This window comes from Erigeron canadensis, chromosome 4, assembly GCF_010389155.1.
Source record: "Erigeron canadensis isolate Cc75 chromosome 4, C_canadensis_v1, whole genome shotgun sequence".
Classification (NCBI taxonomy): domain Eukaryota; kingdom Viridiplantae; phylum Streptophyta; class Magnoliopsida; order Asterales; family Asteraceae; genus Erigeron; species Erigeron canadensis.
In genome coordinates, this window is record NC_057764.1 from 19,865,080 (window position 1) to 19,936,259 (window position 71,180).

Below are 71,180 nucleotides of genomic sequence, written 5' to 3' on the forward strand. Positions count from 1 at the left end.
TGCCTTGAAATCGGTAACACCAAAACTTTGCACCGGTAGTAAACTTACTAATACGTTAGGATTGAGGACGTGTCCTGCTATAGGAACATCACAGTACGCCATAAACACCTAATCATCCACCATAAGGGGAGTATACATTGATACTTCGTGTATGGTACGTACTTTGACTTTATTAGTCAAAGCTCTAATACGGGCGTATAGTGAAATACTTGCCAAAAAGTTGGTGTTTTTGCCGAATTGATGGGTGTGTATATAGACGGACCCTGAGGACAATAAATTCACTGCCCTTTATAATTGCAACTCAGTAATTTTATTCCACGAATGTCGAAGAAAAACTACTAGGTACCAATTTTAGGAAGTCAGAATATACTAATGACCGGTCCCGGACAATAATTTTAAGGCCTTCAATGATTATCTCCATTTTCCCGTTATAAATCTGTGGTTTATCTCGATTTTTTCCAACCAAAAATGTATATAGGCGAGAACCGAGCCGAGCTGTTCACGAGATTCTCAAGCTCGAGCTCGTTGAAACCGATTTTGAGATTAACTGTTTCAATCTCAATTTGAGCTTGATCCGAGTCCTCAATTAGCTAAACGAATGAGCTTAAAATTTTCTTTTTTGGATCGGCTCGTTTGAAAGATCGTTTCACTCTTTTATGGGCGATCCGGATGAGCTCTGCGAGCTACTGGAGCTAGTAGAGTCTTCCATTACTGTCAAAAATACTCATTATTTATCATGCTAATAAGTAAATTGGAGCCGAAGACCTCCAAGATATATGAAACAACTTGGAACTTAAGAAGCTAGCATACTGTATGCCTATTCAACTATAGTTGAATACTTTCAATCAAATTTTAGTCATTTAGACATATTTACTACACATCCAATTGTCATGAGAATTTATAAGCGGACATATTAGTTTACTTATCTATACTATTAAAATGTTATAACATTTTGTAGGTTTCAAAAAGTAGCTCAGATGTGGGATATTTCTAATTTGAAGATCCAAATCAGGATAAAAACTCAATTTTTATCTCCTGGGATCAACTACGGGGTTCATTTAGTCTTTAAGTTTTGTCGATTAAGAAAATCTCGAGCCAAAAGGGAGTATGTGAACCTAAGTTACAAAAGAGGGAAAGATAATTTACACGCATATTTCGCTACATGGAGGGATGATGAGTGGATGATGATTGAATTGTATCGATTCTTGAATGAGAAGAAAGATGTTGACTTTGAGGCTATTTTGAAGAGCTTTTCACGGTGCTATTGTGGAAGTAGCATCATCTATGTTGAAGGCATTGAGTTTCGATCAATAGACAGCAACGCAAGTGTAAATATTAGTTTAATATCCATTATAGTGTCTTTTGTTTTAGATTTTGGAACAAGGAGGGTATTAATTCAATGTTTTATATTGTAAATGTTTAACAGAGGTCTTAAAAATTTTATGCAGGTTAAATATGAAGGAATTGAGAAATCATGCTTAAACATTTACGCGGTACAACAATCTAGGATTGAATGTCAGGAAATATCCAAAATATTTGGTAATGATGACGAGGGTGAAAAGGTCATTTTCTTATTCCTTATAGTTAATCTTTTAGAGAATTTGCATGTTCTTTATGGTGTTGGAATTAATTTCTTATAACTATATGGTGCACAGATGTTCAAATTAAATGAAGTGAAGAGAAAGAAACATATTAGGCTTTCACCAATGGAATTTCTATATGACTCTTGTAATATGAAGCCTTTTGATTTGAATTCCTCATCCTTGTCAAGGTTTGCATATATTTTAAAGCAAACTTCAATTCATAACATATTCTTATTACAACAGCTAGACTCACTAAAAGTGAGCTAATTAAACCATCAATTACACAGCTAATAAATACCAACATTGCATCAGTAGTTAATTAAACCATATAACTTACCATTGATCTTATATACATACATACATACTAGGTATATAAGAAGCATGTTCTCACATAATATTTTTCATATAGATCCCAAGGGGTGGAGTTATTCCAGCAACAAGTATTTGGTATCAAGTGCAAGACTGCGAATCAAATGTTGTCACCGGATACAAATTACGTGTGTTACCTCGTATTCAAACTTTCTGAAAAATGTAATGGCTTGCATGGTCCGATTATAATACGGGATCTACTCGACTGGAAAAACAAAGAGACCAGGATTCTTTATTATAGATCCCCAAGCCCTTGGAATTTACATGATACTGATTCGGTTCCCGTGTTGAGGAAAGATGGATGGATGGAGGTGATTGTGTGGAAATTCAACTCAAAGTCCAAGCTAAGAAATGATAGTGTTCCAATGAATATAAAGTTGATAACTTATGATGGAACAATGTCTGGACTTATAGTATGCAGCCTCGAGATTCGGCCCATCTAAAAGCTTATATATTATCAGAAGACTTCACAGATGTTCAGCTCTTAGTATTAAGTGTCTCACTATTGGCAGAAAGCTGGTTGAACCCGAATTGTTGCAAACAAGGTACCTTAACTATGAACGTGAACATATGTTTTGTGTCCACTTCATCTGCATATGATTTGACTAAAACAAATGAGATTGGCATTTTGTACATACTGGAAATACATTCATTTTTGAACATAAACTGAATCAGATTGGACTGAATTCAATCCTTCCCTAGCACTTTATTTGCAGTTAAAAGTAACATTTAACGGGTAACCATGACCTGCATTTCCTTACTGAACCCGATATGACCCTTTTCTAAGTACCATATGTCAGACAGAATGAGCATATGTCTATTTCTAAATTTGTGGTTCTACAATGAATTATATATATACATAGTAATGCGTATTTATGATCGATCTCCTATAGGTAAAATAAAATTAAAATACAAAATAAAGTAATTTTATGAATCTTATCAAATTGATATGCTATTTGGTACACCTCTACCAGTAACACCGGCTTCTGAAGTTGGTATGAGCAGTTCATAAGGTGGAACACCGACGCCACATCTGTTCCTAAGCCTTTTATCGGCATTCCTCCTATGAATCTCATTTTCTATTCTTTTAAGTTTCATTGAAAATGTATAAAATGCCTCAACAATCTTGGATTCACCTGGCCAATTAGTACCAATTTCCTTCATGTCTCCAAGATACTCCTCATCATGTGAGTGTGCAGAGATTATATCAATTACAGCCATATATTGTGTTGTTTGAAACAAAGTAGGCAGAGATTCTAGGTAATAGTCTTCTGGGTTAGCTACAAAGCTTTCATACTCTGGGTCATGTCGTTCGGGTATAAGCTTTCGCATAAGTGGTGGGCGTTTTGGGACATATCCACCATAGTGGTACTGTCCAAAGTTGATTGCCGCATGATATGCAGATGAAGTCCATATTAATACGGTCAGTATCTCTGAAAGTTTATTGGGAGTGGTTATTTCCGGCCACCAATTAGCATCACTAAGATCAGCGTGCCCCACATTAATGGCTTCGTTGTACCATGAGTGAAGCTCGGTGTCAGATGTTACTGTATCGTTGTTAGGATAGTAATGATTTACGTATGTATGTACTAACTCTTCAATTGCAGACCAAAGGAGAAGCCCGTCATTAGCATATGGGTAATCTTCAATGGCTAACTTTAGTCCATGGGGCATTTTCTGGTCTGGGAGTGCCATTCCTCTGTAGTTAAGCAAGATGCTTAGAAGTTATATACTTTGTCATAAACAACAATTATGAAGTTTATCATTATGTATATGTTATATCATAAATATGATATTTGGTTTGTTGGTGTAGGCTGTAGCATTCTTACCGTCGTATTAAATCTTTTGGAAGGCCTTCTAAGTCAAAGCGCCACCAATCATGATAAGCGGCACAAGCCATCTGCATACTGTATTTTCCAGAAGAGAAGTGACTCTCAATTATCCCATTTGCACAAATAAGGCTTTCGCGTGCTGCCGCATTTATTGCAAGCGTATACCTTAGGTGGGGACGAAGCAGCTTGAAAATAGGATGCAATTTGCTCAAGTTACGGTGAGTAGCAATTATAAATGGTTCCATACATGCATGAGTTCGCAACCTATTGATCATTATACGAAAGATGACTATGAATGTGTTTTGCTAAAAGTTCTAGTATATAACTTGCATATCATTGTTTTATTTTATGTTAGGGTATCAAAAGATATATTTGAATGTGTTTTGCTAAATATAGTCCTTAATCTTTAGGGATATCTATGATTTACACTTTACAAAAACTTAATGTTCTTTATTCTGGAAATAAGAAATCACTTCACTACCCAGCTTATCCTTATGCTAGCTATATATATAAATCAAAAAGATCGTCTATAAACCCCTGGATGCGGAAGGCCTACATTATTAGAAGTAAGCGACTGAGTTAGCCTGGCCTTCAAATAGATGTTGTATAAGTTGTTAACCAGACTTGCCCAACATATTTATTAGTATGCAATGTCAACATATCACACAAAGAACTTGAACATACCAATGATTAACTAGTTGGTGAACACCCGCGTCATTAGAGCATACATGAGCTTTTCCTAGTTGCCAAAGCCAATTTGTGGTTGCATCCACAGGAGGAGTGAGAACTTGCTTCAATGGAATATTGTTGTCCTTAGGAGGAAGGCTAAGCTCAATTGCAATGGGCTTTAAAGTCCCTATTGTTGTCAAGACAAATATTGTACGGGTCCCATATGATTTGCGATCTTCTTGAGTATTTATCCTCTCTAGAAAGGGAAGGTAAATGTCGTGGTAATCCAATATGAAGAGTTTTCCTTCATCCATGGCCTTAAAGTGTACACATTAAATAAATGAATCAATTTATAAACGAACATCCTTACTATACGAGTAATAGTTCTTAGATAGTCCCTAGTATTTATAATCTCTTCTATTTTTGCTACTATACCTGTTGTACCGACATGCCGTTTAGGTGACTTATAATATTTTCTTCTTTAAGATCTGATTCCAGCGGTCCATACTTTGAAGGATCAAGTTTGCTCACAGGGGGAAATACCTGTAGGATTTTTAACAAAGGACTTGGAATATTGAAGCTATAGTTAAACATTATCATATAAAAAGCTGATTCAAGAATTCTATTGTAGTACGCATTGGCGGATCCACCATAGGACCACCCCCTCTCAGTATTAGTTTGTTAGTGGAAAATTTATTTATGTTTATACAATTTAAGTTTAACCAGTGCGTTAAGCCCCCGGGTTTTCATGTACTTCCATGATTAGTTTTCTTAGGCTCACGACCTCATAAACTTCTGGATCCGCTACTAGTACATGTTTACTGACCTTTAACCTCTCTATGCTAGTAGGGTTCGTCCCTGCAAGTGTTTGGCGGCCAAGTTCATCATCTCGTATATAGCTTGTTGTGTCCCCTGAAATGTTAATGATGTTATTCTTGTCTTATTTAGAAAGGGTGTCCAATGTTATGTAAAAAGAACTATAAGACTACTTTGACACTTACATGACATGTTTTTTGGAGTTTCAAACTGAAATATCTCTTTGATAGATCCATTAACACCCAAAAACTTTAAAAGGTTATAATTATCTGAACTTGTCTGATCAAGTTGTGGTGCATCCTTATAAAGGCCTTTTAAATCAGCTAAATCAATAGAAACTCTATCCTTTTTGGAGGGAGTGGTCACTATGGGTGGAATGTTGCGAAGCACTCCCTTCAATTTTCCAATGGAAATTTCTGTGCGCCTTGTCTCCTCAAAAGCTTCATCTCTTGGTACGTATATAGAAGATGTCAACGTGTCCACTGGCTTTTCCGCACTTGCATCTACAAATTATACGTTTTTCAGACATATATCATGAATACTTAATATGACAAAGTGGGTAATGGTCATAACAGATTGGTGTTAGGACGGGTCATTTTTAGTATGGGTTAAAATGTTCACTGGTAGTATATGTTAGAATAAGTCATTTCTTGTATGGGTTAAAAGCTCATCATTTTAGAAGGTTGTATTCATTAAAAGTATTCTTTATGTAACTTTCAACCCATGACCCGTTCCCTTTTTGGATAACTTTCTTAATTGACGAATTTGAGATAAGACGTAACCTAAATCCTTTCAACTAGAACGTTGAAATTACTTCACTTAAACTTAGTTGTAGTTATTTAAAACACTCACCTGTAAGAGTGGATGGGCGTCCTGTACGACAACGTCTGGGATGTGGATTTTTTTCGCCTCCTAATACTGGCCTTGCATGTTCAGGTCCTTTATCAGGATTTCCAACATCATTATATGTGTCATAATCATATATTCTATCTGCTGGTAATCTTAGTCCATTTCCTCCATCACACAAATTCCTTAATTCCACTGCTCTCAAATGTTGTAGCCCCTTTGGTGTTTGACTTGGTAAATATGCCTGGACATTATTAGAAATTTGACAAAAACATATATCTTAAATCATTCAAATATTATGTTGAGTTTATCACCATTGTTTTATTTTGTGATTATCATGTTCAAATCCTATATAGTAATGGGTTTTTTATTCCCAATGATTTTACTAATTGTGGTTTCGTTTATGTTTTGATTGGTGTATTTAGTTAGCCATTTGAATATAACCTCATCATATGTAGAGATGTATTATAACCCCAAGTCCTTAATCTAAACCTTTTCGGGTTAAAATTCCAAATGTGTGTGCACTGTGCAGTGTGCCCAGGTTTATTGGGCCGGGCTAGTTTAGACAACAAAAATCTCATGATTTTTACCCAGTGGGCTCAAGCTTAGTATAGTCTAATATTTGTGGACTTATTATGCAAAGTATTATCTGAAACACAATCACTACATGGAGTTTACATCGATATATTGTTTAGCACAATAATATGTGCCATAATTAAGTACCTTGTTGGAAAAGAATATTCTTTTTTCATTGCTATTCTTAGATGGTTGAATCCAGGAGTTGCATGAAAAGTGGAAAAAGTTTTCGATAGAGATAGTCTCCAAATATAATTCCTTGTCACAATTGTGTCTTACCAACATGGCCCCTGGTTCTCCAAAGTTTGTATCAATTACCAACTCAACTTTAAAGCAGAAACGCCCTTTACCATTACCTTCAGGAGTTGCAATTTTGGACCACTCTTTTATACACTCCTTGCTCACCTTTGGATTCATGGTACCTTGCAAAAGTTAGTGACAATGTAAAAGAAGCCGAATTATATACGCTTCTTTCTCAAAATGATATGTAAAAGAAGCCGAATTTGAACTTTGAATAAGAGTATCAATCTTACTTGGATCTAGTTGAGTGCTAACAAGTTGAAAATTGATACCCTTCTTCTCAGACGCCTCGTTGGTTGTGAAAAAATCTTTTGAATATAAATTAGGGAGCTTCATCATCGTCTTAACCACATCAACCTCATTGCTTATCTTGATGCTAACGGTCGCTGTTAAGTTTAACAATGCAGATCCCTCAACTCTTACCTGCTCAACTACAAAATCCTCTTTGGCCATGGAAGATTTCATAACACAACCATTTTTCCCCTTCTTCTTAAAAGAAGAAAGGAACATATTAGCTTTAGATATGTATCTTTTACCAAAATCGTTGGTAGGATGAATGTTTGTTGCGTTCATCCTAATGTTAGAAGAAGAAAGGATAGCCAACATGTTGTTCTATTCGATCCCTAATGTTTGGTACTTAGTTTCTTTGAATTATTCTTTTGCATTGTATAAAGAGTATATATAGACAAACAGTGAAATATTTATTTGAAAACTAAATTTTTTGTGAAAACTAGAAAACTGACCAAAACACACTGTGATCTGAATTTAACACAGTGTGTTTTTATAAAACACAATGTGTTTTTAATGTGTAACTTAAAATACGTTGTGTTAAGTTTTAAATCACGGGGTGTTTTTGATAGCGTTGTAAATCAGAAAACTGTTCAAACACACTGTGATTTGAATTTAACACAATGTGTTTTCGAAAAACATATTAAAAACACATTGTGTTAAATTCAGATCACAGTGTGTTTAGCAGTTTTCTAGTTTTCACGAAAATTTTAGTTTTCAAATGATCAAAACCCTAAACAAACAACCCAAAAGAATGTATCGGAAAAAAAAACGCATATAATCTAAACTAAACTTGAGTTATTCTTTTTCGAAGCCGCCCTGATGAGAGTCGGGCGGCTTTGAAAAATTTATGGGCCCAGGGAGAGTTGATAAAAAGCCCTTAAGCTACACGCAATGAATTCAACCCAGTGATTTATAAACTAAAATACGCATGTCTCTAACATCTTCATTACTTGACTAGATTACTTGACTAGAATGCACATAGTTGATCATAAAAATTTGAGATATCTTTATAATAAATAATAAACAATTTTCATTAAATCATCATTTAATAAAAACAAAACTTGTTATTAAAAAAACTCCTTTCTAAGCTTAGTTTCTATTTATAAAATACAAGATGACATCATATATTTTTAATGAGTTTTGCTAAGGGCTGTAGTTAAGGTGCATTAAATTGTTGTACACTTACTATAAAATTCAGAGGATGGGCTTTTGATATGAAAAGGTACAAATTTTTTATGCACATTAAATGCAGCCCTTAGGGCTGCGTTTAGCATTTTCCATTTTTAATTTAGTTTAATATATATATATATATATATGTATATTTTATTTATTGTAAATCTTCTCTTTATTGTAAGTTTTATATGATTCTATTCATAAAATATTTCAATTTATCCATCAATTTTATGAGAATAATGAGTATGTGACTGTTATATATCTAAGTTGGGTGTAGAAATAATTGTTTAGCGTAAGAAATTGTTGAAATACATTGAATATGCATTTTTCCTCTTTCTTTATTTTTCTTATTTGTTTTTAGAAAATGATCTTTTTCCATCTAAATAAGATATTAACTAATATTATCTTTGCTTCTAATTTCTTATATTATTTTTTACTAGCTAATCAACTTGGGTTTAACCCGGGTTAACTGATAGAAGCTTTGCAGATAAACCGAATGATACCCGTGTAGCTTTAAAACATATTGTCATATTAAAATGTATAATAACAACGTTAAATAAGTTGAAAAATTGTGATAAATTATTATGTAAAAAACCAACCTGGACAGAAACAAAAATTGTGTAGTTGTGGACACACGTTATAATACACGCGGTTGACAAAAAATAAAACCGTTATCCGAAAAAATACCATAGTTTTCGGCCTATTATAACGAAAAATTAAGATGATTAAAATCTTACATAATAACGTGATCATTTTAATAAAAATCTATATTAATGAACATATTTAAAAAATGATATATTGAATTTTAAATTAACAAAATATGATGATGTCATAATTAAATTAAAAGGATGTCTGTACCACATAAGACAATTTTTAAAAAATCTTATATCATCACAAATTTTCTTTATTAATATATAAACTCACAACTCAAATTGACCATTTATTTATAGTAAAGAATGATATAAGTGTAAACTTTATTAATATATAGACTCACAACTCAAATTGACCATTTATTTATAGTAGTAAAGAATGATATAAGTGTAAAGTTTAAACTGACGATTTTGTAATGAACTTCTGTGCCACGGATCACTTTGTTTTAATTATTTACGTCGTTAGAAAAACATGTATCTCACTTTGTGGACCTACTTTTTTTTTTTAATTACTTATGTCTTTCTATTTTTTTCGTTTCAGGTTGTGCAGCAGACACTTGCAGGACCACATCTCTTTATTTGTTTGCATGTATATTTAGTTATCTACTTACCAACAATCATTTAGTGTAGAGTTTGTACCAAATTTTAAAACATGAGTAAAACATGTAACATACTCATACCACAAAGTATCGATCAGAAGGGGATTTAGCGATCTCGTGCCATCCTCTAATCATGTAACAGTACATGTACATACAAACGTATCATCACCAAAATATGTGTTATATTGATAGAGTGTGATACAACATTATTGATGTTAATTATGATCTTATAATACAATTCGGCCCACTTATTCTAAATCTCACATGTGCAGAGAGCTTATAAAACAAAACCTTACAACTTTAGAATGCCTAATAAGACTTTAGTCATCTAGAAGAACTTCGAATTGGGACATGGACATTATATGTCATATACTAAAATCATGTGTTACACAATTATATGTTTTAAACATTTTAAATGCATACAATAACCCATATTAAGAAGGAGACAAGTCATATGGACTTTTGTCAACATCATATTATAGATGTCTACAATCATGGAATATCTCTATACGAGAGGTAACACAAAATAAATTTCTATCTCTACTCCATTATAAAGCAAAAGTCTCATTTTTTATTTTTAGTATGTTCTGCCTTTGAAATAACATGAATACCTCATTTTTATTTTTAGTATGTTCTATCTTTGAAATAACATAACGTAGATACCCTTGGACTTCTAATAAAATCTCCCTACAATAAACACTAAAATATCAATTATTCGCCCCTAAGGCCTAAACCATATAACACACACTTGCCCTAACCCCGCCTCTCTCTTGCCTCTCTCTCTCTGACTTGATGACACCGCCAGAATCAACGTCATTCACCGTCGTAAACCGCCGTGATCATCATCAACACCACCACAACATTTTGTCATCACCATCAATCTAACAATTCACCACCAATTCACCGTCGGCAACCATCTCGCCGGAACCCAGTTCGTCGGCAACCACCAACCAAGTAGCCACCAAGAGACTTCTATCATCAGCATCCATAAATCTACTTATTTTTTGTTGATCACCTTCCTCCCATAACCATTTCGGCGCCAAACCTAAGTAAGTAATTATTGGCATCTTTTATTTCCAATCACCGTCGGATTCATCATTACCACCACCACAACCGTCTAACACCACCACGGTTGCGGCGGCGTCTCACCTATTGCTCCGCCACCATCCATTTCTCCGGAGACATATTATGATTTATGGGTTTTGCATGGGTTTCCACTTGGTGTACCTATACTAATTTCTTTCTTATTTTATGACATTATGATTATTTGTTTTTTTTTGTCAATAGATACATATATCGAGTTCTTAAAAATAGGGTGAGGAAAGACGCAATCATACACGAGCATAGTACCCGCGCGTTGCAGCGGCTAGAAGATGAGGACAATATAAAATGAAGGCGGTGTTGGTGATCGAAGAATGCGAAGGAGAAGGATATTGTGTGTTTTGTGGGTTTAAATTTTTGATAAGGGTACTTTCGGTAGATACTTGAGTAGGTGTAAAAAACAATAGAAGTAAGAAGGGTAGTATGTGAATGAAAAAGTTGCTTAATTTCTTAAAACTAATACCCTTTATAAGGGTTTATAGATTATAGATAGGTTATGATTTTTAGTATTTTCAGTATAATGAAAAGACATCTACTATCTTGAATTTTTGCCATAACATAGTTATATTAAATTCTTTGTTTGCTGTTTGAATAATGTTGTATGCGTTTTGAACTTTTACTTACTAAAAAGATGGTAGCTTTGTTCATCATTATTTGCTGTTCTGACCAGGTTTATGGCTATTAGATGTTACTTTTTCATATCTTATAGTTGGATTTTGCTATCTATATTGGTATAGTAGAGAAGATAAGAGATGAATCGCTTAAAAGTCAACTTACCGAATGTATCTTTCGATTATTTTGGTAACAAATCGTGATTGATTTGGAGGACATTTATCTTTGATAACCTGCCAACATTACAGACTTTTACATTGAATCTTAGTCTTCTTTGGGTTTCTTAATACAAAGATTGACCAGAACATTTTGTGCCTTTGGTAAAATATCCATGTATTAACTTTCCCCATCTTTTTGTATGCCTACAGTCTCAACAAGTCAGTTCTTATTTAAAAAAAAACAGTTACAACAATGCTTTTGTTTGTGCTTTAGGTATAAGTACTCGAGTGTTAATTAACGTTCATCATCTTCTTGCTTATGTCCTATGGTCTAATTTTGGCTACAAACCTGTTACCGGTAGATAGTTGAATAAATCCAATTATGGTTTAGATATAAGAGACCGATCAGAACATTTGAGGAGCTTGGATTGACAACGAAAATTATGGTTGTAATTGTCGAGTACCAAAGTGTTTGTTAGAAGGCTCCATTTAGTTTCTTTCTTTATCTCATTTTTACAATAATACCATGTGTATGTTTGTATTTATGCAATCAACAGAAGAACTTTGTAAATCATGGAATTACAAATGTTTGTTTAACTACTTTATCATAATCTCCATTTCATGAAATTAAAATATTCACAATTTTGGGCTCATCTAATTCCTTCATATCATGTTAACTGTGTTGGCTTTCTATGATTTAGTAAATATCTTTCATTCCCGTTTGTTATAATGATACCTTCAACATAATATAATTATTTTTACTTCGTTCGCATTATTGTTGTATTATTAAAGTTAATAGTGTGACGAGAAAGACCCTGGACGAGTTGATGTGCAGTGGATGAAGTCTGAGTTGAGCTACCGAGCTTAGTTACCATAGATTTATCATCATAAAGTTATTTCAGTCTCGATGTTTTTGAGTATTAAGCTAAAATTGTTAGAATTGTTGTTGGTATAGTGGTATGAAGCTGTACACTTTGAGTTTTCATTTCATATTCAGAATGCTAGACAATTTTTTTTTCCTTAGTATATTGTGGCAAGGCTGCAGTAAATAAAATTTGTTCTATATAGTTGTAAAAACATTGATTATAAACATTGGCTTTCATAGTTAAAGCTCATTTGATCGCATGATATTGTTTATTAGTGTGTCCACTTAAACTTTTTTTTTATCTTATCATAGATGTATCATGTATCCACAGCCCATCTCCTGTCTTTACCATTATTGTCGCTGCATCGCGTAGGTAACCATCTAGTAACTATTATTGTCGCTGCATTGCGTAGGTAACCATCTAGTAATGAAGAATTCAAATTGGATAAAATCAAGTATAATGATATAATGTATAGCATTTGTTGTATGAATTTTTTTTTTTGAAGTTAATTACCTTGTACAAAATTTACCTATAGATTAAAAAGAAATATTCTTTTACAATTTGCGTTGGAACAGATGTTAATGGTTAACTTATCATCTGTTAGACAAGTACCCAATAATTAACCTACCATTAAACTAGAGTTTTAATTCCATTCATCTAGGGTAAAGACAGATTGGCAAGGGATTGAGGCATTGATGTTGTACCTGGTGTATTGAAGTTAATGGTTAACTTATCATCATGGGATCGAAACACGTTAAGTCTTGTGTGGTGGTTTTTTTTTTCTTATTATTCGACTATGTGATCGTTGTTGTCGTGAATTTGTCGACCCGTTGTGCCGCTTGCTCCATGGTATCACAACCAGGTTCGTTATTGATTTATGTAATGATTTGTAGCGAATCTGGTATAAAGGTAAGATCTTTTATTTTATTTTTTTTAATTTGTTAGATCTATTCTTTGTATGTGGGTTTGCGATAAAAGAAGACAAAAAAAAAGGGTTCTTGGATTAAAAAAAAAAGGGTTCTTGCGATAAAAGAAGACTCTTGTTACTTACATATTCTGTTTTGCTTCTTTTCATTTTACCCTCTGTAGTAAAGCATTGATATATTTGTTTATTTGACTTTTGGAGTATGCCTAAAACTGCGCTACTTGAAGAAATGAACCAACGTTTGGGAGAAAAGTCTTGGCTCTTGATTAGAGTTAAAAGAGTCCAGATTATGGAAAGACATCTGGGACTTTCATGTAATATGTTCGACCGTATTTGGATGTTTACACTTAGAGGATCACGAGGATTGTTTTGACACATGCTAAAATCGATGTTGGGTTCTGAAGACCAGAGTTTCGAATGAAATCTCTTTGTGATTTTACGGCTAGTAGATAGTGTTGTTGTTTTACTGAAGTCTCTGGAGCCGGTAGTTCAAAGGAATGGGAGCTGGTGGAGATTGACGATTGAGTCATTGGTGGACTTTTTCATGATTGGGTCAGTTGTGTCTTACTATATTGAAGTCGTTTATAGCTTCGATGGGCCTTTCAAGTGACTGATGAAAAGGGCCGCATCAATTAGGTACACATGGGATTAAATATAGCTTTACAATAGCGCCAAAATTTGAACTTGGAATTCATTGACCAATTGTAGTGCCTAACCAATTGATCGTTACAAAAAGTTTGATCGATAATTTTAAAAACAAAAATAAAGGCATGTTAAATATTTAGTAACTCAACCATCAGAAGTACTGTAACAGCATATATTTTCCCTTAACCTAAAATTTAAAGATGAAATATATAAGCTTAGTCGATCTTTCATAGGTAGATAAAATTAAAATACAAAATAAAGTACTAACTATACGGATAGTAATTATCACGTTGATATGCTATTTGGTACACCTCTACCAGTAACACCGGCATCCGAAGTTGGTATGAGCAGCTCATAAGGTGGAACCCCGACGCCACATCTGTTCCTAAGCCTTTTATCGACATTCCTCCTATGAATCTCATTTTCAATTCTTTTAACTTTCATTGAAAATGTACAGAATGCCTCGATAATCTTGGGTTCACCTGGCCAATTAGTACTAACTTCCTTCATGTCTCCAAGGTACTCCTCATCACGTGAATGTGTGGATAGTGTATCAAGTATGGCCATATATTGAGTTGATTGAATCAAACTAGGCAAGGATTTTAGGAAATAATCTTGTGGGTTAGCTACAAAGCTTGCATACTCTGGGTCATGTTGTTGGGGTATAAGTTTTCGCATAAGTGGTGAGCGTTTTGGGACATATCCACCATAATGGTACTGTCCAAAATTGATTGCCGCATGATATGCTGATGAAGTCCATATTAAAACGGTCAGTATCTCAGAAAGTTCTTTGGGAGTGGTTATTTCCGGCCACCAATTAGCATCACGAAGATCAGCGTGCCCCACATTAATGGCTTCGTTGTACCATGAGTGAAGCTCGGTGTCAGAAATAACCGCACCATCATCAGGGTAGTAATGATTTACGTATGTATGCACCAACTCTTCAATTGCAGACCAATAGAGAAGCCCATCGTTAGCGTATGGGTAATCTTCGATTGCTAGCTTTAGTCCATGGGGCATATTCTGGTCTGGGAGTGCCATTCCTCTGTGGTTATGGTAGATGCTTAGAAAAATATATACTCTTAAAATGAACTACAATAAATATGATACTTGGTTTCTTTGTGTAAGCATATATACCGTTGTATTAAATCTTTTGGGAGGCCTTCTAAATCAAAGCGCCACCAATCGCGATAAGCAGAACAAGCCATCTCCATACTGTATTTTCCAGGACAGAAGTGACTCTCAATTATCCCATTTGCACAAATAAGCATTTGACGTGCTATCGTGTTACTTGCAAGTGTATATTTCATGTGGGGATGAAGCAACTTGAAAATAGGATGCAATGAGCTCAAGTTACGGTGAGTAGGAACTATAAATGGTTCCATACATGCATGAGCCCGCTACCTATAGATCATTAGGGATATCGATAATTAACAACAACTTACAGTTCTTTACTCTGAAAATGAGAAATCACTAGCTAGAATGATCATCTATAGAATAGATGTTATATAAGTTGTTAACATATCACACAGAGAAATTGAACATACCAATGATTCTCTAGTTGGTGAACACCCGCGTCATTAGAGCACACATGAGCTTTCCCTAGTTGCCAAAGCCAGTTTGTGGTTGCATCAACAGGCGGAGTGAGAACTTGCTTCAATGGAATATTGTTGTCCTTAGTTGGAGGAAGGCTAAGCTCAATTGCAATGGGCTTTAGAGTCCCGATTGTTGTCAAGACAAATATTGTACAGGTTCCATATGATTTTCGATCTTCTTGAGTATTTATCCTCTCTAGAAAGGGAAGGTAAATGTCGTGGTAATCCAATATGAAGAGCTTGCCTTCATCCATGGCCTTAAAAGTGTATACAATTTTAATAAAAATTCATCTTCCAAATTAAAATTCAAACATATAATAGTTCTTTGATAGTCCTCACTCTCTATGTATAACTCTCTTTTTATTTTTGCTATTATACCTGTTGCGCGGACATGCCGTTCAGATGACCAATAATATGTTCTTCTTTAAGATCTGATTCAGGTGGTCCATACTTTGAGGGATCAAGTTTGCTCACAGGAGGAAATACCTATAGGATTTTTAACAAAGGACATAAATCATTGAAGATATAATTTACCATATATTATCATTTATAAGGTGATTCAAGAACTCTATTGTAGTATGCGTTTATTGACCTTTAACGTCTCTAAGCTCATAGGGTTCGTCCCTGCAAGTGTTTGGTGGCCAAGTTCATCATCTCGTATATAGCTTGTTGTGTCCCCTGATGTTTTTCTTATCTAATTTAAAAAAGGGTGCTCAATGTTATGTAAAAAAAAACTATGGGACGACTTTGACACTTACATGAAATGTTTTTTGGAGTTTCAAACTGGAATATCTCTTTGATAGGTGCATCAACTCCCAAAAACTTTAGAAGGTTATATCTATTTGAACTTATCTCAACTTGTGGCGCATCCTTATAAAGACCTTTCAAATAAGCTAAATCAATAGAAATTTTATCCTTGTTGAATAGCATGGGTGCAATGTTGCGAAGCACGTACTTCAATCTTCCAATCCAAAGTTCTGTGTGCCTCGTCCCTTCAACAACTTCATCTCTTGGTACGTATAGAGAAGATTTTATGTCATCTACTGGCTTTTCCGCACTTGCATCTACAAATCATAAGTTTAGTATGAATATTTGGCGTGCCATGGCAGATGAGTGTGGGTAATGGTCATAACAGATTCGTGTAGACCGGGTCATTTTAGTATGAGTAGATATGTGTTACTCGTAGTAGATTTTAGAATGGATCATTTATTGTATGGGTATAATAAGAGATTGTGTTGGCTTACAAAATTAAAGGTAACTAATGCATTGGTAAGGTCTTTGACCTTGCATATTCCACCAGGATTCAAGTCTCACTTTTGATACACGTGACATGTTCCCTTTTTGGATAACTTACTTGATTTGACAAGATTGAGACAAGACGTAATCTAGATTACTTCAACTATAACACTCACCTGCAAGAGTGAAGGGGCGTCCAGTTCGACAACGTCTCGGATGTGGGTTTTCTTCACCTCCTAATATTGGCCTTGCGTGTTCAGGTCCTTTATCAGGATTTCCAACATCATTATATATGTCATAATCATATATTCTGTCTGCGCGTAATCTTAGCCCATTTCCATTACCACACTTGTTCTTTAATTCCTCGGTTCTCAAATTTTGTAGCCCCTTGGGTGTTTGACTTGGTAAATATGCCTATGAAATCAGGAGACCACCATGAACATATTACTGGAATTTTGACAAAACATGTATCTTGGTCCTTTAGATATTAATTTAACAAGTTTACCACTATTGTTTTATTTTGTGATTATCATGTTCAAATACTAAGTTGTTGTGGGGTTTTTTCAATGATTTTAGTAATTCTGGTTTCAGTGAAAAGGCCCAACCCACTATAGATATCAAAATCCCTTCTTAACCCAAAATTTCAGCATGTACCTTATGACCATAAGGAAATTTGTCAGATTTCTGTAATCAGACCTTAGGTACATCTACACCAGCTCAAATTCCATTCAGACAAAGTGGTCCCAGACCCTTGAAAATACTACATACTAGTAATGCTTTTGCTGCATTAGATGTAAGAGATCATGATCGATCATGATACAAATTTTGTCTTGGAATAGTTGAATGAAGCTGATATAAAGAAAAATAGGGACGAGCAAAAGAACGATGACTCTTCTTCAAAAGCTGATGAGGTAATTGAATCCTGAATAAAACATGTAACTTTATGGCATTTGATACTAGCCAACCTAGTACTTTTTTTTGAAATGTGTGAATTACTCGTGAATATCGGGAGATTCGGCATACTTTGTCAACCTAGTACTGCCGGGGAGTAGTTTTAGGTGGTGTTTGATAAACTCTTAATTAAAAAGTCATGACTTAATTTTAATTGTCTTAATCCATTAAGTCAAGAAAATATGTTTGTTTTTGACTTAATAAACCAAAAAATAACTATATTGACTTAATCTATACAGACATTGTATATCCATTCAGTCACTTTCTCCATTCAGTCACTTAAAACAAACAAGCCCTTAGTCTTTGACTTCATATCTCGGTTTAATCTTTAATTATTGTGCCTGGCTAGGGCTCAGCCTAGGCCCATAAATCCCCGGCCCTATTGGAAGAGGGATTAGTGGTGGGAGGAGGTGGGGGATTTTGCTGATGTAACGCTGAGTGAGACTGGTTAATGAAGAACACATAGTGACTGCTCCAAGTATTTTACTAAAGATTATCTACTTTTTTAATTAGCTTGCGTATAGGCACGCATTAGTCAAGTATAATTGTGATTTGTTAAAGGTTGATATAACTATATAAGTACCTTGTTAGAAAAGAATATTCGTTTTTCATTACTTTTCATAGATGGTTGAATCCAAGAGTTGCATGAAAACTGCAAAAAATCTTCAATGGAGATGGTCTTCAAATATAATTCCTTGTCATGATTGTGTCTAACCAAGATGGCCCCTGGTTCTCCAAATTCTTCATCAATCACCAACTGAACTTCGAAGCAGAGACACCCTTTATCATTAGCTTTAAGACTTGCAATTTGAGACCACTCTTTTATACACACCTTGCTCACCTTTGGATTCATGGTACCTTTCATCCAAATTTCAGTAACAATATTATAAATGAAGCCGAAATTTTAACATGGCACGCATATGTTATTAGCTTATTAGCTAGTAGCCTTCTTCTCATCATGATATGTAAACGAAGCTGAATTTGAAATCTCAATAAGAGCATTGATCTTACTTGGATCTAACTGTGTGCTAACAAGTTGAAAACTGACACCTTTCTTCTCAGACAACTCGTCGGTTGTGGAAACATTATTTGAATATAAGGGAACTTCATCTTCATCTTAAACACATCAACGACATTGCTTATCTTGATACTAACTGTGGCTGTTACGTGTAAAAAAGTGGACTCCTCCTCAACCGGCCTTACCAGCTCAGCTGAAAAATCCTCCATGGCCATGGAAGATGATTTCACAACATTTAGTCTACAGCCAGTTTTCCACTTCTTAAAATAAGCAAGAAAAATATGAGCTTTAGATAGATGGGATGAGTGTTTGTTGTGTTGGTCATATTGTTTGAAGAAGAAAGGACAGCTAACATGTTGTTCATGATCCCTAACGTTTGATACTTAAAAGTTTGTGTTAAAATCACAAAGTTCAATTCTGTACATACCTAAAAGTTTTTGTATAAAAAGATAATCACAACTATCACTATGAAGAAATATTGTCATACCAGTTGCACTGCACATAATACACCTGAGAAATTACCAAAGGATATGCCGCACTTTAAGACAATCACATGACAAACGTGAAAGCCAACATGTTTTTTTCATGTTGCCTTAAAAGCTAGCAATATATACTTTGTTACCCATAAGGGCTAAAACATAACCCGAATCGTCCCATTTTGAAGTACAGGGTCTAAATTTGTGGCTCGGTTACATTGTAATCACTGAAGACCCTTTTCGTTTAGAGTAGCAAGAAATTGTCTACTTGATCTTATGTCCTGGGGCCATCAGCAATCTGAGATCTGTATTTCTGTTAATACCATTAAGAGCTATTACTATATAAACTTATGAAAACAAATTGGATAAAAAAAAAAAAAAATTCAACCAAGACAGATTGCGTATTATCCTATACATGTAAACTAATAGACGGAATGCATAAATAATATACTTGGTCACCTGTAAATGGATATTCAAGATCCATCATGCGTTCTGATTGAGCAGACCAAATCAGCAGACCACATTGTTATAAACTTTTTACGATAATACTGCATGTCCTGTTGCAACATGCAACAAAGCACTTTGTTGCAACCTTTACAGAAATGTTTCAGTGACAAAATAGCAACAAAATCGGGTGATAAATTATAATGATCTTTTTTCAAGTATATATACAACAAAAAATGGTGAAACAATAAACTAACTTGTATATAATGATCATAATACTCATCTTGCACAGATTACTTCCTAACCCAAAAATGGCTTTTTTTACCAGGGAAGGAAGAAACTTATGACTTCTTTTCGATATACAAATCTTTTTTACTTTTGGCTAATTCCAACAGAAACTTTCCGGTGCCTTCGTGAACCTATTCTTCTGTCTCTCCGGCGTCTTGTTGATGGGACTTTTGTGGGATTACTTACAATATGTTCCGTGGATGTTTCTAAAGCTGAAATTTTTGGTTTTTCATCAACTGGGGTGGAGGGTGGCACCATAATGACAGGGAGTGCATTAGGAGGAGGCGGTGGCAGCGGTGGCGGCGGTGACGGCAGTACTAACAGCGAAGGTGGTGGTGCCCAATGCTCGAGAATATCTCGGTGGTATCCCTGAAAGTAAGTTGTACGGTGATCACAATTTAGACAGTCTGTACACCAATGCTTTGTAAGGGCCACATTAAAAGTAATTTTTCTAAATTTTCAAACCAAATCTTTATCAGGATTGCATTTAGAAAAAGCTAGAGTGGTCTTGAAAGTCAAAATGCATGAGGATCACCATAATCCATAACAAAATATATATAAATAGGAGAAATATCTAACAGCTAGCCTAGCATTGACTTTTGAATTTTGATTTCAGAACAACTAATTTTAGATCTTTAAGTTTTGAGAAATTCTAGTAAGTCATGTTTACATGGTAGCAAAAATTTCAATGGATACCATATAATGCTTAGTTTGAAACTTTCCTAATCAAGATTTTGGGTTAAGAAAAAAAAATTGTGTTCAGTCTGAGATTCGAATTCAACGCAATGAAGAGATAATAGTACCTGAACCACAAAGTTTCGCCTTTGACAATCCCAAAACATGTGAACTGTCCAATTCGTCTTAGATGTGATCTTATCCCTTACTGTTGAAAAACTAATCTGATCTCTGGAAGTAAAGCGGTCAACTTCATTGAACCAAAGACAAGTAAAGAGGTTCGAGATAGGAATATGCTCTCGTATTATCACGCATCCTTCAGGAACATCTACATGATTAGATGTGCATTTTTATATTGATAAAGTGATACTAATAAAATTTACAATCAAATGTAAGAAATAGTGTCTTGATGTGCTCTTGTTGTTAGAGATTGAAAGAGCATGAACGTTACCGCTTCTGATAGGAAGTTTGGCATCCGAATATGGGGTTAAACCTTCCGTTTTATAAAAGTTGATTTGGAAGTCGATGGAGGCATTGTCATACTTTGAAGCTGCTTTATTTGCTTCAGCTTCCTCAAACACGTCAAAGCGCTTGTAATGCCTAGATATTGCAAAACTAGCATTCTTCCTCCACAAGAACCTGAAAGTTCCATTTTATACTTTTATAAGGAACTTGCATGCTAAATATAATCATAGAAATTATATATCTTTTTCTTCATTACGTGATTTAGAAGGTTTTATGTCTCTGAACCTTTAGATGACTTTCAATCCGTTTTTTACTCTTTCCTTTCTATCTAAACTATCCAGACACATTCTGACAGATCAGGTTTCCTTTAAAACAACCATTTATGGACTCTATTTTAGCATTCAATTACATAAGGATGAGTTTTGAGATTACACAGAAAAAATACCTTTCAAGAATCTGATAGGGATCCACAACAAGCTCGAGTTTCCCATCCACCCATAGAGAATAACGAACATTTGGGAAAAGCCTATGTAGTAGAAGTTTCGGGATCTGCACACATGTAAGTATGTAACCGCATTAGAAACGTTGTATACTTTGTGAAATAACAGCATTAATCCAAATCTTATGATTAGAAAAACAGCATTAATGTAAATCTTCAAAGAAAACAATATAAAAGGTTGTTATGCATTAGAAATAGACTCAGGGCATTGTAAGCTAGTTAGACTTGCTTGACCCGTATCCCATATTAGCTAAAAATATTATGACCCTTTTGAAACAAAACGCAGCCGAATTGACTCACTCGTAAGTAAAGCAGTAGAAGTTGCTGCAGCTACTAAATATAGTGCAGAACTCGGATGAATTGTCAAATAGATCATATGATGGGTATCAAGTTGAATGATATTTACTTTAAATATTTTATCCAAGGTTCATAAGATTATACGAAGGAACTTGAAAAACAGCACCTTGCCATTGCGCCTAGGATCAGTATACGGTAGGTTATGGACAACAACTATTCTCCATAATCCAATCCTCTTGCTATCATCTAAAGCACTTGAATTTCTTAAAAATCTAGCTGTTTCTTCATCAACAAACATGAAAAAGCAAAGCTTCTTTGCAGTTTCACTAATGTTTTTGGGCTGTTGAATCAAATCATAAGCACCTGTGACACTCCATTAATTAGGAAGACAACAAAATATCAAATATTAGGAAAGTTGGAGCAGAACATATACCGAATATGGCTGATGCAACCACTACTCCCCGACACTCTTCCATCTCAAAAAGATCTGAATCATCAATATCAAAGCCTGTATTGCGTCCGGGCTTGTCACCTCTAACAAATCTGTTTGCATGGTAATGCATTAACCAAACAAGAATTATCAAAATAAACAAAATCTGTTACAAAAATACTAGAGATGGCAGCATTGACCCTTTCAGTTATATTTGGGATGTTCGGGGTGTGTTTTATACATAACAAGTCAAACAGCTAATATAGACAAAATTTTCTAAAATGGAATTGGTCAAACGGTTGTTACGAAGAAAATTGCCTAAAGTTTTTTTTTTTTTTGGCTGCGTAAAACCTCCTAAATCATTTTATTGAACAAAATAGTTATTATTGAAATAAATTGACTTTTATAACTACATTGGAAACACTAACAAGTACTAACTTGTTAGAAAAACTTTGGGCAACAAGTTTTTTTTGGGGGGTCAAGACAGCTCAACCTATTCCAATAGTACCCATTGTAACCACTAACCAGTCACTCAACCCTCCCTACACGCCTATTCAGCAACCTCTAGAGAAATGGTGTTAGTTTTGTAGAAAATCATACCCGCAGTGGACACTCATCGACTCCTTTATGTCATAAGATTCAAATCTTTGTTTCAGAGAAGGATACCCTCCAAATTCTGAACCTCCAAACTCACTTTTGATTAAATTTTCTTCATGGATGTAAGTCAGATTTTGAAGAACAGGGGAAAAAGATGGGGCTTTTGGCATCAACGCAACAGCTTCTTCCACTGGAAGGTAACACACCGGGCAAGCTGACAAGCATAAAAAATGAAATATCTCAGACATAAAACAAGAAATGACAAAAAAGAATGTGAACTTCTGAAAACATACGACGTGGGCCTGTTCTTTTCTTGTCTGCGGGTGGAGGCGGCATTGTAAAAGTTTCACAAGGATGGCCATGAGGAAGGGTGTATCCAGTAAAATAAACAGGTGGAGGTGGAGATGGAAGTGGCGGCAGTGGTGGAGATGGAGGTGGCGGCATCGGTAGAGATGGAGGCGGTGGCGGCGGCGGCGGTGAGACCATTGAGATTGTATCTTCATGAATCAATGTAAGCTTCATTTCATGATTCCCTAACGAAGAATCAACCGTATGGACTTTCTCTTCATCAACGCTCATTGGTGAAAATCTAGTGATGGAATTGTTTTTGAATTCTAAACTTTGGATATTGTGAACTTGTGTAACTTCACCTGCAAATAACACCAAACATGAACACTTAATTCAACCACAGAGTTCAAGATCAACAAACGGCACCGTAAATTTGGTTAAAATATGCATTGAACTTCAATGTACAAAATGTAGTACAACAGACAATGACCCAAAAGACATATTGATCTAAAATGAATGAAAATGCAGTAAATTTAACAAAAAACTATAGATCAAAACAGTGAATTGAAGTAAAAAATAAGGTAAAAAACTGCAGCCAAGTTAAAAACACATAAATGAAAATGAGCTCATATTAAATATTGGTACAGCCCAAGAAATCAATTTGAGCTACAACTGTACAAAATGCAACATTATTTACATGGACCCGGAACCTAAATTGAGCTCATACTCAATCAAAATGAATAAAAATCGAATTACTACTGAAAAACAATAAAGTAGGTTGTCCTAAAAATGTACAAAATGCAGAAAAGACCCATAAACTGAATTGAGCTCAAAATTTTTGTCAATATGAAGGAAAAAAAATATACAAAACTGATGCCTGAAAAAAACAATCAAGATTCATGTACAACCAATAACAATGAATGTCTTACTATAACCAAGAAAGTAAACTAAAATGCGCTGAAATATGTATATACATATACACACTCATTTATAACTGATTATAAAGTCTTAAAGATTTCTCTAAACATAACCCTTTGGACTATGCTTAATACGCAGTAAAATAATGTACACGGCGGTTTCTAATTATGTTTAGGGGAAACTTATATTCTTCTATACAATATTTGTAGTGTGTTTCTAGTGGCTGTGGTTAGCACAATCCTAAAGTTTATCACTGGAGTTGCCATAATGAAACAAATTCAACTAAAAATTGATTACATATAAAGAGAAATGAGAAAAACAAACCTTTGCCAACATAAAGTACCCATAACATAGCAACAATTGAAACAAGACATAGTAGCAGCATTCCAACTTTCTTTCTATGCACAAATTTGAACATCCAAATGAACATGTTCTCTTTCTCTTTAACAAACATCTTTGAAGCTTTTCTTGAAGAAGCAATAATTGGTGGTGTTGATTGGTTGACTTTTTGTTGTTGACCTCCATTTTGCAATTGTTGTTGTTGCAGTTGTTGTTGTTGTTGATGTTGTACTAATGAGCCATAGCTTGATGATCTTAGACCCAATGACCCACTAGTCATTGTTGTCTCTGCACCAAAACTTCACTTATTTCTTCTTTCATTTCATTCACACAATGCCCAAAACTTATTAAACCTGTATATATACATATACAAGACTTATATGTAATGAATTTGTAAAAAAGATTCAAACTTTGTTGAAAAGAACATTGAATCTTTACCTCATTAGCATCCCCAGAGTTTGATAATTTCCATTCACACTATGGCCAAAACTTATTAAACCTGTGTAGAATTGGGAAGAAAGATTCAAACTTTATTAAAAAGTCATTATATTAATTCAGGAAATACAAAAAAGCTTGAATCTTAACCGCATTAGCGTCCCTAAGCTTGTATCTTTGTCTTGTTTTTTTTAGATCTAGATCTTTTTTCTTGGGATTTTGATTAATAATGAGATAGACCCACAAGAATTTGTATATGTGTTTTGTTTATCGGATAGTGAAATGAAATGGGGTTTTGTTGGTTTAGAATGTAAGTTTTAGTTTTGAGAAAATGGTGAGGAAGAAGATTTGTAGAGCATTTTCAATAAAAAAAATTTTTGACTTATGTATTATTTTCAAGTTGGAACAGATCTTTTTTTAAGACAACAGAGGCTACCTACGCAATGCAACGACGTTCACAGTGATGGGTAGTTATGATGACAGCGGTGTTGACGGTAACAATATGGTTATTAATGTGAAAGTAATTGATGTAAAAAGTGATATTGTAGTTATTTGACGGTAAAAGTATTATACCAATCGATCATAGATCAACCTGTACGGCCACCATGTGACTACATGGACCCGCAGATAAAGGCTGCAAGTTACAGGTTCAAATCTTGCCAAAGGCAAAAGAAGAAACTATATTTAGTGACGCATGTTTGAGAACGGTGAGTCACCAGGCATGAGTTATATGCGGTATGTGTTTGGGTAACAAAATGGTACATGAAACCAGAAGATTCCCACTCATTTACCCTTTTTATTGTTTTTTTCTCATTAAGAGTATTATAGGTAATTAAATATATTTGATGAAAATTTTTAAAAGGAATAATTTATATGATGTTAACATCATTTAATTGGATGATGTTTCTCTCACAAAACATAAAATTCAAGGAGGGCTATTTAACATTTATGAAATTGATGTGAGTGCATCACGCTAATGTTAACATCATATAACATTTTATTAAATTAGTGGGAAAAAAAAAAGAAATAATTTGGATAGATAAGATTGAAAAATATTTTAGGATATTTTGGGTAAATGAGATTACGAATGTGTTGAAAGTTAGGGGTATTTTAGGTACTTTAAAGATTGAAAGTTGAAAATGATGAGATGTAGTTTCTTTTATAAAGGAGGTGCATAGTGGCAGACTAGCATATGTAAGAGCTAATAACATTTTTCGTCCCTAAACTCGACCACTTTTGTGATGTTATCTTAAAGTTAAGAAATTACAGGATTCATCGCTAAAGTTGTTAAATTTTTTTAATTTTTAATGGACCAAACAGTGTAAAAATTATTTTAAAAAACATTGATAACTTTTAAAAATGAATCTTGTAATTTCTTCGCTTTAGGATTATATCCGCAAAATTTTCAATCTCAAGGACGAAAAATGTAATTAACTCTATATGTAATTATGTTTAACACGGTACTTGCATAATGATGTGGCGACAGTAGTCTGGTGGTGGCAGAGTAGCAAGAGTAGCAGACTTTCAGTGATGGCGGGGGTCGAACAGTGTAAATTTATGTAAAGGTAATAGTGGAGATATTTTAAATAATAAGGATATAAAATATAGATTCATAAGATAAAGGTTTAATGTGTAAATTAGTTTGTTAAGGACATATTGACTAATCTCTAATAAATAGAGTCCCAAAAAAGTATTTATTAAGGGCAATTGAATCACTCATCAGACTATCGCATTGTGTGGGCATGTGACTAATCACGCTAGTAAGAGTTGTGTGAGAAATTTTAGATTTATTATTTAATTTAATTTTAATTATTATTATCTCAACAACATACGGAGTATTTCAAAAAGTTTTTGTTGAGTCCTAATGATGTGACCAATTTATATCCATCGTCTACATCATTATTGGCCATTTATTTAAATGTTTTTAGTTGATTTTATATGCATTTGGCGCGTTTATGGTGTTTGTTAGTGTTTTCAGGCGCTTGACGGGTTTCGTGTTCATTTGGCACATTTTCGGATAATTAATTGGCCTAGAAGTTGATTTGTATTATCGAGAGTTGTTTCAAGTAAAGAAAGACAGAAGAATTTTGCAAGTTTTCGTGATGGAAAGGGAAGCCCGGATCAGTAAATTTACACTGTGACGCAGTGAGAACCAATCAGACCCACTGCGCTGCAGTGGTCTACAAAGAAAGGAGAATTCGATTAGAAAGATGAGACTGCGCCGCAGTCAAGGAATCACAAGGCCACTGCGCCGCAGTCAGCCTAGACAAAAGCGTACCCAGATCAGTGAATAAGCATTGTGCCGCAGTGGGGAGCAACATAGCTCACTGCGCCGCAGTGGCTTGACGAATCTAAGGGTTTTAGACGACTTATTTGCATCAGATTTTAAGGGGTATAAATACAAACCAAAACCTAATTTTTCCAGATATCAAAAAAATCTTTCTAGGAGCTGTTCTACAAGGGTTCTTCAATCTCCAAGCAAGTTTTCTTATGCGGATTCATTGAAAATTCACGAGCACCCATCTAGATCGTATCTACTTTTATCGTCTTGCAATTTCAATTTCTCAAACGATTGGTACATCATGTTTCTCATTCATTTTAATTATTATTTTGAATTGATCACGAGTGGCTAAACGTTTTATCATCCACCTTGATGAAACTAGACGAATGATGTGATTGCAATATTTTTAATTCAAAGGGTTTATTTAATTATCGTTGTTCCGTGATCTTGATGAATTAGTTCTTTTTTAATAATTATTATGATATTGGTTGCATATAAATTCTTCGTTGGTGGTACCAGTTGAACGTATATGTGATTTTAAAATGGTTGTTTGTCTATGAGCGATTATCACTAGTTCATGGTATGATAGTGAATATCATTTTAAGAAAAGAGTAATTTTGTCAACAAAATTTATGACGGGTGGTGGTACCACGTTATTTTTACACAGGAGCAATTGATAATTTGATAGTCAGTAAAACTAATTGTTGGAAGAGTTATCTTGGCATCGGTGGTACCGGTTTGGGGAATTTAACTAGCAACTTAGGTGATTTGGTAATTTGTTCACGGTTGGTGGTACCACATGAGCACCTTAATCTTTTCACGATTATCTTTAACCTCAAATGAGTTTGGTCTTCATTTAACATTTGAAGTCGAGTGAATTCAATGTGGATGACTTTCATTTATATTGTTTGAGACTTTCTTTACTTTTATGCAATTTGTCTTTCAAATTTATTTCAATTTTATTGTCAAAAGGATTTTCGAAGCAACACCCATTTTTCCAAACCATTTCATCAAACAACTAGTCAATCTAATCCCTAAGAATGAACACGGTCTTACCTCTTAACTATATTACAAACGGTCGGGTCCACTGCCCGTAAGTGCGTAGTAGTAAGTTTTTATGTGATTCTAGTTTATAAATTTTAAAGCTCGATCTAGCACATCAAGTTTTTGGCGCCGCTGTCAGGAATTGTGTGCCGATTTAGTTGTTAATTTAGTGGTTTGATCCTTCCTTACGCGTGAGGAAGTTATTTGCTTTATAGTTTAGATTTTTCTTTGCTTATCACAGGTGCATTTGACGTGTGGTGTTAGTTGTATTTTGCAGGCTTATTTCTAGTTGATGAACTTGCGTTCTTCGGGTCGACCTCTTAATAGTCCTTTGAAGACCCCACCAAGACGTAAGATCAACTTTTTAACACCAACACCATACTCACCTGTAGCTCAACCCACTCATGATTCAGACGAAGAAGACTTCTACTTAGAGGAATTCTTTAATCTAGCACTTGTAAAAGAAGAAATGGGTGACGAACAACCAAGGGATCCAAATGACATCCGTTATGGTGATCGGGTCCGAACCATTCCTACGGCCTGTGGTTCCGCCATTAGACCACCGGGAGTTGATCAAAATTTTAATTTAAAAGCGAATCATCTTAAGAGCATTGAAGAGCAAAAGTTTGATGGAAAGAGAAAATGGGATCCTTATCAACACTTGGATAGGTTTGAAAAGTTGGCACGGCTTTACCAATATGGTCAAAATCAAATGAATGCCGTGAAGCTTGAGACATTTCCCATTTCTATCACCGGAGATGCTGAAGACTGGTTCAAGGATCTTCCCGAGAAGTCAATAACTACTTGGGACCAACTAAAGGAAGCTTTCATAGGTGAGTTTTACTCACTTAGAACTCAAAGAAGGTTGGAAAACTTGATTAGGTCTTTTGTGCAAGAAGAGAATGAGGATGTTGTGGATGCATGGATTCGATTCAAGGAGATGTTAAGGAATTGTCTAGGCCATGATTTGACTAAAGAAAAGTACGTTGAGTTGTTCTTTGATGGCTTGAATAAGCAGTCTAAGAGAGAGCTTGGTTATGCATTCGATGGAAGTTTCGTCAAGATTACACCAAATCAAGGATATGAAATCTTGGAACAAATGGTGAAGGATAATGCAACCATGGATGATGAGAGGTTTTTGAAGAATGAGAAAAGGATGAAAAAAGGCAGTAAGGAAGGTAGAGTTGCAAGAGCCGAGGCTAGCAACAATTCCGGGTTAATTGAAGAGATTCAGGCTTTGTCTGCACGTATGGATAAGGGATTTGCAGCTCAAGAGTCAAGGTTTGGATATCTTGAACGGGATGTGAAGGTTCTTGCTGATGGTTGTGACCATTGTGGAGAGACACATTATTCTGAGGATTGTCCCAACCGGGGGCCTAAAGATGTCAACTACGTTCAGAATCAGCAACAAGGAGGTTTCCAGCGCAACACCGGTTTTCAAAACCGGTCATCAGGTCATAATTCTTATAACTCTTCTTTTCCTGCTAATAATACTCGTTTTTCAGGTAACAGGTGGCAAAGGAATAACTATCATAATCAGCCACAACAGCAGACTCAGTAAGGTCAAGGATCAGGTTCTTCTTCTTCTACTACCGATCCTAATGCCGAGTTGAGGGAAATGATGAAGCAGTTGATGAGCAATCAAGTTGAGACAAACACTAGCATTCAGAATATCAGGGAGGACACTAGGAGTTGAGTGAGAGGTTGGACAGGATTAATGGTAAAGTGGAGATGAACGCTAAGAATCAGGATATCAACTTCAAGGATCTTGAGAGTCGGATGGCTGTTATCACTAGGCCCCAGGTGCTTTGCCTAGTAACACTCAGCAGAATCCGAAGCAGAATCAAGGTCCTAACAATGGACATAAGTACACTCCACCTCCAATTCGTCAGGAGCAAGCAAAGGCCATTACCACTCGAACAGGTAGATCTTATGACCCTCCTCATATGCCTAATGTTGTTGTTTCAGATGTGCAGGATACAGGTAATAATGATGAAGCTGATGTTGATGAGGAGATTGAGATGGAAGAAAGTTCGACCGTGAAGACTCTGGTTACTCCATCGAAACCGGCTGTTGAACCCGAAGCTAAGCCATACAAGCCAAAGGTTCCATTTCCACAACGGTTTCGGAAGGCAAAGTTGAAGGAACAATATGATAAGTTTGTTAATATGATTAAAAATGTTCACATTAATGTTCCTTTAGTTGATTTGATTCAGGGGATGCCCAATTATGCCAAGTTAATTAAGGAACTCGTAACTAATAAAGGAAATATGGATGAGGTTAAAGCTACTTATCTTAATGCCGAGTGTTCTGCTATCTTGCAGAACCAAATTCCACCTAAGCTTGAAGATCCAGGGAGTTTCCTAATCACTTGTTCGATTCGTTCTCTTACTTGTAAGGCACTTGCTGATTTAGGTGCTAGCATTAGTTTGATGCCTTACTTGGTTTGGAGTAAGTTGGCTTTGGGAGTTTTGAGACCTACCCGCATGAGTATTCGTTTAGCTGGCCATTCTTTTCAGTATCCCATTGGGTTGCTGAAAACATGACTATCCAGGTAGGCCATATTGTGTTTTTAGTTGACTTCGGTATCCTCGAAATGGAGGAAGATACGAAGGTACCCCTAATTCTAGGTAGACCATTCCTTAATACCGCGGATGCTATCATCCGGGTGAAGGATAAGGAAATTTCGTTGGGTGTGGGTACGGATAGAATAGTCTTTAATGTTGAAAGGTCTATTAAGCATTCATATTCTACTGATGAGTCTTGTTTCAGGATAGATGTTATTGATGATGCTTTGGACCAAGAATATAAGGAATTCATGGAGACGGAGATTCAGAATGAGAAGATCACTTGTTTAGGTTCGGATGATATTTCTGATGATGATTTGTTTGCAGAGGTTATGGCACTTAGCTTGGATGAGAGCTTTGACAAGGTTGCTGCTGATGGAAGTTCAAGGGTACCTAATTCTGTTGATGTACCACCAACTGATCTGGAGCTTAAGCCATTGCCTGCCCATTTGGAGTATGCTTACTTGGCAGGTAAATCCTCTTTGCCCGTGGTTATCTCGTCCTCACTCTCGAGTGACGAGAAAAGTCTTCTTTTGGCCGTGCTTAAAGCCCATAAGCGGGCTTTTGCTTGGAAGACCACCGATATTCCAGGTATTAGTCCTGATTTTTGCCAACATAAGATATATTTTATTGATGATGTTAAGCCCGTTGTCCAGAGACAAAGGAGGCTCAATCCTAATATGAAAGGGGTTGTTAAGAAAGAAGTTATTAAGTTGTTAGATGCAGGGATCATTTTCCCTATTGCTGATAGTTCATGGGTAAGTTCAGTCCACTACGTGCCCAAAAAGGGGGGCATGACAGTCATTGAAAATGAAAATAAGGAGCTCTTGGCCACTAGGACTGTAACGGGTTAGTGGGTTTGCATTGATTACCGTAAGCTTAATGATGTCACCCGTAAGGATCACTTTCCCCTTCCATTTATTGATCAAATGTTAGAAAGACTTGCAGGTAATGAGTATTTTTGTTTCTTGGATGGGTTCTCCGGGTACTTTCAAATACCCATCGATCCCAAAGACCAAGAGAAGACTACCTTCACATGCCCATTTGGCACTTTTGCCTACCGGCGAATGCCGTTTGGTTTGTGTAATGCCCCTGGCACCTTCCAAAGGTGCATGATTGCTATTTTCCAGGACATGTTTGAAACCTCCATGGAGGTTTTCATGGATGATTTCTCGGTTTTTGGGGACTCTTTTCATACTTGCTTGCATAACTTGGATAAGATGTTAACACAGTGTGAGAGGGAACACCTTGTGTTGATTTGGGAAAAGTGTCATTTCATGGTGACCGAGGGTATTGTGTTAGGGCATAAAGTGTCAAAGGTCGGGATAGAGGTTGATAGGGATAAGATTGATGTTATAGCAAAACTACCCCCGCCTTCCAATGTGAAAGGGGTAAGAAGTTTTCTTGGACATGCCGGTTTTTACTGTAGATTTATTAAAGATTTTTCTAAGATAACTCGTCCGATGACCCACTTGTTGGAGAAGGACGTACCTTTTGTGTTTGATGATGCTTGTTTAAGTGCATTTCAGGTTTTGAAGGAGAAGTTGACTGATTCTCCTATTATGGTTGGACCGGATTGGAATTTGCCGTTTGAGTTGATGTGCGATGCAAGTGACTATGCTTTGGGAGCGATGCTTGGGCAAAGGGTTGATAAGCATTTCAAGCCTATTTACTTTGCTAGTAAAACCTTGAACTCCGCCCAGCAAAATTATACCACTACAGAAAAGAAGTTGCTTGCGGTAGTTTTTGCATTTGATAAGTTTAGATCATATTTGGTGTTGAGTAAGACTGTTGTTTTCATGGACCATTCTGCTTTAAAGTATTTGTTTTCTAAGCAAGATGCTAAGCCTAGGCTTATCCGTTGGATTTTGTTGTTACAAGAGTTTGATATAGAGATCAAGGATAAGAAAGGAGCTGAGAATTTGGCTGCCGACCATTTGAGTCGCTTGGAAGATCCTCACCGTGAGGAACTTAATGAGGGAGAGATTAAAGATTGTTTCCCCGATGAGTCTTTAAATGTGATTTTTACTACTAATGATGGTCCTTGGTTTGCAGATATAGCTAATTATTTAGTTGCAGGAGAGATACCGGATGATTTCACATCTCAGCAGAAAAGGAAGCTTAAGACTGATGCTAGGCACTATTTTTGGGAGAAACCATATTTATTTCGTATTTGTGCAGATGGCATGGTAAGGAGATGTGTAGCTAAGACCGAGACCAGGGAGGTTTTGGATGCTTGTCACTACGGACCAACTGGAGGTCACTATGGTCCTTCAGTTACAGGTAAAAAAGTTTTTGATGCAGGTTTTTATTGGCCTACAATCTTCAAGGAGGCTCAGACGTTGGTAGAAACTTGTGACGTTTGCCAAAGACAAGGGAGCATCACTAGACAGGATGAAATGCCTCAACAAGGAATTCAGGTTTGTGAAGTGTTTGACATTTGGGGTATAGACTTCATGGGACCATTCCCACCGTCTAATAAGTTTCAGTATATTCTTATTGCTGTTGACTACGTGTCTAAGTAGGCCGAAGCCAAGGCTTTGCCTACAAACAATGCGAGAGTAGTCATTGATTTTTTGAAACAGTTTTTTTGTCGTTTTGGTTGCCCTAGAGCCTTAATTAGTGAGCGTGGAACCCATTTTGCGAATCATCAATTAGCTAAGGTTCTAAAAAGATATGGTGTCTGTCATTACTTTTCTACTTCATATCACCCACAGACCAGTGGTCAAGTGAAAAACACCAACAGGGCATTAAAAAGAATTTTGGAAAAAACTGTTGGGGATAACCCCAAAATTTGGTCTAAGAAGCTAGATGATGCCTTGTGGGCATTTAGGACGGCCTTTAAGACGCCGATTGGCACTACGCCATACCAGTTGCTCTATGGTAAGACTTGTCATTTACCCGTTGAATTGGAGCATAAAGCGTATTGGGCTTTGAGAAATACCATGACAAAAGGATCCGGAGAAAGGAGTTTAAGGTTGGGGCAAAGGTTTTGTTGTTCTTGTCAAAGTTTAAAATCAAACAACCTAAGTTAACTTCTAGGTGGATAGGACCTTTTGTAATCAAGCATGTTTATCCGTCTGGCTATGTTGAGCTGATTAAGAGAAATGGAGACGGTTCTTTCATTGTTAATGGTCATAGACTAAAATTGTACTTGGAAGAAGATCAAGAGGAGGGGATGGTTGAGGAGATCCCCATTTTTGAACCCGAAACTTGAAATGATGGTCGAGTCTAGCTAATGACTCGTAAATAAATTAAGCGCTTCTCGGGAGGCAACCCGTCTTTAATTTTATCGAACTTTATTTTCATTTTATTAGTTAGTTTGATTTTGTTTTGTCAAGAAAAGTGCAGGTGCAAATTTGAGGTGAAGTGGATGGAGGTAAGTATATTTTCAAAAATCTTTCTAAGGAAAAAAGGGGGGTCGAGACCAGAGGTTTTGTACTGCGACGCAGTGGAGGTGACTCAGACCACTACGCCGCAGCCTTTTATTACTAACCATCGGGTGAATTTTTACCCTACTGCGCCGCAGTGGGGGGTGTATGGGATGACTGCGACGCAACCTAAACTTACTGTCCCGAGGGTGGAAATTACCCCATTGCACCGCAGTGGGGGAGACCAAAGCCACTGCGCCGCAGTGGGTCTTTTGACTGGTCAAACCAGGGAGCGGGGTCAATAAGGAGTCAAAAAGAAGATTTATGGTTAACCATTCAAATCTTATCTTCTTTCTCTCTTTGCTCTTACAACCGAAAAAAAAAAAGAAAACATAAGTTCTTAAAATCCCTAAGGCTCGAAAATCTCCCCTGAATTCACAAGAATCCTGCATTATTTACCTTCTTTCTCTTAGACATTCTTCTTTCCTTCAGTATCATGGGAAAAGAGGTAAGATTTCTTGATTTTTCTTTTTATTTTCTTTACTTTTTAAGTTTCAATTTTTAGGCTTGTCATTGTTAAATCATATAATGGGTTTTTGGTGGTTTTGTGATATTGAGGCTAATGGGGTGGTTAATTTCCCGATTTAAACACTTGTTCATCTGAATTTGAGATAAAATTAAAGCTAGGATTTTGAAATATTGGGGCTTTTTGATGAATAAGTGTGGGGGAGGATTAATGTTTGATTATGTGTTGATTATTAGCTTGTTGTTGCTAGATTAATGATTAAATACCCCTAAAACTTGTGGCTTCATGTCGTGATAAAAGGAAGAACTTGCCCAGAAAACCAACCCACTTCGCCGCAGTGGTGGTGTGTGTGTGCCACTGCATCGCAGTGGCTAACACCAGACCTGCACGTGACTTATACCTCACTGCGCCGCAGTGAGGGTGGTGTGAGCCCACTGCGTCGCAGTGGGTATTCACTGTCCCGATTTTTGTTTTGTTTCTTGAGCGAAAGTTTAAGGTGTACCTCCTATATATCTCATGTTTGGTTGTTTAAATGGTTGTGATTGCAGACTGCAGAATAGAGACGTCAAATGGAGTTTGGTCGAGGAAGCGGGACGAAAGAAACCCCCGCTAAGAGAGTAAGGCAAGAGCCAGAAGTGCCTGATTTAAATTTTGGAGAGGACGATATGGATGAGCTTCATGCATGGTTAGAATTCAATGGGGCTAGGCAACCCCATAAGAACAACTTCTTGAATAAACTCTATACACTTCATCGTCAGGTAGTATGCCCTCCCAAGTATCTTGATCCTATTTTTACTAGAATTTATGGGATACAGCAGGATATTTGTATGTGGTTTAGTATTGAGGTTCAAATTGGTGACCGGGTTGTTAGCAGTGATATGTGGCACAATATTTTCAATAATCGGGAACCAGTTTTTCATGAACTTTGTCTTGAGTTTTATTCTTCATTAAAATTGACTAAAGAGTTGCACAAAGTGAAGAATATTTTTGAGGAGAGGATTGTTACATTTTTCTGCGGGGGACAGTCTAGGAAGTTATCTATTCCTGAATTTGGTTTTTACTGTGGTATGTATACGAGGGAGCAGTTAGATGATCAGGATTTTAGGGCTTTGTTGAGGAAAGGTCTATATGTTAAACAAGATTTGGGTGATGGAGAGTCGATATCTCAGTATTGGACTCGGATTTCGGGGGGACACGATTGGCCCTCTGGTGGCTCTGTTAGTGTGTCTAAGATTAGAAGTGTGAAGCTGAGGTTATTGCACCGGATGATTGTCACGTTTCTGGTACAAAGGTCCACCCATTGGGACAAAACGTATTAGTTGGATCTGTGGTTGATAAAGTTATTCTATGAGGGGGCACCGAGGAGGTTTGCTTTGGCCCCGATGGTTGTTTTGGATAGGATGGTGAATCACTCAGACTCGAAGTTGGTGCTGGGGCAGTTTATCACCCGTCTTTACAAACGGATGGGGGTTTTTGATTCTGATACATGTCATGAGGAGTTGTCTTTGCAGGTTAGACGGGAGCATTTAACTGAGAAGGAGTTGATTATAGCAAAGATAGTGAAGAAGCCAAAGAAGAATGAGCAGGCGACGTTGTTGGATGACACCGGTGCTATTGATGCACCCCCTCCGATTGTGGAAGCTGATGATGGTGTTGAGATGGAAGATGCTACTCAGGAGCCACAGAGGGGGAGAGTTGGTGCATGTATTGATTTGACATCGATAGGATCTCAACTCCAGCAAATTTTTGATGGGCAGCAGTCGAGTAGTAGGGCTTTTGATGAGTATCAGCGTCGAATGGATCAGGAGGTATCATGGTTTGGTTCACAGCAGGCGTACACTAATTATACGTTTGATTATTATCAGCCGATGTGGCATGCCCAGTATTCAGGTCGGGAGTTTGTCAGACCCGATCCCATTCCTGATTTTAGCCCACCACCTATCCATGTTCCCTCATATCGACAGGGCGACGGTTCTTTCTTCCCTATGTCTGCCCCGGGAGACATGTCACCACGGCCCCACGACTTGGGAGGATCTCCTAGAAGGCCGGTGCAGTTTGGCACCTTTCAGGGTGGTGTGCAGGATGCTGGTGCTTTATCTTCTTTGGCCGGTGGTTTTATTGCAGGTACTGGCTCTGGATTTGCAGGCTTTGCGAGTTGATCAGGTGGATTTGCTAGAGATGCAGGTTTAGATGTGGAGGTTCAGGCTCAGGAACAGGAGATGCACCAGAGCAGGCTACTAGCTGGGTGGATGACCTTTTTGGTCCACCTAGTGCTCCCTATGGCTACCACGGTCAGCAGCAGTGATGACGATGATGATGATTTCCATCGGGTCCCGTGGGATGGAATCATATAATGGTTGATTGTTATTCATGTTGGTATTTGGATAACTGCACTGTTACATTATTTCTTATTTTCTGTTCTTAGTTTTCTGGTATCCACCCTACGGGGTGATGAGACATTGTATTTTCATTTTCTTTTCTTTCCTTTAGATTTATTTTCTGCATTGAAACAGTAGGAACTATGATATACTTGGAATTTTTGTGGTTTGTTATTGATGCAATTGAAGCAGGTTTTTCGTTATTGATGGCTATAGCGCAACACAAGTGTGGGGGGAACCCATTGGATTCTCTTCTCATCTCTATTCTATGACATTAATGTGTTGATTGTGTGATGGTGTGCGTATGCTGGCAGTAAGTTCAACGCATTATTATTGTTGCTATGTTTGATGAACACACAATTCTCGCACCTTCTGTTTTGGTACCAGTTGTTTCTCCCGCCGAGCAAAGTGTTCTTCCTTTTTCGGAAGCGCCATTTGTGACACGGGGTCGACTAACTTTTTTCAAAACGGAATGTGTCCTTATTCCGGTATGTGCTCTTATTTTTCTATGTTGCTTACCCCTATTTACCTTTGTTTGACCGAATATGGACATTGAGTGCATTGTCCATCTTAAGTGTTGGGGGGGGGTGGCAAATAGGTTTAAGCTGCCGGGGTTTATCGCTTTTGTTGTTTTGCCATTGAGAATTCTATCGGTTTTGTTGATGTGTCCCTCTCGTAGGCCTTTGGATTTTATCTAAAGGTAGGAGTCTCCATTTCGAGCTCTTCACTATGATGTGCATGTTTAAAACTGGTGTTTTCAATTTGGCGGGATGATAGAAGTTGATATGATTTTTAACTTGAGTTAAACTTGTCCTTGTGGTAAATTGCTTTTGTCACTTAATTTATGATAATTTAATAAGCAATTTTACTACAAATCTTTACTTGACAAAAATTTTTTAATTGGCGAAATGTGTTCTGAACGGTTATTTGGCTAGTCTTTCGGGATTGATAACATTACTTGCATACTCATATATATCCAAAACACCCAATTGTGAGATCTCATCATTTCATATATAGTTGTGTCAGATGACGTTTTTGGTTTGATTGCCTCGTAAATACGTCCCTCTCTTAGGCTCTTGGATTTATTCGGGAGTAAGGGTTTCTGTTTTGATGCCCTGCACTAGGATGTGCGTGTTTGAGGCATTTCTAAGCCATTTCCGAGTTTTTCTCTCGATAAGAGTATACCGGTGATGTGTTGATTCTAGAACTTAGCCTGGTGATCGTGACGAGTACATCGGATGACGAATTGGCATTTAGGTTTGACCTTACTTTTTCTTTCTTTCTTTTCACTTTTCTTTTGTATATCCATACCTCTACTATACAAACCCTTATACATACACTTGTATATATATACATTTTCCCTTTTCTTTGTATACCTTAGTTCAATTATACACTTATATATCCCTTTTTAACTTAGCTTTTTACCTTTGTATAAATCCACTAATATATGGAAACTTTACCTAATTATACCTTACTTTACCGATAGTCTAATCTGGGGACCATTGATTGTCATTGGTTTGTTTGGATGGTTTGGGAGAGCTTCAGTGGATTGATTAGTGGAATGTTCTTGTCTATGAGAATACGTCAATGGGTCAAGTTATTCAGGATTATCTTAGATTGTTCAAACGAAAAAAGTAAAGTGTATAGACATGTTTAACATTGTAAGAGGGTATCTATTAGTAGAGTAAAAGTGGTTCAAAAAGAATAAAAAGATGAAAAACAGAAAGAAAAAAAAAAAAAAAGAACTTGGGCTACTAGTGGGTATTTCTCATTTTTAAGTGTCTAGAAAGTTTGTTGTATCATTTATAATGGTAGACTTGGTTGATAATAAGTTGTTTGAAGTTGATACACCACAATGGTGTCGGGTTTTGCTTGGTACTTTGGAGGTGTGTTCGCGGGATAGCATTTTATGGGTTGGTGGTTTGTTGGCAATCAATGGTATGGGTTGATTAGACTATTTTATACATTTTTCATATATACCTTATACTTTATATTATTCCCTTTCATCTCTAACCCAAATATCCCATACTTCATTGTAAATATCCATATATACATAGCCTTAGTTTAACTATACAACCTTCCTCTATGCCTATTTTAACGATGTACTTGGTGCTTGCGCCGTGTTGGTGGAGCTATGATCCTAGTTCAAGCCTATGGTAAAATAGTATACATCACGACTGAGCTATGAGTGATTCTTCATATATTCAACCCCAAAAGTAAGTTTGTTGGAGTAGAATAATATTGATAGGTTTGTTTGTTTCACTTATGCTTAGTTGAGTTATCGTGGCTTGCGGATTGTTCAGACTTGTTTTGATAGCTTCATTGTCAAGGGATACTTTTTCTTAAAGTCCGGATTTGCTTGAGGACAAGCAATGCTCAAGTGTGGAAGGATTTGATGTGACCAATTTATATCCATCGTCCACATCATTATTGGCCATTTATTTAAGTGTTTTTAGTTGATTTTATGTGCATTTGGCGCGTTTATGGTGTTTGTTAGTGTTTTCATGCGCTTGACAGGTTCCGTGTTCATTTGGCACATTTTCGGATAATTTATTGGCCTAGAAGTTGATTTGTATTATCGAGAGTTGTTTCAAGTAAAGAAAGACAGAAGAAATTTCCAAGTTTTCATGATGGAAAGGGAAGCCCGGATCAGTAAATTTACACTGCGACGCAGTGAGAACCAATCAGACCCACTGCGCCGCAGTGGTCTACAAAGAAAGGAGAATTCGATCAGAAAGATGAGACTGCGCCGCAGTCAAGGAGTCACAGGGCCACTGCGCCGCAGTCAGCCTAGACAAAAGCGTACCCAGATCAGTGAATAAGCATTGTGCCGCAGTGGGGAGCAACATAGCTCACTGCGCCGCAGTGGCTTGACGAATCTGAGGGTTTTGGACGACTTATTTGCATCAGATTTTAAGGGGTATAAATACAAACCAAAACCTAATTTTTCCAGATATCAAAAAAATCTTTATAGGAGCTGTTCTACAAGGGTTCTTCAATCTCCAAGCAAGTTTTCTTAGGCGGATTCATTGAAAATTCACGAGCACCCATCTAGATCGTATCTACTTTTATTGTCTTGCAATTTCAATTTCTCAAACGATTGGTACATCATGTTTCTCTTTCATTTTAATTATTATTTTGAATTGATCATGAGTGGCTAAACGTTTTATCATCCACCTTGATGAAACTAGACGAATGATGTGATTGCAATATTTTTAATTCAAAGGGTTTATTTAATTATCGTTGTTCCGTGATCTTGATGAATTAGTTCTTTTTTAATAATTATTATGATATTGGTTGCATATAAATTCTTCGTTGGTGGTACCAGTTGAACGTATATGTGATTTTAAAATGGTTGTTTGTCTATGAGCGATTATCACTAGTTCATGGTATGATAGTGAATATCATTTTAAGAAAAGAGTAATTTGTCAACAAAATTTATGACGGGTGGTGGTACCACGTTATTTTTACACAGGAGCAATTGATAATTTGATAGTCAGTAAAACTAATTGTTGGAAGAGTTATCTTGGCATCGGTGGTACCGGTTTGGGGAATTTAACTAGCAACTTAGGTGATTTGGTAATTTGTTCACGGTTGGTGGTACCACATGAGCACCTTAATCTTTTCACGATTATCTTTAACCTCAAATGAGTTTGGTCTTCATTTAACATTTGAAGTCGAGTGAATTCAATGTGGATGACTTTCATTTATATTGTTTGAGACTTTCTTTACTTTTATGCAATTTGTCTTTCAAATTTATTTCAATTTTATTGTCAAAAGGATTTTCGAAGCAACACCCATTTTTCCAAACCATTTCATCAAACAACTAGTCAATCTAATCCCTAAGAATGAACACGGTCTTACCTCTTAACTATATTACAAACGGTCGGGTCCACTGCCCGTAAGTGCGTAGTAGTAAGTTTTTAGGTGATTCTAGTTTATAAATTTTAAAGCTCGATTTAGCACATCACCTAATGTATTAGATTAATTTGGTGATGACAAATCTGATTAGAAACAATCATAATCTTTGAGTTCTTGTAGTTTGATCTAAGTCAATCTAAGTTAAGTTAGCTTGAGACATTCTAATCTGACTTAGATCACACTTCATAAAGTTGAAGTTATATCTTATGGAATCAAGTTTTCTTAAAACTGCATCAACAATGTACATAACATTCTATCCAAGTCAAAGAGGGGATTAAAGATAGAAATCAAGCTGAGTGAGGAAATCAGCTTGGGATTACGAGACACCTTGAAACACTTAGGGGCTGTTTGGTTCGTTGGAATTCATTGGAATTCTTAGGAATTGGAATATATATTCCATTCTTTCCTTTGTTTGGTTGAGAAAGGAAAGGAAATGGAATTCCAAAAATTCCATCAAATTCCCCTAGACATGGAATTTACAATTCCTTCCATAATTTAATGGAATGTTAAACATTCCAAAGGAATTCATTTTTCTTACCAAAATATCCCTTCGCAGTTAAATACCAAAACAAAAACTCTTCCCTGATTTGATGTATCGCCGGATAGTAACCACCATCACCATCCACCACCGTCGTTGTTGCTTTTTCCGGCCACCGTCGTTGCTTATTCCGATTGTCGCTGCTGCTTATTGGTTGGATACGGCAGACAGATTGAAATTGTAATGAAAGCCAAAATCAAAAGTTTACTTAATGTATGTTTGTTTGTATGACAAAAACGGCCAATGAGATCGATATGTATTTACTCATTTATGTTTTGTTTGTATAATGGAAATTGGAAAATAAGAAGCGGCGTTCACGAGGTATGCGTTTTTAATGTTTCTGCATAAAGTGATTGGGGATGAATGTATTGCTGTGTGTTGTTTCGTATATAAAATTAATTAATGTATATGTATATAATAATAATAAAGTAGTAATTTATTTATCTATATTATTATTATTATTATCAATTTAATATTATTATCATTATTGTATAATGCGTACTGTATATAACATAATATGTTATTAAAATGATAAATAAATTACATTATAATTATAATATAGTAACAAGAGGTTAGTTTTGTCTGTTGACATAGTTTATATTTAAATTCTAATAACTGAATTCCATTGAATTCTGTAAACCAACAACATAATAAATTATAAAACTTTCAGATTTCAATTCCTACAAATTCTAATTTTCTTTGATAGATTCCAATTCTTTTAAAAACATTCTGCGAACTAAACGCTCCCTTAGGCAAATTGAGGCCTGACAAATGCCGAATGCCTTTGAGGAGACTTTCTTAGTTTTATCTATAGATTGAGAAGTCGATTCTTTGTAGTGATAAGCCTTTGAAGTTTTTTTCCTTAAACTCTTTGATTATCTTAGTATATTTCATAAGCCTAAAATTTAATCATTAAAAAAAATAGACGAAACAAAAAATGTTTGTGAGTAACTGAGTACCAAATCAATCACCATGCAAGTACTATTCTATTTTAAGAATCATTTCTGATAATTCGTTTTTGCGTGTTGGAATTTGATTGAATTTTACCCTAAAATGAAATCATAACTAACTCTCTATGTTTAGCTTTTAATTGTATTTATTACATGTCATTAGCAAGTAGCAATTAGTATTAAATTTTGGATAATGGTTTTGTGGTAGTGTGCGACATTTCATTCCCATGATTTGGACCAAAGCAACATTAATTAATCACTAATAAGTAATAATAAAAGGGATAGATGAGTTTCAAGTTACGTGTCATAAAACTTCATTCTTCATAACGAATGTTTATTGAATTTGTTTCGAAAATGATAGGTAGATTTATTGTCTTTTTATAATTTGTATTTGTATTCAACAAAAATAGTGTTTCGAATATGTTCAATTAAAATGTTAAACTATTAACTTGGAAGGACCTAGTTCTAGTTAATTGTATTAACTTTTAAGCTTTCGTTTTCTATTCGATTCCATGTTGTTTTATTTCATTACTAGCTGATTAACCCGCATATTATGCGGGCACCTGAATAAAATTTGAATTTATAAAGGTACAACACAACGAACGTGTTTAGCTTCTTATTATGTTGGACATTATTATATTGTATATTTTGAATGAGCGATGTTAAGACTATAATTTGTTTAAAAATCATAAGATATAACAATTATACATCACATTAGCTATGTTAAAAATCTAATGATAATTCAATCCTATACCTTTAACTCCAAAATGGTATTGTAATAATTAATTTTGATCTACAAATTTGTTTCCTATTTTAATAGAAACCTTCCACGATTATTTCTAAAAAAAATTAATATTATAATATTTTGAAATAGGTTTTCATTTATTTTTTTTTATGTCCATTTTTAATTTTTTTTAAATGATGTCATAAATTTATCAAGATTGTATATTAAGAAGTCTTATTTATTAAAGTGACATCATCACAATTTTATTTTATTAATATAAGAGATTGATTTGTTGCGGATTTTAGTTTAAATGCATACTTACATAATTGTTTCATTATCAATATTATCAATATTGATTTACTATATACTAGTCTTTAGTTGCGTGTAGATATACGAGCATATAAGTCAAACTAACGAATGTTATTATCTAATTAACTAACATAAACGTGTTTGGTTTACAAAATATTTTTTTACAAAGAATGAAATCGGTCAATAAATAACAATAAATAAGTAGTTTAAAGAATATTTTTGTATTTTGAAATTAAAGAGAGAAAATGAATGAAAATGTATTTAACACTTCAAAGAATGAAATTTTATCAAATGAATGAATGTTACATTCTAACGGAATGAAATTATTTCATTTATGACAACCGAACATATTAAAGAACGAAATGAAATTCAATGATGATTTTGTTAGATATTTAGATTTCATCGTAGTTTTTAAGTTAAACCCAAGATTATTGGCACAATACTTTTTAAACATTAGGAACATTTAATAAAAAGAAAATCACGACAAAGTTAAATTTCATTGCGCTAGTACCAAATTAGCCAAGTTTTTTCGAATTATTACAAAATAGCTATATAAAAGGCAATAATATGTGAAAATTGCTACGAGATCTTCAAAATCGCTAAGAGATTCTGAAAATCATTACTAGATTTTGCGATATATGTTGCTTTGACTTTTTTTTTTGTTGCAAAATCGCAATGTATTTTGTTGCGATTTTATCCATAAAAATGATAAAATTTTATGCCAGGATTCTCTATCGCATACTACATCCTTCTGAATGGGAGATACCAAATGAATTACAAATAGTTCTGCCACCAGTCATGGACAAAAGGCTACTTGACCGGCCAAAAATCGCGATCGTATACCGTCTCTAAGTGAAGAGAGGAAGACAACAACATGCAGTCGTTGTAAAGAACATGGTCATACAAGGCTAACTTGTGGTGCACCCATGCCATCACAAACATCTTTTTCCCCATCGAGAGAGTATGGATCTTAATCAAGATCAAAATCAAAAGGGATATTAAAGTTGAGTTCACACTCATCTCCTTTCGGGACTGTTAATTTAGGGTATTATTAGTATGTTTCTGATGTATTTGAAGCTTTGTATTCATGGACTATGTAATAAATTAGTATTTAAAAAAAATTAAAATCTCAATACTCGCAAGATCGCAATTGCGATTGTGAAAGAAAAAAAAAAGAAGTCAAAGTCAACATATTGTGATTTTGCAAAATCCCGCAGTGAACAGAATCTTGTAGCGATTTTGAAGATCTCATTGCGATTTTGAAGATCTCGTAGTGATTTTGACAGATTGTTGCGATTTATATGTCTATTTTATGATCATTCGAAAAAACTTGACTATTTTAGTGCCATCACAATGATATTTGGCTATTGGCGCGATTTTTCCAACAACAAAAATTTATCATCTTTGATTACATCTGTATTCTAATACATTTTCTGTGAAGTTGATAATATAATAATATTAAATATTGCGAGTATGTATATGAATTATTATATCATTCAATCATCATATTGATACAGTACAACTGTATCTTAAATCTTAATGGCTGGAATCTACGCATCGTCCAGTGAATGTGACACACAAATTTATCCGCACTGCACCTTGATGGCTTGATTAACGTCATGAAGTAGTTGGTGGCTTATTTGTGTATAGCTTATTTTGTAATTAACCTTAATACATTTGTTTTATATTTAAACTTCTAAACTTTTCATGGCTCAAAGCTCAGTAAGAAAAAGAGCTCCAAAATTATAAAATAAAAAAACCACCACATCAATTCTCCAAACTATGATGCGAAAGAAGTCGCCGTAAACAATAACTTTTGTTGCATCACAAGTCAAAACCATAACGGTTATTACAAAATTATTGGACTAAACCAATAACCTTTACTTTGAAAAGGTTCAATCAAAACCATTAGTTATTTTGTATAAACTAGATCGATTAAACTGTCCAAAAGCCGATTTGGTTTGAATTGGTCCGATGGTTTTGAAGTTTACTTTAATTCTAGAATGACAAACAAATATTTGTTTTACAAACTTACGTGTACTAATTAAGTAAGGAGAAAAAAATAAAAGATAATTCTATAAGTTTCAATGATGACACATGAATTTCTTAAGCTTGTTTGAAAACATTAATATGTATGTACATAAGTAAATGTGAAAAACGTAAATTAATTAATTATTAATATCAGGAATACAAAAAGATATAAAAAATTTTAAAATAAGGTTTGGTTTAAACGATTTAATAGTTACAGAGGCAAATCGTTAACCAAACCATTTATAAAAAAATGGTTTTGGCATTATCAAACCATCAAATTTATAGCATATAAACTGACCAAGCCACCCCAGTTACCTCGGTTTGGGTGGTTCATTCAGCTCATCAAATTAATGAGCAAGTGTAAAGATTGTCAACAGTTTTTGCTTACCATTAAGCTTTTGGTCCCGTCACACTATACGAGTATATACAAGTATACAATAAAAAACATATGCTGGCTCCACCTCCCAACATTCCTTTTTCTTTCAAGCCGTGCAGGGCTTTTAGCCCGTTCACCTCCAAGCCGTTGGCTTGCCGCAGGGATGGCGGCGGTGTTCCTTCAGCGGCATGACCAACCCACCACCCATGCAGCTACCACTCCTTTCCCCCTAATGGTCTTGGATACCATCTATGAACTTTGGATATACATCCTCGAACACTTTGTTCAACATAAAAAACATCGTACTTGTTTTTACTACCGACATTTTTTTTCACACATTGAATGTATATGCACTTGAAACCAAATCAACTTCAAACAACATCATGTTCAAGTGACACATTTCCATCAAGTTAAATATACCCCCCCTCAAAAAGGACCATAGGTTACGCAACAATATCATAAGTGTGTGTTTTTCCAAAACAACACAAAAGCATTACCATGTGGCTTTCAATTTTTATTATATGATTTTGACACGTATTACTTATTTGACAATACCATAATTTAATATCAGTTGGATAGTATATCATATCAAAGCTAGAACAACCAATTCATAAAGACTCTTCTACAAAAAGATTATAAGTGTGCATTCCGTTTTCCCCACTTTGTGGGGGCAGCTAACGGCTTATGTTTGGGCTTAAATAACTAGGCTTAATTTTGGGAGATAATACTTCTAGCAAAATGATATCTTATTCGTTTGTATCGAAAAGTATTGTTTCCTTGGGGTGGGTTATTTTGAGAACCATAAAAAAAAAAGAACGCGAGAACCAATCTGGGTCACACATCTCATCTCATTTTTTTTCTCTCATCACTTTCATCCAAATTTTTCAAAACGTTTTATCTCACAAACCGTGCATCGTTAGACGGAAAAAAACCCATGGGTAGTCTTAAAATTTCGTCCTCTTTCATTAGAGATGCGACTTGATATACTTTTGACAAACTTTTAAATTTCGAAATTTTTTTTTTTTCGAATTTTTTTTTTTACCTGCACATGTGTAGGATGTGTATGATGTATACCCTACACATGTCCTGCACATGTGTAGGATTATCGCTAAAAATCGAAATTTAAAAGTTTGTCAAAAGTATATCAAGTCGCATCTCTAATGAAAGAGCACGAAATTTTAAGACTACCCATGTTTTTTTTTTCGTTTAACGATGTACGGTTTGTGAGATAAAACCATTTGAATGAATTGGGTGAAAATGATGAGAGAGAAAATTAAATATCATTAAGATCAAAATCAATGGCCAGGATTGCTTCTCACGTTTTTTTTTTTTTTTTTTTTTTTGGTTCTCAAACTAACTTTCCTCTTGTTTCCTTACTATATCAATACAGAAACTTAAATATATGGTTACATCTAACCAAAATTCAAAATTTAACTTTTTGAAGAAGAATCATTATAACACAATGGTATGTGTCTGAATCTCCATTCGAATAAACATTTGAGTCTTGTGTTGATATCTCGATTTCTTAGAAGGAGATAAAGTTTGAACTTAAACCCATACTTTATCAAACTTCTGGCTGAAACAAGACAGCTCGAGATTCAGATTTAACAATAAGCGGTTCCTCGTATGATTGAGAGTTGTACTTATAACGCGTCATGAAACGACGACGCATTAGCTAACTATATATCAATCGTATAATAGAAGAAGTGTATTGAGAAAAATAGAAGGAATTCATCGATCTAATCATATACAAGTATCATCTAATACATAAAAGTCACAATATAAATAGACTGCATTACATTAGTATAATCATAATATAAAGGGGAATTTCTTCAATGAACATTAGATAAACATAATTTGCCTTAAAAAAAAATAGGGTTCTTTTTACAACACACAAAAAAATATTTGTTTCAAGTTTCAACTTTCACTCCTTAGAAATTAGGTGCTCGGCCCAAAAGTGTCAAATTATTACAATAAGCCCAATATGACCCAACAGTCAAACGCCAAACTTTTTCTAAGGCCTATCCGATTTGGTTATCGATTAATTAGTGAAAACATTTGCTCACTTGCTGACAATTTTAATTTGCCCTTCTAGACTTGTACTTTTATTTTTCTTATAGTAAATTGTGAATTTGGGATGTTTTACAATTATATTTATTAGTATGGATTTAGTGCAATATAATATTAGGGAAAGTATAAATACTACCAACAGCATTAATAATTTTCATGAGGCACTATAACTTTTTTTTCTTCTCATAATTACATACAATATGGATCATTACCTCTATAAATATGCTTTTTGTGATAATTGAATTTCTTCTCTTCTATGTGTTGTTTTTGGTGCAATTTAAAACTTTAATGTAGGGATGGGCGTGGGACCGGTCCCGTCCCGGTCCTGGTCCCGAAAATCCCAAAAATGTGGTACCGGTCCGGGTCCCAAATAAGGCGGGATCGGGACGGTACCGGGAAATCCCGTAGTTTGTGGGATTTTTCCGGTCCCGTCCCGGTCCCAATCCCGAAAACCATCAAATTCTAATACCGGTCTCGATCCTACTTGGGACTCAGTACCACTTCCTGATACCGGGATTGGGACGGTACCGGGACGGGACTCGGGACTTAGGATTTTCAGCTAATCCCTACTTTAATGCAACAAATATACCCAATTGAGCCTTGTGTGGGGTTATGAGGTATGAAGTGGGTCTTGGTATAATGCGTTGCATTTGATCTCATTTGTAGATCTACCATAGTTAATTTATATATCATATTGAGTACCCCTGTAATATATTACTCGTCAAAGAAGTTTTAGAAGGGTACGTAGAGTACTAAAATGTTTGACAACTTTCATGTAAGAATGTATCACGCGGAAAAAATAATATGATTATATAAAATGTATCACACCAGAATTTTATCTCAAATTTAACATCCCTCCACTAATTATAAACATCCCCAACTAATTTATATATTAACTAGGTCTTTTACCCACACGATGTACGGTTATTTAAAAATATAATTAAATTAAATGTTGGTAAAGTTTACATTATAGATGTCAATAATTATTAATAAATCGGTGATTAATAATGATTAAAATTATAATGATTAACATATATAAACTTAATTAAACATATTTCAAATTCTAGTAATCAAATTTTGTCAGAGTTACTTAATACAAATACATGTAAATATAATTAAATCCTTGTAACAAATTAAGTAACCGAAACAAATTTTGTAAAAATATAAGAAGATTTGCCAATCTTGTAAAAATTAACAACTTGAACTAATAAAAAATGTAGTAAACATAAGAAACGGATTGTAACCCAAGATCAAAATTAACAAATTGCATGTAATCCGATCTTAATTTTGCAAAACATAATATACAGTGAAGTAAGAATACAAACATAATACAAATTATTACCATGAAAATTTGACATTCATTTTATTAGCATTACACCCATTTGTAATTGATAAAACCCAATATCTAAAGTAATAAAGAGTTAAGCAAATATAAATTTTGAAAAACAAAATATATGATGAAGTAATAAAAATAACAATTATTACCATAAAGATCTGTCATTCATTTATTTAATATTGTATCCATCTGAAATGATAAAACCCAAACAGAAAGTTAACCAATCCTAATTTTGAACAAAATGAAGTAATGAAAAAATAAATATTATTACCGTGAAGATTCGTCATTTAGTTTATTTAACATTGCGTCCATATGTGAGTGATAGAACATAAGATTAAATGCATTAGTTACAAAGTATGAGAAAAATCAAACTAAAAGTCGAAAAGAAGTGTACATTTAAATAGATTGATGATTTAAATACATTGCTAAAGGTTGATCCGATGATTTATCAAGTTTATACAGATAAAAAGAAGTGCACATTTAAATAGATTGATGATAAAAATTTGACAAAGTGACATTGACATCATTGATGGTAAAATTAAGGATAATTTTTATACGTATAGAACAAACAAATCATTCACACATCTATGTATACTGTATTTCCCATCTCGTCAAAGCTAAAAAAAAAGTATGAAGAATAATGTCATTCATTTATTTAACATTGTATCCATCTGAAATTGATGAAAACCAAACTGAAAGTTAACCGATCCTAAGTTTGAACAAAATGACGTAATGAAAAAAATACATATTATTACCGTGAAGATTCGTCATTTAGTTTATTTAACATTGCGTCCATATGTGAGTGATAGAACATAAGATTAAATACGTTATGAAAAAAATCAAACTAAAAGTCGAAAAGAATGACGAAATATTGCTAAAGGTTGATCCGATGATTTATCAAGTTTATGCAGATAAAAAGAAATGCACATTTAAATAGATTGATGATAATAATTTGACAAAGTGACATCGACATCATTGACGGTAAAATTAAGGATAAATTTTATACGTATAGAACAAACAAATCATTCACACATCTATGTATACTGTATTTCTCATCTCGTCAAAGCTAAAAAAAAGTATGAATAATAATAAATATTTGCATCAAAAAGAAATTCTAGAAAACTTAGGAACTGAATTATAATGCATTAATTGTAAATGAAAAGAATGAACATTCATGTGTCTTTTTGGGTAAATAAATCTATATCTATTTTATATGATTAATATTAATATTAATATTGATATAATTATATAAGCATGTAAACAAAATATTTGCCAAAGAAATAGAATATCTCACCTTAATTAATATCTTGAGTTATAAAAAAGAACATAACTGCGTTGTAGGGTTGCTAGCTTGAGAGGAAAAATTCCTCTATGGGACTAAGGGGTTCCTAGGCATTTACCCTTAAAAAAGAACATAACTAAATTATTGGAAAAAAAATTATAAAAATGCCACATATGATTAAAGCTTATGTGGCAATGTCATAAGACAGTTTGAATTTTTAAAGGCTTTAGAATCGTTTGGATTCTTACTGTTTTAATAATTATATAGATAGATGGTGCCCACGCAATGCAGCGACAGTAACGACGACGGTGATAGTGTGGTTATTAACGTAAAAATAATTTCATTGCGGTCGCAAATGTGATGAAATGTTGCGTGGGATATGAAAGGAGGGGAGGAGGGGGAAGAATTGTGATTTAGGGTTTTTGTTGTGTGTTTCTGCGTAAGGGAGAGATACATGTTGAATTCTTTTAAGGACATTTTAGTCACAGTATATAAAATATAAATAAAGATGTATTAAAATGGAGGGTAAATGTGTCATTTCAGGTCCTTAAAATTAAGGAGGGGAAGAGAAGTTTGTTTTATAAAGGAACTATACGGGTGCCCGCGCGATGCAACGGTGATGGTGGTAGCGACGCAGGTGTGGCAACGACAGCAATGATGGTGGCGATGTGCGGTGTTGGTGAATGTAAATTAATTGATGTAAGAGAGGTTAATATGGTTATTTAAAAGTTAGAGAATGTATGTTGTAAGTTATTTCATTAGGGGTATTATAGGTAATAGGTGAAAATGTTTAAATTAGTAAATAAAGAAGAGGGTTAATATTGTAATTTCAAAGTCTTAATTACCGCAGTTTGTTTTATATAATAGTATAGATATAGATATAGATATATGTTAGATGTTAATCAGTTCTATTGACAATAATCGCCTAACTCTATTTACAATAATCGCCTAACCCATTTTGATGTTAGATGTTAGATATATGTTAGATGTTAGATGTTAATCACTCCGGTGAGAACACTCTTAAAATAAGAACGGTGAGAACACCTTAAAAATATCATTTTGATGCATTAAAAGTCCATAAAACTAACATATTGCATAACTAATTATCATTATTTAAGTGTTTAACAACACATTCATCCGTCAAAATCAAAATAATCATGTTTTTTATTTTGTGCATCCATCTTGGATGCATATTCATCAAAATGATGCATCTAACAAAAAACTTGATTTTTTCGATTTTGATTAATCAATGTGTTACTTAAATAATGATAATTAGTTATGCACTATGTCAGTTTTATGGACTTTTAATGCATCAAAATGATGATTTTAAGGTGTTCTCGATCACTGTTCTTATTTTAAAACTGTTCTTATTTAATTGTCCCTATATATATATATATATATATATATACACACATAAAAGCAAACGTACATGCACAATTTAGAATTAAGAGAGCTTATAATCTAGATTAACTGAACCAACTCTTACTGTAAATGTCGGAGGTTCTATGCGGTGGAGCTGCGGTGTAGAGGTGCGATATTGCGGTGGAGATGCTCGCTACAGATGTACGATAGAGAGGCGGAGCTGCGGTGGATGTGTGATTGGGATCTACGGTGGATGTGTGATTAGGATCTGCGGTGGATATACAGTGGGGGTTCAATTAGATCTGCTCGGATTGTGAGATTTTGCGGTGGTATATTTGACATATTGTATGGCTTTTCCACTCTTTTTCCTAATCTACATTTTGTTTTCTGAAAAAAATTCTGGGTTTTCTGGGTTTTTTCCTTAGAGAGAGAAAGTTTTGAAGATTTGTAGATGAGAAAGAAGTATATTTGAAGATAATGATGAATCATGTACAAATTTTATAAGTTTGTGGGTAATGTATATCAATAAAAAATATATATAATGGACAACCATGTACAAACTGAAAAGTACGTAAGTTATCCCATGATTAATCCTTTTATTTTTTATTGTATCGCATATCTATGGTTTAGTACAAACTAAATATAAATCATACTCGTAATATGTTTTCTATATTAATGTAATAAATATGTATGCTTTTTTATGTTCACATACTCTGAATAATGTGTCATACTTTTTGTCACACTAAATAAGTAATGGGAATTCATGGAGAAGTATAGCAAAACAACTTATTGATACCCAAAATATATCTCAATACATCTAATGTATACTTATTGTTCATAAAAGATATCACAAATGTTATCAAATGAGATAAAGTTGTAATTGTCGATGATATTTAATTTGACGTACGTTTTTTAAATTTTGCAAATTAAAGTATTAAACATTAGAACCATAAAGCTGTAATATGGAATATTCATATTTTAAGCGATGAGTCCATCGTTCGTCGAAATGATCAATAAACTAGTTCAATTGATGTAAACCATCCTTTTCTTGAATATCTTAAATGTTACACCTTATCAGAAACAACAAAATGTCAACCTACTAACAGTCTCTATATTTAAAGCAATCTTCAATTTATATAAACTAACTAATTAATCCGGGTTCAACCCGATATTCTAATTAAAGTTTTAGAAATGAAAAATATGTAGTAAAAAAAAGTTATGTAATTTTTGTTATTAATATATTATAACTTGATATTGATATAAAAATAATGAATCGACTAAGACAAAAATACATAAAATAAGATTACCATTTGGGTTAAAACAAAAAAAAAATTTCAAAGATTTATGTTGAAAAATAACTTTCTTTATCTCTAATAAAAGATTATGAATTTTAAATAAGCATTTAATATAATGGGTTTTTTTTCATATATATATATGACATCATAAATCAAAGAAATTTTTTATAAAAAAATATGTGGGTTTGCCACATAATATTTTTTTTAAAAATATTTTAGGAATGACAATCTTTTTTATTTATTATAAAGATAAGTCAATATCACATATGATGCATAAGTCAATGCTAGATTTCCTTCCTTTTAATTTTAACAGTCAAAGTTTCATTGGAGTGTCAAAGTGTGCATCTTAATTAACGTGCTTGGATTCGCCGATTAGATAATTGAGATGGGAGTCATGAAAATGATTTTTATTTTCATTGTTTGGTAAGTGAAAAAGACGAAAGGCAAAGAAATGACCATTTTTTAGGAAATAACTTTTATTCTTGGTTGATTTTTATCCAAAATGACCAGAAATAATAAGAAATGATAATTGAAGAGTTTTTTTTCTTTTTCCTTTAAGAGTTGTTCATAATAACCTGTTAATATAGAATTCGTTAAATGTTTAAAATTTTGATTATAAATATTACATTCTTTAGCATTTCTCAAGGTTAACTATTTCATCATCATTACAAAGCTCAGATCTCTCTACTAATTTCATTTATCTTGATTTTACTAATAATATAAGTGCTTTTTAAGAATATTGTGGCAAATTATACTACAGGAAATTGGTTTTAGATAAACGTGTTTCTGTGTAATAGAGATAATTAATTTAGACATTTTAAAAGTTAATAGTTGAAAAAATAAAAAAAGATGCTTTGTTTTATAAAAGAATTAGGATTTTCATTTTGAATCCCTTCAAATGATATCTTAGCTTCCAAATATGAAATTTAAAAGCTTCATGCTTGAAGTCCAAAAACAAGTACACCTAATTTTGTAAGGCCAAATACTTGCTAAAACACAAAAAAAACATAACTTTTTAGGTAAAAGCTAGGTTATTTTATCCCTGTGAATATATATTAATCACTTCAAATAACGCAAGCAATTAATATGTCATATCGACTAAGTGGACAGTTATAATGGCAAAAACAACCAATTTACAACTCTAGCTAGACATTAACCACATACAATGCAACTGGATACAATAATAAAACAATATAGACTATGTTGCAACCATTAGCCACATAGGCGGGTCCCAAATATCGATCCAGAGCCTTGTAACTTGGCTTTCTTCTCAAACTTGAACGTGACGAGCTTCAAGTGTACGGTTGAGAATACAGCTTCAATCACTTGATCCCTTGTTCTCATTTGTTTTATTTAAAAGAGAAAAAAATCTGTGTGTATGTAATTTGTCTTCAATTACTATTGTAGAAAAAAAACTTTGTTTTGGTTCATTGTATGTAAGTTTGTCTCAAAACTGAACGAATTGTGTAAGAAATCGGTCGGATACTAACGTGGCACCATCACACATCTGATACGTGGCCCAATGAGAGACCACCACATCAGCAATAAAAAGATTATTACACGATTCGTTCAGTTTAGCAAGTTACTTACATACAATGAACCAAAACAAAGTTTCTTTTTACAATAATAATTGAAGACAAGTTACATACACATATATTCTTTTCCCTGTTAAAAAAGCCTTGCATTGCGTTCTTTCCAAATATAGTATACGGAAGCCGCGAGAACAAGGAATTTTTCTTTGCAAAACTGTCAATGCCAGTGACAATAGGCACTTAAATAACTTGTGTCACTTTTAAAATGTGTTTAAGCTACTTTTAGTTATGAAAAATTCACGATAATATGTTTAGTTATAAAAAAAAATGAAAATTAAAAACTAACAATGGTACATCTCAACAATAGTAGGAACCAAGGCAAGTGGGTACATCTTTGTCATTACGTACGGGTATGATCCATCGGGCTATTAACGAGCTATTTGAGTTTGAGCTCATTTAAGTCAAGTTCGATCATAATAGTCTTCTAATTCGAGTCGAACGTGAAGTTAAACTTACTTGATTAGTTTACGAGTCAAACTTAGTAAACTAATGTTCGGCTTTGCTCGTCCAAAAGTTCCTTTTAGTGGTTCAAATCGAAACGAGCTATTACATATTCACGAGTTACACGAGCCCAATGAGCTTAGTTAAAGTGAGTTTTATGAGGTTTTTAATTGTAACATTAGTTTATTCATTGTTCATAAATTAGAATTTTGAGTTCGAGTGATTAAACAAGTTTATTGAGTTCGAAACTTTTTAAATATAGTTAAATAAAAATGTCAAAAATCATAAATATGTAGTGAGATTGGGCTTGAACAGAACTAAATATTTTATCTTAGTCCAACTGGTCAGAGGCATACCAGGTTTTACTCAAGGTTTTGAGTTCGATCTTTAGGGATGACATATGTGCAAGGCTTCACCATTATACGGTGAGATTTCCCCGATGTCATGTTCCGATTGAATGTTCGGATTAAGGAAATTCTATCTTAGTCGAGAACATATGTTATTCATGCTCCAGTCTAATTATTAAACAAGTCGAGCCTAAAATTTCTAATATTCGACTTGACTCAAGATAATATATATATATATATATTATATATATATATATATATATATATATATATATATTTTACCCATCGCATGCAAGTCACAACCTTTTAAAATCAAATTCTGTTTTTTTTTCCTAATTTAAATTGTTAGGTTAATTAGGCATATCTCTAAGGGAGCCTACGTTCTCTCCTCCCATCCTCTCCTTTAAAGGGCTTCGTTTCGGCCTATGGAATCTCTTCCACATCTCTTCCATACTGTCACATCAGCTTTTCTCTCTCTTCATCCACTTCTTCCACACTCACTCCCTATAACCATCTTCCACATCTCTTTCATACCTCTTCCATACTTTTTATTTATTTTATTTTATATTTATACAAAAAATAAATAATTCAACATTTATTTAAAACTAAACATTAAAAAAACACATTACATTTATTAAAAAAAAAAAAAAACAATACATTAATTAAAAAAAACACATTACATTTATTAAAAAAAAACATACACTCAACGTTGACGTTGGTTTTCCAGCAAGTTTCAAATGTGCTCGACTAGGGCGCCTCTTAGACGGTTGTGTGTCGCCCTATTACGTAACTCCCCTGTCATACGTAAGTGAATGTTAACACGTTCATCCCAAGAACGCACTGGCGGGGTATCGGGAATTAGCTCCAAATCCAAAGGACTGATTGCACGCCCGTTATATTCAACGACCATGTTGTGCAACAACACACAAGAGTACATGATGCGTTTAATTTTGTTAATACTTAATGGGCGCGCACCCTGTTGAAGGATTCTCCATCGGCCTTGAAGTACTCCAAAAGAACGCTCTACGTCTTTTCTTGCAGACTCTTGGAAGCGTTTAAATTTACTGGTCTTAGGGTCCATGGGACACTTGAAAGACTTGACAAGTGTAGCCCATTTTGTATAGATACCATCAGCTAGATAATAACCCTTTGTAAACTGTTGGCCATTAGCGGCGAAATTTACCGCAGGAGCTTTATCTTGGAGAAGCTGGTCGAACAAGTCAGATTCATTAAGGACGTTAATGTCGTTGTTCGAACCGGCGGGTCCAAGGTAAGCATGCCAAATCCACAAATCATATGAAGCAACCGCTTCAAGCATAATCGTCGGATGTCCTTTGTCACCACGAGTGTATTGGCCTTGCCATGCCGTTGGGCAGTTTCTCCAAGCCCAATGCATACAATCAACACTTCCAAGCATACCCGAAAAACCATGTACCGCCTCGTGTTTAGCGGTCATGCGGTTAACATCTTCTTGTGTCGGGCGACCCACAAGGTCGGTTGGAGTGTTGCGGAAGAATGCGAAGTGTTTTGGTAATGGTTGTATGGCGTTAAAGGAATGTATATCGTTCAATATACTAAGAAACATTTCTTTGGGCATTCGAAAACGCCTTCTAAAATAATCGGCAGGGTAAACGTGTTGCGGGGCAAAGTAATGATTATATAAACGTGTGGCGGCTCCTACATGGTTTATGGGTATTGTTCTACGAGGTATTTTTGGTCTGTTTGCCATTCTCGAGCTCTCTGCTTCTTCTTTTTCGTCGTCAATAAAGTAACGAAAGTGTTTAACATTTCGGCATCTATTGTATACTTACGAATGTATGAAATTGAATCTTCGTCGAAACTCGACATATTTAGTGAAAATGTATAGAGTGAAAGATATTATTGATAGTGTGAAGAAAATGGAATGAATTGTGAAGAAAATGGAATGGGTGATGAAGAATGAGATGTGAAGGGGTAGTATATATAGATGGAAAGTTAAAAAAAAAAAATTAAAAAAAAAGTAACCGTTACTTTTGAAATTTTTTGAAAAAAAGGATTTTTTTTTTTTACGTTAAAGCCGACCCACACCCGCTCCACTTCGCTCGTCAAGCTGCATCAATGGAACAAAACCATTCAAAGGAAAAAGGCGTCGACGAGGTGCTCCCTATGGAGTCTTGGTCGATGATCGGTCGAACACTCCCTTAGGGAGAGGCCTTAGTATCAGCTTTATTTCTGAATTTTGAAAATATAAATAATTGAGATTGATGTTGGTGTATGTCACCCTTCGTGACGGAACACGACCTTCGTGACAGAGCCGACCCTGCGTGACGAAGGTATCTCTAAATATGGAAAAGATTATCTCAATCTCTTCCTCCTAAATTAAAGAGATTTGCTCTTATCTCGTCCTAAATACCAGATCTGGCATATTATTAAGAATATTCTCTAAAACCCTAAACTTATTCTCCAAGATTTCTATCCCTATATATATGGATGAACCTAAACCTAAATTCTCATTCTTCTCCTCTCCAGAAAACACACACACATATCTGGACGTCCTCTTCTCTCTATAAGAGATGCTCCAGCAACCTACAATAATATCCTCACATATCAGCAACATGCGGCGGGACGATGACTCTCCGTCCCGAAACCTCCCACAGCCTACAATGTTTAAGCAAAAGCATCCTTGGATATCGGATATGATAATATCCTTCCATGAGCATTCTAAACACAATCAACCAGATCCATAATCATTGGCACGATCTCAATTGGCCATATATCAATCATATTCGATTGGAGTAAAGAGATTCACTCTACCTTCGGGGAATCGCCAACAAACAACCAAAAACACCCATCATCCCCTTTTCAAAACCTAATCTCGGTTTGGTGTACAATCATTTGGCGCCATCCGTGGGACTTTTACTTTCAGATTCCATATCCACTTTCTCAAAATAGCTACGATAACGTGCGTTGAACCAGACTTATTAAAGATGGGAGATGTACCCAAACAATACATGTCATGTGCCTCCATGTGACTTAGCACAACCTCTAGATCTGAAGATCTCCCCCTGTTTGGAGATCCCCTTTTAAAATATGTATATATATATATATATATATATATCCGCTGCGTTACGCGACCTCTCTGTTTCGAGGCCCCTATGTTCTCAAAAGATTTATCCGCTATGTCACGCAACCATCAGATCTGAAGATCTTTTCCCAGTTTGGAGATCATTTTCTTAAAGCAATATCTTCGTTGCGACACGCATCCATCAGATCTGAACATCTCCTTTAAGTTTGGAGATCTCTTTCTTAATAAATATCTTTGCTGCGACACGTAGCCATCATATCTAAAGATCTCTTTCCAGTTTGAAGATTCTTTTCTTAAGAAACATCTTTGACGCGACTCGAAGCCTCCAGATTTGAAGATCATCTCGATGTTAAGGACCTAGTTGTTAAAGGACCTATCGTAGTAGCTCGCTACAACACGAAGGCTTCTCCGTAACGAAGGATCCCGAAGCCTCCAGATTTGAAGATCTTCTCGATGTTAAGGACCTAGTTGTTAAAGGACCTATCACAGTGGCTCGCTACGACACAAAGGCTTCTCCGTAACGAAGGCTCCAGATTTGAAGATCATCTCGATGTTAAGGACCTGGCTGTTAAAGGACCTATCACAGTAGGTCGCTATGACACGAAGGTTTCTCCGTAACGATGACGCTCCGTAGCGAAGGCTATAATCTAATGATTTGATTCAAAAATATTATACTACTATTTGGACACCCCCATTCTGTTGATAGATCTATTGACCCACGTGGCCTCCAGATTTGAAGAGCTTTTTTGGGACATCTCATCGATGCCCTCATGCAACCCCGAGTTAAGAAAATATTCCAAGCTATGCTTAGCACTCCACATGATTAAACCTCTAAACCAAGCATTCACGACCTTGATACTTCTTATGACATTCGGGACATGGTGATATATCCCTACGACAGATAAAGGTCCAACACTACGCATCGTCACGAACCGGTTACGCCACGAAGCGCGTGGGTCACGAAGACTCACATCATTATTACACGGCCTCATTGACGAGCTATGTTACAGAGGGTAATCAATTGGAACTACGTCTTCTATAAAGGCTAGCCGAAATAAGGTCCAAATCATATCAAGATCTGACTTTTCCCTACAAAAGAAGAGGCTACATCTCCATAGGTAGAGTATAAAAACATCACGATTAAGGAGGAATGTTTGTCACGCATCTTGAAGATCTTTCCACTTCCATACACAACCTTTAGATTGAAGGACCTCTTTAAATGCTATATAATAGCCTCAGACCCGAAGGCCCATCCACAGGCCTTCCGAAGCTCAGACCCGACGGCTTATCCACAGACCTTTCGAAACTCAAACCCGACGGCCCATCCGCAGACCTTTTGAAGCTCGGATCTGAAGGATCCCGCATGCCTTATATAGACTCAAGTCCGAAGGCCCATCCAAAGACATTATATAGCCTCGTGTTCGAAGGACCATTCGCAGACCTTGCGAAGAAGACCCCACAGATCTTACAAAGCTCAGATCCGAAGGTCGACCCGCAAATTAGGTCCCGCAGACCTTACATAGCCTCAGGTCCGAAGGCCCATCCTTATACCTTACATAGAATTATGTCCGAAGGCCCATTCGCAGCTCAAATCCCGCAGATCCTCCAAAACTCGGATCCGAAGGTCCAGAAACAGCTCAGACCCCACAAAGCTTTCGAAGCTCAAATCCCGAAGGCCAATCCGCATGCCTTCCGTAACTCAAGGTCTAAAGGTTCCCTAAAACCTTCAGACACCCCTTAAAGATTTTCACCAGCTTAGAGCTCGAAAATCGAATGTATTTCACAAGAAGAATCCGACTACGTAACTCCGATTTTCAATCGTACAAAGGAGATCCGAATCTATGGATAACCTCCAGCACTAGGAACCGTTATCCACACTACCCAAAAGGAGAAAACGCTTGTACTAGCCTTTCCAAAGAAGGTGCAAATATTCGGGAGAACCGCAAGGATTAATCTTGGCATAACAAGGAAACACCTCAGTTTTAGCCATAAAAACCACGAGGAAAAGATGCTCAAAGGTGCGAAACTTTCATCACATAATTATACACATACCACCTATGGTACATGGTCTCTAAACAAGCCGTATTACGAAGAGGTGAGTAGACGAACTCCCCTTGGTCCTCTGAGCAAACAAAATAACTCCGAAATGAAGCATCACCATTTGGACAAGCCTTCGGTACCGAAGTCTTGGTACTAGCAGAATTCCAAATATCGACACATAGAATGTTAAATACCGAAGGAAACTTGGAGGAACCCATAGTTGACCTGGAATTATCAGAAGAATGAAGAGAAAATGCACTCATTGGAGAAACAATGTTCGAAAAGAAAGCCGAAGGAGACTACAACAAAAGAATCAATCCTACTTCATTCAAAACCGGCGACTATGTACTTTGGCTAAACAACACCAGCATTACGTAATATCAATGAAAGCTGGGACCGACATGGGAGGCCCACACATACTCCGAAACCGCCTACAGCAACAGAGCGTACTAGTTAAAAATCCCCGAAGGGGTCCGGTAGATAAAGACCTGGAATCAATCTTTTATAAAGGATTGAATTTGCGGAAGTTCCATAAAAACTCTGTGATGATATACCCTCCTAGCGGTATGTAGGCCCTGTCACACGAAAGCACAGTAGGACGTCACGACATGAAGGCTGTCTGTAACGCAGGATTCCGCAGAAGATGAAGGAGGTAAGGATTGTTCCCCTATAAACTCGGGATTTGATCTTATCACTTAAGTCTAGTAAGAAGGAAAGAATCCTCATGGACTCTTATAGCCTAAGACTTAGGGAAACCCTAAAAAGGCTTAACGTTTCCTCCAAAATAAATTCTCTCTATAAGAGAGAATCCTAAAGACCTCTCAAGGCATTCATAAAGGCTATTTGCCTCAGTTATTCAAATATAAGCAAAAAGTCCCACGGGGACAATGCATTATTCAAAAGACTAATTGTCTCAATATAAATAGAGGGTCGCCACCTAAATAAATAAAGGGAACAAGCTGACAGAGACGCCTGAACAGACACCCTAATGTACACGCAAACGTCTGTAAAAAGACAGCTCCTAAGCTGCAATATTTCAAAACATTTGACATATAAAAGATTGAATGTATAGAAAAAATTCCGAAGAACAAAGTACCGGAATTTCACACGCAATAATGCGAAGGCCCAGGATCAGGTATACCATTAACAAATTTACTATGATAGACAGCTAATTTCAAGATAGCATACTCTGGAGACCTTTCGAGACGAAGCAGGTTCAGGAGCGCAGAGCACAGAGCAATTAACTTCACAATCTCGGGATCGCTGGCAAGAGCCTCACAAACATATGACACAAGTCTAGTATAAATGAGCAATTACGAGTCCTTAAGACTGCGTGACAGAAGTATGCCACGCCAAAGGCTTTGCAACGAGGAGTATTCCACCCCCAAGGGCTTCGCAACGAAAAGTATGCCATTGCAAAAAGCTTTGCATCGTAGAGTGCATCAGCGCCAAAGACTATGTAACAAAGACCGTGCTTCAAAGCATCATCGAGGGAGGAAAACAACTGACCCTCAGAGCCTATGGAATGGTACACAATGATCATACTACATAGATATTCATAGCTTATAAAGCCGGCGACAACCACATTTCCATCGTAATAAAAGATCTCAGAAGGAAAGTCTAACGAATATCTCATTGATTACTGGTAGCCTCTACTTAAAAGAACAAAACCATAAGAAGCAATCGCCACCCCCTGAAAATCACTATAAAACCTATCCGTCGTAGATACCAACCAAATTTACGTGCTTGCGAATAGGAATAGAGCGTCGTGAAAGATGAGACGTTTTGGTCCTATTCTGGCACAAACCCTGTAATGTTAAAAAAGGAAATGGCGGTGGAAGATGTGTGTTTATTTCACTAATATGAACAAAGCATGCCCCAAAGATCGTTATCCCTAGCAGGAGATATATCGAAAAGTAAAATCCTCGACAGAACACCAACTGAAATGATTTCTAGGTGCATATCAAGATCAGAAGTAAAGGGATCTATTGTTAACGAAAGATGTTGTCCGGGCTAAAAAGGATCTGCGTATCGGTGCCTGGTCGACAAAGCATTTGCCACACAGATTAGCAGAAACTTGGAGATCTACTTGAATGACATTGTAGGGACGAAGAAAACCTCTTATAAAATATTTGGGAGACCTTTGGAAATCTCCGAACAATAAACCCAATCAGAATAAATGCTCATTCGGAGTAAAGGAAGGAAAATTCCTGGTGCCCCCAACGGTATAGGGTATTATAATAACAACAAAGGGATACGCTCTAATCCCTCGAGGATTAACAAATTAAAACAAGTCTCCCCATCAAAGATAACAAAAGAAGTCCATAGCTTGGTAAGTTATTTTGAAGAAAGAAGACTTACAAAACATTAAAAATCGAAGACAGCGGCAGTTGGAGCAGATTAAATAAAAGAAAGAAGCAGCAATGTGATAGAAGAGTTAATGTGGCCAGCGAAAGCTTAACGCAGTGATTTACAAAAATCACCTTGTACCGGGGGGCTTGATGATATACCCTCCCAGCGGTATGAAGCACTCGTCGTATGAAGGAAGCATTAATTTGATTTTTCAGAGTTTAATATAATGACCTTTGCAGCACCTCATATTAAACTGGGGGCTTGTTGGTGTATGTCACCCTTCGTGAAGGAACACGACCTTCGTGACAGAGCTGACCCTGTGTGACGAAGGTATCCGCTGTAAGCCTTATCTAAATATGGAAGAAATTATCTCAATCTCTTCGTCCTAAATTAAAGAGATTTGCTCTTATCTCGTCCTAAATACCAGATCTGGCATATTATTAAGAATATTCTCTAAAACCCTAAACTTATTCTCCAAGATTTCTATCCCTATATATATGGATGAACCTAAACCTAAATTCTCATTCTTCTCCTCTCCAGAAAACACACACACGTATCTGGACGTCCTATTCTCTCTATAAGAGATGCTCTAGCAACCTACAATAATATCCTCACATATCAGCAACATGCGGCGGGATGATGACTCTCCGTCCTGAAGCCTCCCACATCCTACAATGTTTAAGCAAAAGCATCCTTGGATATCGGATATGATAATATCCTTCCATGAGCATTCTAAACACAATCAACCAGATCCATAATCATTGGCACGATCTCAATTGGCCATATATCAATCATATTCGATTGGCGTAAAGAGATTCACTCTACCTTCGGGAAATCTCCAACAAACAACCAAAAACACCCATCATCCCTTCTTCAAAACCTAATCTCGGTTTGGTGTACAATCAATTGAGATATGCGAATATGATTGAGATCCCTTACACTGAGATGAGGATTAATGATCATATGGTTTTGGGTTCGAGTTTCTCAAAATGGATTTCCTAACATAAATGTGTTTCCTACTAAATTGGTCACTTACTATTGAAATATGATACGGTGATATCACTACTGACACGGTAATTTTCCAGTAGTCTGTCAATGATTCAAAATTTGCCGATAAAGTAACTGATATATATATGAAAATACAAGAAATATATGACTTCTAGACCATCTTTAAGAGATAGGTGAAAGAGGTGGGTGAATTAATTAATATGGCATGTAGGTAATGGTTAAGAGCTATCGGTTAAATAGAAAGGTGAAAGGGATAGAAGATAGTAAGATCTATTTCCTTTATTTTTATTGTATTGTTATGTTTTGATTTGTTATATTATGGGGTATAGTGTAGTAATGTGGGTACTAAATTTGAAGATTAATGATTAAGGAGAAAAGGAGAAAGTAAAAGATGTAAAAATGTGATGTTGATATGACAAAAAAAAATTTTAAATGAAAAGGTGAACAGTTGCGAATGATCTCATTAGATTAGGTAGGTCTTCATACGTATGAGCATATACTTGACTTAACTCTCTCTAGCCATGCTAGATATATATAAAAACTCTATTTTGCACCTCTTACAATTTAGGGTAATTACACTTAAAGTTGGCAGTTTTTTCACTTTTCGTCCCTAATGTGAAAAAATTATGATTTTAACCTTAAAGTTAGCAACATTTTGCAATCAAGATCCTTCCCCTAGACTACGTTTGTTTTTTGCCGTTAACGTACGCACGTGCTAAACACGTGAGGGTATTAATGTCATTTGCACGTTATACCTGAGGGACGAAAAGTGAAAAACGTACCAACTTCAAGGACGAAAAATGTAATTTACTCTATATTTTTATTTTTTATAATATAAATTTTAAAGTAAATAAAATAACAAATAGTTTTTTTTTCTTCAATTTTTCCCCAGCAATTTGATTCCATCATTCCAAAGAACTCATATCTTACTTCACCTCAACACACAAACATATATACCAATTTACATAAGAATAAGAATAAAAACCAACCTTTTTATTATCTCTTAATCTACTATCTCTTAATCACCACTCCACCATTCTGGCCATCACTTATGCACCACCAGCCACCCACCATAACTGCAACCACCAACCGGCCGCCACCACGATTCTGACCACCATTCTTTTCAACATTCATCTCCAACATCTTCTCATCTACTATCTAGATAAAGAACCGAAAATATATTGAAAATCCATTCCAGATCTGAAAACCCATTGAAGACCAAGATCCGAATTGAACAACCCAAATTGGTCGGGTTTGAGTAACAGTGGTGGCGGTGGTTGGTTTTTGTGTGCGCATATATACAGGAAATACCTAGGATTGTTTAAGAACCCAGGTTTGAGTTTTTCCTTTTATATTCTTTATGAAATTAATGTTAATTGTATGTATATTTGTATGTATATGTTTTTTTTTTTTATGGATTTTGTTGTTATTTGCTGATTTTCGGAGTTGTTTAATGGTGAATGAACAAAAGGGTGTGCGAAGATTTTGAGCAAGTGCAATAATGTACGTGAACAAAAAAGAGAAAAAACTTGAGACCTCGAATCGGATTCAAATTGTAGGGAAAGATTGAACAAAAAAAATTATTTATTATTTATTATTTACTTTTATTTTTATATTATAAAAAATAAAAATAAAAAGTAAATTATGTTTTTCGTCCCTAAAGTTGGCACGTTTTTCACTTTTCGTTCCTAGGGTATAACGGACAAATGACATTAATACCCTTACGTATTTAGCACGTGCGTACGTTAACGGCCAAAAATGAATGCCGTCTAGCGGAAGGACCTTGATTGCAAAATGTTGTCAACTTTAAGGTTAAAATTATAATTTTTTAACATTAGGGATGAAAAGTGAAAAATTTGTCAACCTCAGGGACAAAAAGTGAATTTACTCTATAATTATTATATACTCCGTATAACATTTGAAGAAGCGTTTGCTACAGTACAAAATGCTAGGCAGACTGCTCAATCAGTCTGCTTGAAATTTTTTTTTTTAATTAACTTTCGTTTTTCTAATTTTTGCCATGAAAGTTTCATTCTCTTAATTTTTTTTATCACATAAATTACTAAAGTTTTCGAGCTCTTATTTTTTGCCACATCACTTGCGTTTATTAAACTTTTCGCACAAAAGTTTTGTTTTATTTACATAGATTTAATGCTTTTATTTTTTTAACTTTTACCACGAAATTTTTGTTCGCTTTCTTTTTACCACATAACTTTTGTTAATTTTTACAACATAAGTTTCGGCTTTTTAACTTTTGTCACGAAAGTTCATTTTACTTTGTTTTTGCACATAACTTTGATCGACACGAATACTTTATTTTCTATACTGTTTACCACATAAGTTTTAGAGTTCTAACTTTTGTCAACGAAGTTTCATTTTCCTAACCTTTTCCTAGCTTTAAGTATTTCAAGTTCCGTCACCAAAGTTTCATTTTATTTGCTTTTTACCATATAACTTTGAGTTTTCACGACATAACTTTCAATTTTGTAACTTTTGTAAAGAAAGTTTCATTTTCCTTACTTTTGACCTCATAACTTTTGAATGTTTTTCCCTTTTTCCACAAAGTTTCATATTGTTAACTTTTTAACACATAATTTTAAAAAACTTCAACTTCAGCCACCACAGTTTCATTTTCTTTACTTTTTATCATATAACTTTTCACTTTTCAACTATTGTCGCACAACTTTCATTTTATATAACTTTTAACACATGTATAGATGTTACGTACCATCTTCCAGGGCAACGCCCGAGAATAAAGAAAAAAACTAGTTTTTATGAAACATTGACCATTTGTTTATTGCTAGCTATTTGCTAAATAACCAGCTGCATTCATTGAATGAATCATTCGAAGTAATTTGCTTCAACGCACATGATTTGCACATTCCAACGACATTCTCAATCTCTAATTCAACTTAATCAATCAATCTATATGATTACATTACAAATTTTACCTATTATCTATTGTCATTCTTTTAAAGGTATACGACACTAGGATATTTTTTTTATTGTATGTATCAATTATTCGTTGAAATATAGATGTGATATAGTACAAACTCTTTATCGTCTTATTATTATTACGGAGTATTTTTTTGGGTGTAGTATGCATCAGTTAAGATGTTTTTGTACCAGATAACAAGAGACCTCTTAATGAGTGGCGGCTTAAAGTTTTTGGAGGCCTCAAACAAGATCAATTTTGGAGGCTTAGTTCATTACCATATAAACTAAAGTAAAAAAAAAAAGTAGCTCGTCTTTTGTTATTGAACTACAAGTAATAAAAAAAATATGCAGATATTGATGCAAAAATAAAAAAGGTATTACTGCAATACAAATTATATAACGATACTCAATCCAAAATTCAAATACTAAGTCTAATATACAAAATTCTGAGGCATTAGAAATTTGGAGACCTAAAGCGATCGTCTAGTCTCATATTACTGTTGAGTCACCTCTGCTCTTAATAAATAGTCTAATAAATTGATGCATATGTAACCCAAAAATAATATATCCTCCAAATAAATAATTAAATTGAACAAGTATCATTTGGCGACTTATGTATCTTGGTATGTGAAATGGAAATGGGGCGTATTTGTTATGATATTTTAAATATTCAGGTTCATGTTGGTTTATTTAAACTACAGGGAAAGGCAATAAAAAAATCTGTCAGAAAATTGGAAACTCAGCTTTATATATCCGACAGATTTCATATCTACTAATTTCTGTCGGAAAGGCAATAAAAAATCTGTCGGAAAAGTTTCCACTTTTCTGTCGGAAATTCTGTCGGAACACAATCTGTTGGAAATTGTGTCGGAATTTTCTGTCGGAAAGTTGTCGGTAATGTGACCTAACCCTTTTACATGTTTTACATGTTTCATACGCTGACAGACTCCCGACAGATTATTCTGTCGGAAACACTTTCCGACAGATTTATTTCCGTCGGAAACGAGTTACCTACGCATATGTTCCCGACGAACAGTATTCGTCGAAAATCTGTAGGTAAGGCGGTTTACCGACAAATTTCCGACGAAATTTTCTGTCTTAATATTCCAGTTTTGTAGTAGTGTAGATAAATTTAACTATATAGATGGTGATATGATAAATTTGATCATTGCATAAGGTTTACTCATTTACTAACATAGAAGATAACATTATGTGTTGCATGTATCCTTTTGGAATGAAAAATGTTTTTTAATGAAATTATCTTATCAAAACTATTATCTAATTCAATGAGAATGCATTTTTAATTCTCAGATGATTAACACCAGAGCTAATTGGAATAATGTAAATATGTAATGCTCAGTCTTTTGGAAACAAGAAAAAGGTTGTAGTTATTTGCTTTTGATCGTAATTAAAATAATTACTTTTATTTGTTAATTACCTTTTTTAATAAGTTAATTGAATGTGAACAGTTCACATTAATTAACTTAAATATTTGAAGTGCTTAAAATTTATTATAAGATGTTGTAGTTGGCTTTGGGGTTTATGTATAAATCCGAGTAGGTCGGTTCGAATCTTCATACTACTTTTTTTTTTTGCTTGAAACAAACTATATAGAGAGAGCTCAGAGAGGTAGTTGATCAAAATATCCTTTTGATTCTTCACATTGTGGCAAACATCATTAACCTATAGCTGTTGTGCTAATAATTATACTCGAAGCTTCCGGTGTTTGGAGTATATTGCTTTTTCTTCAAATTACAATTTCTTATTCACGATATATGATAAAAGCCTAAAACTATTCTAATTTTTAAGCCGGTTGACAAATACGGAATTATATCATTAGGTCATTCTCATCCACAACCCAACACATTAATATTATTCATTAAAAAATTAATTTTTTTCTTCTACCCAACCCAACTAAAATCAATTTTTACACTCTCATAAACAACCCAACCAAACAAGTTTTTTTAAATAAATAATAATACTTTATAATTAATATTTTTAGTTAGAGTTAATTTTAAAAGTAGAAATACTTTTTACATAAAAAATAAGTTATTTATCTTTATAAAATAAAAATAATATATTAGATAATTTTTTTGGGAGTAGAATGAAAAGAATTATTCAAAAGGAAAAAAGATCGTAGTTTTGATAAATAAATTTTTTTGTTGTTTAAATAAGATTATTTATATAAAAAGTATATGTAAAAGACAAACTATTATCTATATTATATTATAAAGGAAATCCACTTTTGAACTTTCAACATTCAACATTAATACTAAATCTCAAGTAAACATTTTTTTCTCTTTTCTCAAATCTCAACCATTTATTTTTTTCTCTCTTCCATAAATCATTTTATTACTCTAATTCATTCAAAATCTTTTATCTCAAAAACCGTATATCGATAAATTATAATAATTATATGGGTGTTCTTAAAATTTTATGTTCTTTCATTAAAGATGTCACTCGATATACTTTTGACGAATTTTTAAATCCAAGTGATGAACTTGTACGACTAAGGCATTTGGCTATCAACACTCTATGACCTACCAACCCACCATCTAACTGTCACAATGCATAGGTACTTTGTCTCATACAATATAAAATCAATAAACACAAACAAATTAATTTGAAGTAGTGCTGTTATGCTTTAGAAGGAGCCACGTCTGAATTTATTTGCCATGGGTGGAACCACTTGTTTGGTTGCCATCCATATTGTTTAATAATATAATTTATTTTTTTTACTATTTGACCAACCGAACGAATGATTTTTGCACCGATAGCAATGGTCCATTTAGTTTGTTGTTTTTTTTAGGTTAGTTTTGATTTAGACGTGTTAGAGGCAATTTTAATCAACAATTCGTTGGATCTCCAATTCCTTCCTCATGAAAAATACCTTGTGATAAGAAACCCAAGACTCGAACACTAGACCTTGGAGAAAACTCACCTCCGGGGCTCACATAGTGGATTTAGAAAATACCCCTGACTAACCCACCTAAATGGAGTTGGTTATGGTCCATTTAGTGTATGTCCGTAAAACTACAGTATGTTTTATTATTAGGGCTAAGTATGCCGGAATGCAGTTAACTAATCCTAAAAAGTTATTATGTGCACGAACTTTAGGTCAGCTTTATTGTATTCAGAAAACTTGTTCAAGAGTCCCATAGTAAACAAAAGTTACCGGGTAAGAAGTTAGTCGGTCACCACTTTCACATTGACCCGTTCACTGCTTACGTGGCATGCATACAATAACTTTTTGGGATTAGTTTATGCAGACAGTAAAAAAAATATATGAAAATAAACAAGTTTTATGTGAAGTAACTGATCCCACATCCGTTTTATGTTCACAATAAACATAATTTCAAGTTTCCTGAACACAATAAAGCCAACCTAGAGTTCGTGCACACAATAACTTTCGGTGATTAGTTGAATGCATTCCGACACACTTAGCCCTTATTATTATGTTAACATAATATTACTTCCGTAAAAGGAGGAGGGGATCCTTTTTTCCATCTTCCTATCTTTTATATTTAGGAAATGATTAATCCTCCTAATAAAATGACATAAAATCCTTTTTAATCACAAAATCATGCCACATGATAAATTTAAGAGAGGAGACCAGGAAAGAGAATAAGCCGACTATATTTGTCATGATTTAAAGATTTTATAGGACTTTTAGGCTTATTTTTTAAAAAGATTAACCATTTCCTATATTTACTTTTATGCATCATTTATCTCTCTTCATGATAAACAATGTTCATTTTTCCTCATTTTTATTTAATGAAGAATGTCCATGTCTCTTCATCTCGTATTCCATTAACGGAGCCATATGCATTTTTATGCGGTAACAACTCTTTGCAACTTTTTGTCTGAATATGAAAAAAGAACATCTAACTTTCAAGTATAATGAAAAATTAAAGATGAACCTAATATAAATTTGAAATACAATCATAAAATAAGCTGACTATAGATTCATATATTTACTAGAAAGTCTTAGTATGAAACCTTTTGGTATTATTAGTTTATCCTTTTATTGGTATCAATTTTTTATTAGTTATTATTTTATTTCTTTCACCGATTGA

At 34.8% G+C, this 71,180-nt stretch overlaps 3 protein-coding genes, 1 long non-coding RNA gene and 1 pseudogene across 4 annotated transcripts; 1 reads left to right on the forward strand and 4 right to left on the reverse strand.

Annotated features, from left to right (window-relative positions):
- Positions 1-2,748: 2,748 nt before the first annotated feature.
- LOC122596760 (lipoxygenase 3, chloroplastic-like) lies at positions 2,749-7,606 on the reverse strand. The gene is made up of 9 exons (XM_043769389.1): positions 7,225-7,606; positions 6,839-7,113; positions 6,122-6,359; positions 5,455-5,772; positions 5,280-5,365; positions 4,889-4,996; positions 4,469-4,770; positions 3,782-4,048; positions 2,749-3,651 (listed from the first exon to the last, which is right to left on the reverse strand). Exons 1-9 carry the CDS (start codon positions 7,595-7,597, stop codon positions 2,892-2,894), a joined length of 2,727 nt encoding a protein of 908 aa, XP_043625324.1. The 5' UTR covers positions 7,598-7,606; the 3' UTR covers positions 2,749-2,891.
- Positions 7,607-10,230: 2,624 nt separating this feature from the next.
- Positions 10,231-11,359, forward strand: LOC122598017. Its single transcript, XR_006323514.1, has 2 exons — positions 10,231-10,753; positions 10,992-11,359. It is a non-coding gene; the product is annotated as an uncharacterized LOC122598017 (long non-coding RNA).
- Positions 11,360-14,296: 2,937 nt separating this feature from the next.
- LOC122597111 lies at positions 14,297-19,811 on the reverse strand (annotated as a pseudogene).
- LOC122595970 (probable hexosyltransferase MUCI70) lies at positions 19,784-25,271 on the reverse strand. The gene is made up of 11 exons (XM_043768456.1): positions 25,113-25,271; positions 24,966-25,026; positions 24,513-24,880; positions 23,276-23,632; positions 22,986-23,196; positions 22,389-22,498; positions 22,122-22,318; positions 21,605-21,708; positions 21,146-21,333; positions 20,823-21,022; positions 19,784-20,388 (listed from the first exon to the last, which is right to left on the reverse strand). Exons 3-11 carry the CDS (start codon positions 24,805-24,807, stop codon positions 20,104-20,106), a joined length of 1,947 nt encoding a protein of 648 aa, XP_043624391.1. The 5' UTR covers positions 24,808-24,880; positions 24,966-25,026; positions 25,113-25,271; the 3' UTR covers positions 19,784-20,103.
- Positions 25,272-56,436: 31,165 nt separating this feature from the next.
- Positions 56,437-57,432, reverse strand: LOC122597112 (protein ALP1-like). The gene has a single exon (XM_043769743.1). It carries the CDS (start codon positions 57,430-57,432, stop codon positions 56,437-56,439), a length of 996 nt encoding a protein of 331 aa, XP_043625678.1.
- Positions 57,433-71,180: the final 13,748 nt, after the last annotated feature.

Excerpts from the sequence above, each read along its gene's own strand:
- LOC122596760 (XM_043769389.1), bottom strand. The coding sequence starts at position 7,597 with ATGTTGGCTATCCTTTCTTCTTCTAACATTAGGATGAACGCAACAAAC. Across the intron at positions 7,114-7,224 it reads TAGCACTCAACTAGATCCAA|GTACCATGAATCCAAAGGTG; the intron begins GTAAGATTGATA and ends AACTTTTGCAAG. Across the intron at positions 4,049-4,468 it reads CACCAACTAGTTAATCATTG|GTTGCGAACTCATGCATGTA; the intron begins GTATGTTCAAGT and ends AATGATCAATAG.
- LOC122595970 (XM_043768456.1), bottom strand. The coding sequence starts at position 24,807 with ATGACTAGTGGGTCATTGGGTCTAAGATCATCAAGCTATGGCTCATTA. Across the intron at positions 23,197-23,275 it reads GAAAAGAACAGGCCCACGTC|CTTGCCCGGTGTGTTACCTT; the intron begins GTATGTTTTCAG and ends TATGCTTGTCAG. Across the intron at positions 22,499-22,985 it reads TCGATGAGTGTCCACTGCGG|ATTTGTTAGAGGTGACAAGC; the intron begins GTATGATTTTCT and ends CCATGCAAACAG.
- LOC122597112 (XM_043769743.1), bottom strand. The coding sequence starts at position 57,432 with ATGGCAAACAGACCAAAAATACCTCGTAGAACAATACCCATAAACCAT.